This window comes from Podarcis cretensis (genome assembly GCF_951804945.1).
Source record: "Podarcis cretensis genome assembly, chromosome: 17".
Lineage (NCBI taxonomy): Eukaryota > Metazoa > Chordata > Lepidosauria > Squamata > Lacertidae > Podarcis > Podarcis cretensis.
In genome coordinates, this window is record NC_137187.1 from 13935512 (window position 1) to 14007600 (window position 72089).

A 72089-nucleotide genomic window follows, 5' to 3' on the forward strand; every position below is an offset into this window, starting at 1 on the left:
ATCGTCACAACTTTGTAAGGTTGGCGGTTAGGCATTGGTTCATTCTTTGGTGGAGGGGATTATGGATTGGCTGTGCCTGCCCCTCAATTTTGTTGCTGCTGCTAGGGAATTCCATTAAAGGAATCCAGGGGCTCGATTTGCTCTGTCCGATTGTTAAGTTGTGGGTGAACATATCAGACGACACAGCGATTCTTCAAACGACTTTTGTTTATTCACAGGCCAGAACAGAACTGGACTGAAGGGTTCAGTCAGTCTGCTTATATAGAGCTCCAGTACAACGTAACTGTAACAATTTTCTAAAACTATCCAATCACTGAACGTCACTTTCGATCCCTTATTTGCATAACTATCTACAGTATCCCCCTGCTGGCCCAGGGTGAGAACTTCAGTACATAACACTGATCCCCTCTCAGGGGTAGGGCCATGCCAGAGCTCCTGGGAGCATCTGGAGTGAACTAAGAGGCAGAAATCAGCCTCTGTGCTCCCCCAGTATATTTTCCCTTACTGACCTCTGGAGGTTCCAGCTGTCAGTCCTGTTCCTGCTGGTGCAGGTTCAGGTAGTCCGAACCAATGCCTAAGCAACCACTCACATGCTGTAAACAATAAAGTTGTGGCCAAATTAGTGCCAGAAATCCTAAACAAATATTCTGTTTTCTGTGTGATGCACCGGCCCATTGTGCCACCGGAGAACTATATGGGTGGCACATGGCTCATCTCCCTGCTATATGTCGCTCTGGTTTATTGGTCAATCCAACCGCTTGCGACACCTGTCTACCTAGACACTTTGAGGAATCTAGTGCAGCATTAACATGAGAGCCATACTTGCAATGCTCACAGGCTGCAGCTGTGGGATGCATGAGGGGGAAGAGAGAGAGAAGACAGGACCATGCCCTTTTTTCTTATTTAGTGGGGGCCAGGCACTGCTTTGCCTTCCACTTCTTGTGGTTGTAATATAGTGGAATTGCAAGTGATGAGCCAACACCGCAGGCAAGTTGTTTATCTCGCCCAACACAATGTGTGTTGCTTTTAAATCGAGTCTGTTCATACTTCCAGTTGGAGTCATGCGAGAACCAGCCCTTAGTTAAGGATCTTGCTTAACTAAAGGAGCCCCCTATTGCATCTGGGCTCTAAATGAGCTTTATAAATTTGAGTGCAGAAAAACCCCTTTTCCCAAAGCATGCTCTGAAACGGTGCATTTGCTGCAGCTGTTTTGTTCCCTTAGTTCTATTGATGATCTTTTTAGCTCCAGGAGCCATAGTACATAATAGAACAGGTGGCTAACACAGTATGTTATTTTTAGCTACACCTGCCTTTTCAAATTACAACTGCTTGTGTGGATATTCTTCTCCCGTGCCTGAAGACCTCCTAAAAAACAAGATCTCCCTACGAAGGGTTGTCTTACACGCATTAAGGAGTGTTAGTTGGCATTCGCCCAAAACAATGTGCAGCAGCTTTTTCCCCTAAAAACCCCCCAACAAAATGAAGTTTAAAGGCACAATGAAATAATTAAAATATTGAACTTCTTGGATTTGCGTTTCATTTTTAACAAAGTCACACTCTTTAAGTGGGAAGTAGCTTTTGGCATGAGGGGGAGGAACAAAAACATAGCGAAGCGTTGTTTTAAGATTGGGGGAAATGCAATAAAAATACTTTTCGTCAAATACAAAGCTACGGCAGAATACAATAGCCAGAAAATAATGCACATATCGTTTGCATTAACAAACATCTGTCTCCAGATTTATTTATTTTAGAAAAAGACTAAGAAAACAATCCACTTCAGTGTATGAGGAAGAATCCTCTTGCACTTCACAGCAGCCACAGAGATAAGTATCTTGTTCCCTAACAGGGCATTCGAACTAGTTTCTCTACCCAACTGGATTTGAAGAGACCTTCATCTTACTTTGCTTCATGAAATTATTTAAATGTCTTGCTGCATTCTATGCGGACATGTTTATCTTTCAGTAAATGAAGTGGGTCTGCAGATTTGATAGCTCCCTGCATGAAGTTTTCAGAGAGACAGCAAGGTACCTACCATAAGCTCTGTTTCCTGTCACGAACTTGACCAAGGGAGAAACTGGGTTCAGACTTCAAAACCCTGCTCATTTAAATGTGTTTGGGTAACTCTTTCTCTGTGTTCAACCTATTCCACAGAACCTTTGTGAGGATAAAAGGCCATGGATAGGGCTGCCATATATTCGGGGGTTTTTTCTGGACACATCTGGTAATTGCTCAGAAAAATGGCATCCGGGCAGATTTTTGCTAAATCAGCAAAATGCTTGCGAAAACCCAGATGTATGGCATGTTGAGCTATTTTTATTTTTAAAAATATTTTTAAAAATCAAATAAATGCCCAAAATCTTTTTGGGAGTGCAACAACCCTCAATAAAACAAACAAACAACAACAACAACAATTGGAGGTGGGGGAGCTCAACAACTCTGTCCCAATTTTCACTCTTGGGAAGATAGCAACCCTAGAGACTCAGAAACAGGTGTGGAGCTGAAGGTATAAAAAGTTTTGAACCGGAGAAAGCAGGGTCCAAATTATCAGGAAGAGAAAGCAGCTCTGAGAGTCCTCCTTAGTTTGGGCTAAGGCAGATGAGTGGTTTTCCCCAAAGCAACCAATAACTGCAAGAGCCAGTGGGGTGCAGGATCATGTTTATTGGATCGGAAGAAGAAAAGGTGCAAATCATGCCCATTACAGATCATGCCCATTGGGACCCTTCGACTGCAGTATGAACCCCAAATACTTCAGAGTGATAGACAAAAGGTAAAGGACCCCTGGATGGTTAAGTCCAGTCAAAGGCGACTATGGGGTTGCAGCGCTCATCTCGCTTTCAGGCCAAGGGAGCCAGTGTTTGTCTGCCGACAGCCTTCTGGGTCATGTGGCCAGCATGACTAAACCTCTTCTTGTGCAACGGAGGACCGTGATGAATGCCAGAGTGCATAGAAACACTGTTTACCTTTCTGCTGCAGTGGTTCCTATTTATCTACTTGCACTGGCCTGCTTTCGAACTGCTAGGTTGGCAGGAGCTGGGACTGAGCAACGGGAGCTCACCCCGCCGCGGGGATTTGAACCGCTGACCTTCTGATCGGCAAGCCCAAGAGGCTCAGTGGTTTAGACCACAGCGCCACCCGTGTCCCTATTGATAGACACTAGCAGTGTAACACAGGTTGAGGAATCTCCCCTTCTGTTACCATGCTTCAGATGGGCTGCCACCTCTGGCACCAATTCCAAACACATTTATAAGGATGGAAGCCCCATTGCTAAGGAAACATGCATAGGATTGCACCATGGGCACCAGCTAATATGCACCTTAGTCTACAGTCAGCTACACAGGTTGTGATGAAACATATTAAGATACTTACAAACTGACATACTATTCTGCAAACAATCTCTCTGCTTCAAATCACCTTCTTTAGCCACAAAGCTTATGCCTACCATTCTCTCATACTGACCTATTTCACAAGTTAGTGAGACAAGGATAAAATGAGATAACCCTGAGTTTCAGAACAGGGCAGAGAAACAAGTACTCAAATGAATCTTAGGGAGGAAAAATGAGTTTTCCCGAATAAGCTCACTTTAATTGCACTTACCTGTTTACTGTGATGACTAACAATTTCTAAGAAAAAAATATATATCCAAAGCTTTTCTCCAACCTCTGATGTACAGATGTATTCAAGGCAAAAGAAAAAACACGGCACAGGGGAACACAAGTATTTTCAAATCCAAATTTACTTATGGGGAGGGAGGTGCCGTGAAATTCGGCCAAGTGAATAATATTCAAATAAAACGTAAATGTCAAACAGTGAATACGGCATTCCTGAGGTATGCTTGATATTAAGTTTCTACTTATTCTTGCTTTATCAGCAACTAGGAAATACGATCTGAAATTCGCGGTGAAATGAATCGCCACTTGTATATACTTGTAAGGCAACAGCCTATAGCAGATTTAAAGGTTAGAAAAGGCTTTTTAATGGCAACAGTGCGGGCCTTAGAATCCTGAAGACAAGTCTTAAATTTGCCAAGATCTTGCTTAGGATGTAGTACAACATAGGGACTAAGGGATCTAGTAATGGAGGCAGGAAAACCCCTGCTCCAGATCTTTCCCCTAACACATATTATAGGTGGTAGCCTCAAGCAAGGCATTTTCTTCAGCTCCCAACCAGCAAGAGGCTTTACAGGGTTATCGTTGAGGAATGGCGTACACAAATCAAACACTTTACTCAAAGTGCTAAGCAATATTGTTGCCTTGGCCAACTTTGGCCTCTTGATCTCATTTTCTGCCTCTGCTTTAATTATTTGGTTGGATTATCAGTATTAAAGATACCCAGTTAAGCATCTCTGGCTCTCCAGGGTTAAACTCATGGTCAGGGTTGTTTTAAGGAAACAACAATATGGGGAAAAAATGAAGCCAGTATTATCCATAATAATTATCCACTGAATTTCGACCTAGAGTAATTTCCTTTAGGAGTAAGCAACTCAACAGGGGTTGTATAAGAATAAACATGCATAGAGCTAGATAGTAACCACTACTGCTCTATAAAACGCTGCTTAAATGCAGCTCTTTAAATGCAACGTGATTCAGAAAGAAGAAAAAGGCACTCAGATAAAATAGGTTTATTTAAAAGTTATTTTCAGCAAAAATGAATATGCAAAATACAAACTCTGACAAAATGTTCATTTTTCACTTCATAGTTTACAAATATACAAAATAGAAGTCTCCTTAAATTTATATTACATATTTATTATGTAAAGAACCATATAGAAAAAAAATATTTGTTCTGCTTAAGGCATATTTGGGAATAAACCATTGTACAAATTATTGCACATTGAAACCACAGTGCATTACAGACTGTCTGCATAGAAGATTAAAAGAGAGACAAACACAAATAAGCCAGGTTTATCAACCTGACTTAGGTCATCATTAACTGTAGATCGGAAGACAAACGTATTTCCTTGTCAAATATGCAGCAGTTGAGAACTTTGGCATTTTTGGTACCTTAAGAACCAAAAGTCATTCAGCACCATGAAAATAGACCTTTAACCATAACTCTGTACCTGAATTTCTTCTTCCTCATTAGACATAGTTTAGTAATGGCTTTTTTTTTAAAGGAAAAAGAAATTGCAAGACTACAACATGTTTACAATATTGCATTGAAAATAAATCTTAAGGGAATTTAGGGTGAAGACAGACATAGCATTTAAAGAGAAGTCACAGTGGATTCTTCAGCCATGGTGTGAGGCAACCTCCCCCCTCATTTCCCCCCACTTTGCACGACATTTATCCTCTGTGAAGTTAAATGGTGAGGTTTGGTGTCAGTTTTGTCCGTTTCCCCCCACATTCCCTGCTTTAAAAATAAAATAAAGGTAAGTGCAAGTTGTACCTTCACACATTCTCTCTTCTCCTTAAAAAAGTGAAAGTTTTAGAACTGTTGCAAAATTGCTTGAGGAATTTGGGTGGTGGGCAAAGAAAAAGAGAGAGAGGTGTCTCTGAAGTCACAAGCACATTAGCAGAACAGCATTAGCTTTTGTGGCAACCTTGCACAAACATGTTTTTTGGACTTCAACCTTGGCAAAGTGTGGGGGGGAATCATTTAGATTGAATGAGATGAAGAAACTGCCATAGCTGAACAGCCCCCACCGCTCTACAACGTTACACCTGTCTTCACCCATCATCTCCCTACGTAATCTCCCATTCTCCCCACCCTCAACAGTTTCGTTTTAACCCTGATATCCTTGACTTCCAGTCAATCCTTGGCAATCTGTAGTCCAGAAAGATTCAAGTCAGATTTTTCAATAATAATAATAAAAAATGGAATGATACAAGATCCAGTCATTGTCCCCCTATAAAAGTTCCACAATTGTCTCGTCTTTTCTTTAATTCCACGCTTTCTTTTTGGAAAGACCTCGCTGGGGTTCTTTGTAGTGCTTTAAAGTGGAGTTCTCCCCTCTGGCAGAAGACAGTCTTTTGTGCTGTCAAATACTGAATCTCTCATGGCAGTAAAGGAAAAAGTTCACCACGTCCTGTTTAAAAGTGTCTTTTCATATGCAAGGCAAGGTGGTCAGACCTGGAAAATGCTCTGTCACACCTCTGGCACTGGAATGGGCGGTGCCCCGTGTGTTTTCTGTAGTGACGCGTGAGTTCATCAGAGCGGGCAAATTTCCAGCCACAACCTTCCCAGTCACAGTGATAGGGCTTCTCACCTTCAGAAATAAAGAACCATATCAATTACTTCTGTATCCTTCACAGATATAGGTGCATCATACGATTCAATAAATATAAGTTTGTTCCAGCAATCACAGTTACAGACAGTTTTCCCTAGGATCAGACTATTGTCATTATAGCTTCACATTAGCCGCTATAGCTGAACAAATTAGAAAAGGAAAAAATCTCATGCATATTTATTCAGCTGGCGAGACAATAGTTTTCTTCCCTCAAAATGCTGAAGGTGGTATAAGAAGCATTTTCTGTGGTGTGTGTACACCTATCCCTCAATTCCTCTTCAACAGTTCTGCAGGTTTTCTAAAAACCTGTAGAACCCGTTTGACCATGAACGGTGGCATAAAACAAACAGGCTTGCAAATAATGTACCCACATACCTAGCCACCTGTGGCTAATAAGAATTGTCTCTGGGTAACAAAGCTGGAAAACTTTTGCAAAACTTTGCTGTTGTTTTTCTTTTGATCACAAATGACTAGGCAAGCAAAATTATCTGTGGACTAGCATTATTAAACTAGTTTGCAAAGCTGGTGTTCACTACAGGTAACAATGCCTCACTTGTACCACCAATTCTCGCACACTAACACCTGTCACCAGCCTACATAAAATGAGGACATATCTAGAAGCATAAACATCTAAGGGACATTTTTTTCAATGATTGCTTGGCAGTATGTTAAATCACAATACTTTGTTTCTCGATCTCTGCCTTGACTGCTTCCAAAATTAATGTTGCATGTAAGTATTCAGACTACAAAGGAAACCTGCACCCATTCAGGTAAGCTTAGCAATCAAACTGTTGTTACAGCCACACTTTTCAGGGAACTAAAGAAAACGACGGAAAGCTATTTGCAGTCCTTCACTGTCAAACTTAACAAACACCCTCCTTTTTATATATATAATCAAACCAAGAACTTATGCGGAAATTGACATCAATCAGAAGTTTCTCTGAAAGTCAATGTTCTCAAGCAGTTTGGAGATACTGAAACAGTGTTGTTCAATGTATTTTAACCATGCTGACAGTGCCCGAACTTTATTCTTTATGCCCTAGCTTTAGTATTTTAAATCATGCTTGTAAGTCAGTTTGAGTCAATTTTATGAGTAGTACAACTAATAATTGTTGTTGTTGATGCTAATAATAAGAATACTTGTACACAAGTGAAAGAGCCACTTAAATCAGTGAATCTGTTTCCAGGTATACATGTTAAAAACTAGGCTTTTAGCACTATTAACACGTAACAAGGCACTCCTAAACTTGCTTATTCAGAGCTAAGCCTGTCTTCAATGAACTAACAGGTTACCTGCTATACTTTTACTCATAACACCCATTTTTTTTCTTAAGAGAGTCTAATTATTATTAATTAGAAAAGATGTTCAAGTTCTGACAAATTTAATTGAAAAACAAATACTGCCATTCAAAGAATATTTACTCACAATTAAGTCCCTTTGGGGGACTTCATGGAGTCCCACTGGGGGACTTAATTTCCAAGTGAACGTGTTAAGCAGCAAGGTAAATTATTGTGAGTAAAAAATTATTTCATAGTAAGATGAACGTATAAACTTCAGCAGCAAGAACTAAGTCTGTTGGTTATTTTTATCACTTTATATGGCTGGCTGGAAAATCCAGAACTGGATGTTTTCCGAAGCTAATTAACCAAGTCGGTTGCTAACTGGCAGCCGTTTTATACAACAGAATTGAGGAGAAATTAAATATAACAGTTTGTGGGAGGGCTGCCCTGCTTCCCCTGAAGTCAAAACAGTCTCAGATTAGAAGTTGGTCTCCAAGATCATAGCCAATCAGCTAACATTTGTTGATTTAGAGAAAATCGAAATGAGACTAAGCTCTTTAACCAGAAGCAACAAGTCCAACAAAATAAATGAATTATGGCTATTTGCAATTTCCATTCCCCCAAAAGAAACACCTCAGTGGCGTTATCAGCATAAACATGCTTAATTCACTCTGGACTTCTAGCTACCTTGTAATTAGCTAGCCACATGGCCAGAGTCAGGCAAGAAAATCTTGCACGTCTGCAAAACAATTCCTTTGCTGTGGCTGAAACATTCAGAGACATTTTAACGAACTCCTCCGATCTGTAAGCAAAGCCATATATTTAATGGCTCCCGCTATTTAAATTCTTATCTTGGTTGCAGCCACAGATATGCGTATTTTAATACACTGGTGGAATGAAACTATTTAAAATGGATTCCTCAAAGGTACCCCACCAAAAAAGAAAAAAAAAGAATATGGTTGAGGGGAGTGTTGTTGCTCAGGGTGTGTATCCTCATCCTGCCTTTGCCTCTGTTAGACAGGCTGGCAGGTTTTAATATTTCCAAAACCACCAATACCTATTTAACTAGAGTGTGAGAAAAGATGTATACATGGGTACATGAGAATGATGATTCTCTCAGACTGATGGAGATGCAGGAGTTTAAGGGCGCAATTAGCAAGCAGCTCACTTACAAGGCACAGTGGGATACTTCTGAGTGAACATGGATGGGATTGCACAGCAAGGCAGTTAAAAAGAGGAATGAACGAGGCATCGCTGCATATAGAATATGCAGACTCCTTTTTTGTGTGTCCCAACATCATATCACCAAACAAGTTTCACAAGCTTTTGGAAGACTTGCAAAACCGGTGCACAGCGTTACAGCGGGGCAAATGCATATGGCATCACAGGCAAACATGCCTTTTTCATACAAATACCAGCTCTCTGGAAAAACCTCTTTCCAGCCACATACAACAACCCTACTAGGTTGGGTGGGGTGGGGTGTGCAAAAACAAAACAAAACCCTTTACACAGCTGATGTTGGGCTATAGAGATTTGCTTTTGAGATAAGGGCATGAGATAAGGGATGCCTGGGACCTTGGCAGCACAGTTGAGTAGGGCTTACCTGTATGGGTCCGAAGGTGTGCTTTGAGGTGTGAGCTCTTTGTGTACGTTTTGCCGCAACCCGCATAGTCGCATGTGTGTGTGGCGGTCCTTTTCCTGGGCCATGACCGCCGGCCCCTCTTCGGCTTGGTCTCTTCGGCGAGGCAGCTCCCAGAAGGCATCAGCTCTAGAGGTGAAGAGGGCGGAGTCAGCATCATCCCTTGTACCAAGCGAGGCATATTTACAGGCTCTCCAAAAACATTTAGATAGTGAGACTGACCTTGATACTGGAGCGCGCTTGGTGGCAGCTGCTCTGGGAGAAAAGGAGGGTATCCCGGGCCAGGGTGGTAGCCTGGAGGAAGCGGCAGAGCTGGGTGACCTAAGCCCTGCGGGGAGGGGTGGCAGTCTCTGCTGTTCATCAGCTCCTCTGGAGTCAAGGGAGGGTTAGTCCTGCTAGGCAGTGGGCGCCCCAAGGGAAAATCGTGTTGCTGTGCCCTCTGAGTATTCCCATGGGATTGGCCAATGGTGCAGGAAGGGGCAGCCTCCTGCTTAATTTTCTGGCACATTCTGGGCACATGGTTATAAATAGGAGGCTGCACAGGTCCATCTGAACAAGGGGAGGTTGCAGCAGCTGGGTTGTTCTTGCTGCTAACACTGATGTGGTTGTTGTATTCCCCCATGTTCACGGTGGCTTTCACCACAAATTTGCCATGCAGGCTGCCCAGTGGGGATGGCTGCTGCTGCTGCTGCTGCTGTTGTTGCTGCTGTTGCTGCATATAAACTGGGTCCAGATCTGGCCTCATCAGCTCAGCTACAAATCCACCGGAAGGGGAGACGTCGTTGATATCAGCCAGGTTGAAGGGGGCAGCCGGGGCCTGCTCCCTGTTGTACAGCATAGCTCCCCCTCCTCCTCCGGTGTGATCGCCCCTTTGCAGTTGGTAGGTGAAGTCGCAAGTGGTAACTGTTGGGCAGTTGCTGCTCGTGACGGCGGGCGAGGGGCCAGGAGCGGTGCTTACTACTGCTGCGGCAGCAGCCGTGGGTTGTTCCTGGGGCATCAGGGAGTTGGAGAGGATGAAGTCAAAGTCCAGAAGCTCGTTCAACTCCTCCGTCTCCCGCCTTGACATAGCCCCACTGCTGCTGTTTGTGGTGCTGCTTTCCAGGTCAGAAGAGAGGTCGTAAGGCCGTCCTGTGAACACAGAGGGAATCCGCTTGAGGTGAGAGAGCTCCTCCCGCCACTTCTGTGGGCAGAAAAAGAAGAAAAAAAACCGGTGTTGGTAAAGAAGGAGAAAACAGTGCTGGTGAAAGCACACCAAACTTTCGAGTTTCGCAAAGCAGGAAAGGTATAGGAAAACCTAGGCATGAGCAAAACATGGCGACCACCAAAACAGGGGGAGAAGTCTTTCACAGACAACTCTTTGGGACACAACTGAGTAGCCACAACACAACAAGGGACAGTCCTCTGCTGATTGAAGTGAACCTGTCAGTCTGTTCAAAGCAGTAGTCGCATGGCCCAATGCAATCAGCTGCAGAATTGCAGGACTGTGAAACGAAACCCTGGAAATAGTCAAGCCCCTATTTTATCATGTGTTGAAAATACTTAAATAACACACACTGCAGGAGAGGGGAATAAATTGGGAGTCTCTTGACTTCTGATATATGTGCTTTTAAGGCAAACTAGGCAATTGTCAAGTCACGACATGTTGCAGAGAACTTTCATTTTCCCTCTCCATTCTGTGCTACATGGTGTGTGTGGGGGGTTTTGGGGGGGGGCACTGTAATATTAATTTACGGGTTCAAAGGATTGTCAGGACTTTTACTGTAAAGCCTGAAGTTGCAAGGTTTAGATGGAATAATTTTTTAAGTCTTTAACTTTCCAACTGTCTGTTCAAAAACTTGCCTGCAAAAAGTTACAAGACGTGGTGATAAAATTAAAGGCACCAGTTAGCAAATTTATGTGTGTTTATGTGACTATACCTAAGTTTATGTATAGTCACATATATACCCTTATAATCAAGTTACATTTACCTACTTATTAGTAAAGCAATGTTTTAGACACTACTGAGAAACAATGAGTTTACATGACTTAAAAAAGAGAAGGTATCATGTGGCTTTCTGCTGTTGTAAAGGAGCACAAAAATACAAATCAACAAAAACTGCACGCACAATGTTAATCACATTGCCTGCATTTGATATTAAACACACGTAGGCGTTTTCTAAAGCAGCATGCATTATACAACAGCAGCTGTAGGTACAAGCCATCAGCTTGAGACAAGCGAACAAAAAGTTAACCTAAGCACATGAGTAGGTGTGCATATTTCCCAAGGCTGCCCATGTATTAAAACATATGTATCCACACCCATGATTCTGGGTTGCGATACACTGCATATTTCAGCTTATTTACTGCAGCACAGATCTGGTAAAGCAGATCTATCTATCCCAGTTTCTCTTTCCCCCTACCATCCCACATTACAGAATGAACTTCAGGGAGCAGCTACGCCCCTGCCGAAGGTAAGAGCATTTTCCTAAATTGTGCCTACACACATTCTGAGGGTCTAGGGAACAACAGAGCAAAAGAGTACTGTAGTCAGATGAAACTGCTGCTTTTTTTAAAAAAAGGTGGGGATCATATCCCCGCAGCTGCTGTTAGAATATACATTTACATTGCAACATCCCCCATGTGTGTGCTTTCATAGCTCCCTTTTCGAACAAGACAGGGATTTTGTTTTTTTAAAGATGTCTCATTCAAACTCTGTTGAGACCTGATCAACTTCCACATTCCATCCTATTATAGGAATCTCCTCCATCTTCTAACATCCCACCCCAGCCCCAAATGCTTTAGCTTAAAAAAAAAAAAAAAAGATAGTGGGGCTCAAGCCCATCAAGAACCACCACCCTAACGTGGAATCCCATTCCACCAGTACAGGAGCTTTGATTCAGTGTTTCTTTGGTGGAAGAAAGGCACTCCACACCTGTGCCGAAGGTCATTCTCATGTCCCATTAAAAGCAAAAACGCAGGTTCTGGGGGAGCTGAGCTCCTCTAGCACTAGTTTGATCCCTGAGTAACCCCCCCCCCCCCCGTCAGCATTCACACACAACTGCCCTGCCTGGTTGTGTACTCACGTTACTGGCACCTGCTTGCCTCAAGGCTTTCTCCCTGCCGGCCGTGCCCGCTGCGAAGGTGGCGATGGAAGGGAGGAGGGTGCCGCTGAGAGCCATGTCAAACTCGCCGTGGGGCGGCTGCCTGCGGAAACGTCAGAAGGGAGAAGGGTGAAATAAACCGGCCAAGCCCTGGGTTCATCCACAGACAGAACGCAATCAAAGAAAAAAAAATATCCAAATTCGGTTCTGGCATGCTCAAAGTTCAGATCCAAGCATCCTCAAAGGGAAGAAGGGGGGTAGAAAAAATGGAAAAAGGGGAAACATCACCCACCTCATTAACGTGCCAAGGGCCGGTGTTTGGTCGGAGGTCAGAAGTATAGAATTATTAGTGTGATATATATATATATAGATATATGTATTTATATATACTGCAACGGGATGTTGTTAACTTTTGTCCTTTGGGTTGCAAAAAAAAAAGCAAACCAGAAACTTTAGAAAAATATATATTAAAAAAATTAAAAAGCCGAAGGACGAGCTTCTCCTACGATGAGGAGCAGCCCCGCCACGGATCTGTTCCAGCAGATTGCAGCGCGAGCAGCGGCTGGAAGAAGGCGCGAGACGGTTCCCGGGGATTCCCTGCTCGCGCCGCTGCCATGAGGGGAGTCCGGGAGTCTCCCGCAGCCACCGCCGCACGTCCCTGGCTGGCTGGCTGCGCTAACTGACGGGCGGGGCCGGCGCGCTGCCTCGGTCTCCCTCTCTCTCTTTTTCCCCGTCACGCGCTCAGGCTTCTCCACTCCTCCCGCCGCCGCTCCTTTCGCCGACCGCGGCCTTTGCGAACTGTCAAGCCGCGCGCCCGCCTCAGGCTGACTTATAAACTCTCCCGCCCGCCCCGCCCACCTCCGCGGCAGCCCCGCCCCACCACCACAGCCACCCCCGAGAGGCGGGGCTGGGGGGGGCATCACGTCGCTACGGGCGACGGGAGAAAACAACAAACTTTACTCTCTCGTCCAGCACGTGGGGGCGGCGGCGGGAGGGAAAGAGCGAGAAGAGAGAGCGAAGGGATGGGCCGTGACGTCAGCAGAGCAGCTGGTTGGCAGCTCGCGCCCGGCGCTGACGCCAGCGAGGAGGAGCCCGCGAGGCAGCCGAGAGCCGCCCGTTGTGTTTCTGCTCGTCGCCCTCGCCTCAGAGATGCGCTGCCCCCTCCCCCCTCCCGCCCCCCCCCCACAGAGAAAAGCCGCGCGCGCCTCGTTTCAGCCGTTGCGCGCCAGCGGGCGGCGCCCAGGCGTCTCGCGCACCTGAGGGCTTCAAAGGGAGGGGGGGGGTCCGCTATGCGTGAAGGGAGAATAGTATATAAAACACACACACACACAAATATAAAGATATATATGGGGAGAGGGAAGGAAGGGCGGCTCATAGCTTCAGTTTTTGTGCCTCTCTTAGGTCAGCTCTGGCGCCGTTCTCTTACGCGGGGGGGGGGGGGAGGCTATAGACGGCAGTGACTTAAATGCGTTTCCCTCAGTCGTCGAGTTTAGCTATAGAAGTGGTGGTTCTCTCTCTCTCTCCCCCCCCCCCCGCCAATAAATAAATTACATTTCTCCATTGAAAATATTGAAAATAGGGACGTTCTATTCAATTGTGAAAATCAAAACAGTAACGTTGGTATTTATACTCTGCCCAGCTGACTGGGTTGCCCCAGCCAGTCTGCCAACATGTATGAAAACATAATAAAACATTAAACATTTTTTAAAGAAACTTCCCTATAGTATCTATATACTTATCTCCTTCGCTGTACATACATATATGCTTATGTCCTTGGCTCAGGAGTTACATAACTCCATATCCTCCAACATTTCTCTGATGAAAATAGGGACATCCTAAATAATAATAATAATAATAATAATAAAAATAATAATAATATTTATACTGCAGCCATCTGTACAGTGCATATATAAACATAATAAAACACTGAACATTAAAAAAAATAATGAAATCAAGAACAACAACAATAATTGCACCTCACCCATCTGACTGGGTTGCCCCAGCCATTCTGGGTGGCTTCCAGTATACATATATATATATATATATGCTATACAGGGCTGCCTTCAGAAGTCTTCTAAAGGTTGTATAGTTACTTATCTCCTTGGCTTCAGGGTCACCTAACTCCATACCCGCCAACATTTCTCTGACAAAAATAGGGTCATCCTAAGAAAAAGCGGGACATTCCAGGATAAAATCAGAAACTGGGACGGCTTCTGTAAATCCCGGACTGTCACTGGAAAAAAGGGACACTTGGAAGGTCTGGACTCGTCATCTGACATGCAGATAGCACCTTTAGAGAAGGATTTTGTTCATTTATTTTAGAACACCTGCCCCCCACCCTCATCTCTCCGTCCCCAGATTACCATTTCCAGGACAGAAATAAAACACACACTTTTAATTGTTAGTCCCACAATCAGTTTCAGGTCTAGCTTGGCCCTGAGTAATGCTCTCAGCCAGAGCTGCCCGCCGCTCATTTTGAATTAGAGGGAAATGCTTCCAGCCCAAAGGACACGGCTTGCAGGCAGGCTTAAGCCTTGCCACCTGCCCTTCCTCTCCACCATTGCCAGGCTATGCACTAGGATGCTTTGTCATTCATTCATCACCTTTGCATCCTGGTGTAGAGGAACAAGAACCAAACAAATGTCACATTAGCCGGGAGCCGTTACCCTGAGGGGGAGAGAGTCAAATATTCCTTGCTTTGCTTTCTGGAATTGCAACCCCTCCCAACACTTCTCCCCCCCACCCAAAATTCCTAACTATCCCATTTTGCCCTGACAACAATGGCGAGGGGAGTTTCAGTTGAAACATCTGCCCAGGGCAGTTCATAGCCAAGCAGGGATTTGAAGTCAGGCTTTCCGTGTTCAGGCCCAACCAATCCGTTCAATTCTGCCCTAGTTAATGCAGAATTTTTCATTTTTCATTTGTACTGCTTGGACCTGCCTATGCTTAAAGTATAACAGGTCTCACCTCACTGCTCTTCTGTATGCATTTCCAACTTGTGTTTGAGCAATACCCACATGATTTGGTCAAACAGTAATTACCACAAGTAATAGGGTTCAGATTACGTTAATATGCTAGATTGTGTGGGACCCCAAAATTTGCCTTGAATAAAGTGTTACTAGGTTTAGGAGCCATATTGGGTGGCATGCACACCATACATTTAAAACACATCACTTTCCCAAAGAATCCCCACAGAACTGCAATTCCCAACACACTTAATGAACTTCTGGTCCCTGGACTTTTAAAATGTGCTCTAAACGTATTGTGTGTATGCAGCCTTGGAGAAACCCAGTAATGTGGGCCCAGGACATGTAGTTAGTGACAGGGAAAATTGTGGTTCTGCTAAGTAGTCTTTGTCCACCATTACTGTTTCAGACTAACTGTTCTTGATGAAAGCTTATGCTCAGTTAGCTTTTCAAGTAGTATAGCAGTTCCAAAACAGCTCAGAAAATTTTAGATGGCTTATAGAAACCCTGTTATTGCTGTATCTTGGACATAAGATATCCTGGATCTTGAATTTTTCAATCATTGACCACCAGCTACAAATTGGTAAGAGTCTGCCTAATGTTTCCACATTTAACTATGGCAACATAGTGTAGTAGAGCTATAATTCCCTGTGTAAGGATCAGTATCAGTATAGATTTTTGCTAGTGGTGACATGAGAAAAAGATGGAAAGCAGAGCAGAAAAGCAAGAGGAGGTTGAAAGTGAAGGGGAAGTAAAGCAAACAATGTTAGGAGGAATGAAAGAAGAAGATTTTTCCCCCTGTGTGAAGTTACAAAAGCTTCAGATCATTCATCTGTGTCACAAGCTAGGATGTGTCACTTAATTGCAACTAATTGCCCTGCCCCTGCTTTAGTTGTTGAAAGGGATAAGGAACATTTTGTTTTGTCTCCAGCAGACAACCACTTAGTTGTTCCATGAGGAGAGGGGGTTGTAGTTTTTTAAAATTATTATGTTTTGTGTTTTTATGTTGTAAACCACCCTGTGAGCTCTGGATGAAGGGCAGCAGATAAATTCAGTAAATAAACAAAATAATAATAATATTCTTCTTTGCTTCCTAAACTGATGTGTTCTTCCAGTAATATGTAGTGTTGGAATGTGGTACTTTTTCTGTCCTTAAGAGCTTGGATTGACATGATTTTTATATTCTATAATTACTGAGTAGGATCTGAACTGTAAGAGTGACACTGTCCAGAATATTTAACTACTTTATAACTAGCTTAACTTTACATCACAGGAATTATTATAATATTTGTTTATGTAGCCTTCTTGCATGATCTAAGAATTTTTATGTAGAGTGAACTAAGTTGCAATTCTATACATACATACAACTGACCTTCTTCCAAATAGACTGGTATAGCAGCCAGTGCTCTGTAAATTCCATTGAAGTTTATACCATTATTAATACTTGTAAGACATCTTTGGATATTGTAAATTTTATAGAATGTTGGAATGGATGTTACAGGTTCCTCAAAGTTAAGCACAATAACCTGCATCATGATGAAGGAAGTAATGGTTCCTGCACACAACCATATGAATATTTTTGCTGCTCTAAATTGCAACTGCTCTTTTTGTTAGTTAAATGTTGGAGTGCCTGGAAATGTCATAATTTAGAATTAATAACTACACTGAGGAACTGGGTTGTGGGTACACTCTAAATACTTGACATTATAAAAGTAATACAAGGTGGCTGAGATATTCTCAAACCTTTTATGCTCTGTTTATGGAAATGAAGTTTCCTATTTCTGTATAATTTTGCTGCCTTTTCACCCACCTCTATACAGAAATAATATCTCTTTGATTTTGTCTCACCTATGTCTGAGTATATGTGCTCCATAACTTACATCCTTTATTGCTAGATGACATCAACTTTGTGATTATTATGACTCTTCACCATACACGTGAAGGATCTGATTGAGTTGAAAAATACACTTCTACCCCATTTTGTGGAGAAAAGGGTAGTCTCCAAAGAATACAGAATACAGCGCCACCCGCATCCCTACAGAATATGGCTACCCGTTAAAAAAGTATGAGATTACTAGATGTAAAAACATGTAGCTTTCAGCTGAAATGTAAATGTACCATCTTCTTTTGCTTCTCATCTTTCATCTAAAAAAATATATTTTCTTTTCTGAGCTGTAGATTCTGGAAAGAATGGGGGGTGGCCTCATAAATGAGGCTGGTTGGATATTTAAAGGTTATGAACCTCCCTTTTCATAATCTATTATTTCCAAACAGGTTAATCTGGGGGAGTTAAGTTCTGCTCTATATAATTTATAAACATGAGAGTGAGTAACCTTTGATGACTAAATTAAACCATGAAAGAATAAAATGCTCAGCTTTCTCTCTACAAACTGGTATTTCATGTTTCACCATATTAATAGTTAATATCTCTGGTCCGCAAGAATGGAGATGTTTCGGTAGAAAGTTCATTTCTTGACAGAAGGTATGATGAGTAGCATGAAGGTAAAATGATTAATGTGGAAACATGAGAAAGAATTTTTTAAAAAAGCTTTCCTCCTTATTAAGGGTTTGCCTTCATGTCTGAGATGTATAGCTTTTACTGTTTACTATATATTCTAGTTTTAGGGTGCATCCAGGTCATCATTTTTCCAGGAGGTGCTACTGAAAATAGTTCAAGAAGACTGAAAGCAAAAAATGAAGGGTGTTTCTCCTCCACTCAAAATCACAGCCTCCTGAGACTGCTTTTCTTTAAAACAGAACAGAACTTTGTATCATTTGCAAGTAAATGTAGTTTGCACCTGGCTGAGACTAACAAGTGGATTGGGTTTGATTCCGACAGTGAGTGTTGCGGTCAACATAGTGAAAACAGGATGCAATAAAAAGGAATAGCAGGTGGGATGGGCCTGGCTCCAAACATGGAGACTGTTGCCCAATAGGTCAATGTGTCTGGCTGTTGGTGATTGGCTGTTAGAAGGTTCGTGGTTCAAGGCCACCCAGGGACAGCTGTGGGCAGAATCTCTGCATTGCAGGGGTTTGGTTTAAGTTGACATTTCTCTCTGTCCTCTCTCCAGTCCTCTCGCAGGGCCATCCTAACCTTTCCGTATAATACCCACTCATATGCTCAAGTCAGAACGTGTTGTGCACCTTTGACTCAACAAGAAGTTGACTTTGGGTCACGTCAACTAAAGGGAAAACTGTATATAATTTATATTGCAGTTACGCTATAAAATACTCATGACCATGTGCACCTGATCCTTCAGGGGCACAATTGCCCTGTTCAAGACCAGGGAAATCCCCCATACCTGCCCAGCCCCTGTCCCCCAGAAACAGTACATCTGTCTTGTCCAGATTCAACCTCAATACGTTGGCCACATAAAATATAATTACTTTTATTTTATATTTATGCTGCTGCTCACTAAAGCTTCCATGCTATCTTAAAGCAATGTTAATAGGAGCAAAAAAAATACCATAATAACAATAAATATAAAACTAACAGCAATCAAAGAGATAAAATGACAGAGAGCAACAGCTAAAAGCAATGTTTAAATTCAGCAGAACAGATAAATAAACTACAGCCAGCTTATACCAAATGACAAAAATGTCAGGCAAAAAAAAAAAAAAGTATTGGCACTAAAATGATGTCAAAATTGCCATCCAACAACCCTCTCTGCGGAGAGCAATCAAGCTGGCCATCTCTTCAGTCACCACCCACCTAAACGGGTTCAGAGGATGGCCTTTAAGGATGAATGCATATTAAGTCACTACAATGTTTGGGTTATGTATTCTTAGGGTCAAACTACATATATCTATGATTGCATTTATTATATTTGCTGTTTGTTACTAAATGATTGCATTTAGTATATAAAGTTTGTTACTATGGTATGTATGTTTGTGTTTTTATGTTGTAAACTGCCCTGTGTGTGTGTGTTTACACACACACACACACACACACACACATATGGTAAAGGACTCCTGACAGTTAAGTCCAGTTGTGAATGACTCTGGGGTTGCGGTGCTCATCTCGCTTTACTGGCCAAGGGAGCTCACATTTGTCTGCAGACAGTTTTTCTGGGTCAGCATGACTAAGCTGCTTCTGTCGAAATGAGCAGCGCATGGAAACGCCGTTTACCTTCCCGCTGGAGTGGTAAATAGCTACTTGCACTTTGACGTGCTTTAAAACTGCTAGGTTGGCAGGAGCTGGGACCAAGTAATGGGAGCTCACCCTGTTGCGGGGATTCAAACTGCTGACCTTCCAATCGGCAAGCCCTAGGCTCAGTGGTTTAGACCACAGCGCCACCCGTAAATAAATATATTCTTAAAAATGCTGCCACAGAGAATGGGGCAATAGCACATGGAAAGTGGGGATTTAACCCTTTACTCCTGCACAACATTTCCAACAAAAATAGTTCCTCCCAAGCAGCAATCAATGCTGCTTTTTCTCAATTGATCATAAGCTAGGCAGTAAGAATGCAACTGTTTGGTGTACGTTTGTTACAATATTACATGTATATATCCAGCTCACAAAGCGATAAATATTTATTCTCTTACACATATTTTACTTCTATTTATTTATTAAACTGAATAGGAATTATTAACTCAGTCCTAAGGTATATTTAAATGCAGGGAAGTCCGACTTTTTAAATGTAATTCTCGTGCATGCAAGTATGTTTGGGAGTGGGGCACTGGTGTCCATAATAAAAGATGGAGGAGTGAATTGATGTTTCCTGTTCTGAAAGTAAATATTTTGCTTCAAGAGTTTGCCTTAAATGTCTCCAGCTTTGCTTTGGCATTTATGTAGCAGCAGGATACTATTATCCTATGATAACATTCTCTTGCACAGACATGATAGTTTAATTAGAGCAATATGGAAACAACTTTAGTATCTTTGACATGGGCTCTACATGGTGAGTCATTGATACTATAACTAAAGACAGATTTTTGGCATCATAATGTACAGTAGGACAAAGATTTGGAAATATAAAATTCTCTTCCACTTGAATGGCAGCCTTCCAGGCAGGGGCAGCTACACAGAGTGGCAAGGTCATGCATTTGCCAGGGCCCTAAGAATGTCCAAGTAACATTATCATTCTCACTTGGCATTGCACACTCAGAAAAGTCGGAGTCAATGTGATAGAATTCTCACTTTGTATGCCCCATCTTTCCTAGTTTAAGGCTCAGTGGAGGTGCATTGCAGAGGACTCCCACACTCCTGGAACTTGGCATTTCCCCCAAGGTACTTAAAAATGACCTCTTTGTGCTTAGTTGGTGCTTGTCCTTCTAATTCAGTAATGCTGAGTGGATATGATTCATCAGAACTTCTTCTATGCCAGCACCACTGAAATAAACAGAACATGCAAAGGAGTTCTGTACTCTTGTGGAAGTTTCATTTATTTCAGTAGGTTGACAAAGAATGGTTAATTGTGTCCATTTGTTTTACCAGCATATTATTGTTGTTACTGCATTTTGGTAGATGCCAGCCTGGCACTAAGCAACGGTAAGGGGTATTTCTTTACTTGCAGCAGCATAATAATAATAATAATAATAATAATAATAATAATTTATTATTTATACCCCAACCATCTGGCTGAGTTTCCCCAGCCACTCTGAGCGGCTTCCAATCAAGTGTTAAAAACAATACAGTATTAAATATTAAAAACTTCCCTAAACAGGGCTGCCTTCAGATGTCTTTTAAAGATAAAATAGCTGCTTATTTCCTTCACATCTGAAGGGAGGGCGTTCCACAGGGCGGGCGCCACTACTGAGAAGGCCCTCTCTCTGGTTCCCTGTAACCTCACTTCTCGCAATGAGGGAACCGCCAGAAGGTCCTCGGCACTGGATCTCAGTGTCTGGGCTGAACGATGGGGGTGGAGACACTCCTTCAGGTATACAGGACTGTGGCTGTTTAGGGCTTTAAAGGTCAGCACCAACACTTTGAATTGTGCTCGGAAATGTACTGGGAGCCGGTGTTATGTGGTCCCAGCAGCTACTCCCAGTCACCAGTCTAGCTGCTGCATTCTGGATTAATTGCAGTTTCCGGGTCACCTTCAAAGGTAGCCCCACGTAGAGCACATTGCAGTAGTCCAAGCATATGAGAATGTACTGGTGTGGGTTGAGATAGGGTAAGCACAGTCTTCTTCTGTTATAAGTAAATGCTACAAATGTGCATTCTGTGCTTGTACCTTGAATATGACTTCTTCACCATAGGGATGAATTGGTAAAAAAATGAATGAGCTTTTTTGACGTTACAGAACTGTAATAAACAGTTCTATAGGTGAATAGTATTCCACCCTTTTGCAGTTTGTCTACTTTCAGGATAAGTCCAATAGGCACATGTGAAAGTTACAAAGAATGTTTATTTAGTCAGGAGTAAATCCACTCAGCTTCCATGGTCTTTTTTCCCTAGTAAGTATGTTTAGGATTGCAGTCCAAGGCTGCCAGGTAAATTGTCACCTATGAATATGTCAAGCATAGTTTATTATTTTAAAGGGATGGTGAACAAAAATCATGTTTTCAATCTGTATGTTGTTGGATATAAAGCTATAGGTAGTGGGTATGCTGTTACTATGTTAGCTCCAAATTGCTCTTTTAAATAAACCAGCACCCTCAGTATTCCAGGGTACAATTAAAGCATATGCTAGAAGGATAACAAGGAAAGGAGGAATAGATAAAAGAATATTTGCTTTCATTAATAATCCCAGGAATAAATTGGAGGATTCTAATGAGCAACCTAACAATTATCAGCTTGAACTGTGACTTTGCATTCAGACTGCAACTTGATTGTCAAATAATGCTTTCATCCATAAATAAATTCTTCCATTTTATTTGACAGTCTCCCTTGACTGTGTTACACAACATGTCATCTTGTCAATATGTCACACAATTGTTAAGACTGGTATTTTGGGCAAGAGGTTTGTCTAAAAGAGTTAGACTTGCAATAGCTGGAAACTTCAAAGTAAATCCATCATCCAAATATGTCAACTTTATTCTGTCCACAAATCTGTTTTCTGTGTTTTATTCCAAGTGTTATCTGCTGACATTTAGTGACAAGAACTAATCCCTTGTTGATCTCGTAAAAGGTGAACGATTCTTTTTGATCTCATTATCAGAGTTGCTAATCCTTCCCCCTCCCCCGCATAGCTGTTTTGGTACAAGAAACCTTAAAAATGATGCAAGTTGGTACTCAGTTCTTTTTTAATGTTGTCATCCTCAAAACTGTATTTCCCTAGTGCAAATCTTCACTTCAGTGAAAGCTCTACTGGTATAGCGTTTTGAGGGATCACTTCTAAGTTGACCCAATTTGACCACGTTCAGTAATGTGAGGTGGGATTTGCTTAGAGAAAATTTAGAAAACCATAATGTTAAGGGCAATTATTTTTTAAAGGCTTGTGGGAGGAGGCATGAAATCTTTGGATACTATAGGAACACATTGGATTTTTAAAATTATGATTTCTATATTTTTTGCTTATACTAATATTCATGCTTATGACCTTTAAAGGCTGTTGAAGTGCTTGGTCAACAGAAATGACTGAACAGTATCAGACTCTTGCTGTTATGTGGTGTGAATTGACTTCAATATGAGTTATACAGCCAATAATAAGTTGCAATTTTTTATTTTGATTTTACTGACAGTGCAGTCCAGTGCATGTCTACTCTGAAGTCAATCCTATTGAGTTCAAAGAGAAATATTCCCAGGTCTGTGTGTTTAGAATTGCTGCTACTCATTCACTAGTGTAATATCACTAAATTACATTTGTTTCAAACACAGGAATCAAATAATGTTACAAATGCATTTATTATTGTTTCCTACTTTGAAATATTATTTCAGTTTCTGCCCTTTCTTTTTCATTTCTCTACAGTTATTTTTCTTTACACTTGTTTCTGCTTAGTCTGAATCTCAGCTTGTACAGGAGCAAATTGGTGAGCGGAACCAATATTTCAGTTCCTCCATCAGGGCTCCTATTACAGCAATTCAGTCAAGGCAAAAAGTCTGTGTGCACAGTACATTTTTGCATACAGGTGTGGGGAATATTTAAGTAGATTGTATGGAGCTAGTTGGAGAAATTGTATGGAAGAATGATGAAGGTAGGGGGAAAGACCCAAATAACAAATCTAGGGGGACAAATGTCCTAGAAGTAATTCTGTTATGAGAATGTAACATAATATGCACTTTTAAGTCCTGTTGTTTTAATTAAGTACTGTATATGCTTAATTTCCCCCCAGTCAAAATCAATATGGCTGAAACATGCTTAATTTTGTATGAATTTTGCCCTGTGGGTTCTAAACTTCCTGGGATCAGCATTCAGTATTTTTTTCTCCATTTGCTTTAAAATGCATTTAGACACAAATCTGTACAGCTGCTTGTCTGGAAAGTACTGGTCAAGTACTCTTTCTGCAGGGTAGGGGTGTTTGAAATTGGCAGTTTCAGGCTTCAGCAACAAAATAAGTAGCTAATCAGAAACAACAACAGTGGTTAAAGTGTGTGTTAAATGTTGTTGGCAAAGGTCTGAGCAATGACTAGTATATGTGACTGCTTTTGGTTCTCTATCCATCTCTCCACCCCCTCATCAATACAGATGAGAAACTGAGGTGGCGAAATGGCCCAATTCCCGTTTGTGAAATATTTCATTTCAATATACTGTTTGCAGTGGTGTGCTTGGAGGCCTATAGAGGAACTTTTAGAAAACTGCTTCCTGCCTCAAATTTCCATATATACACAATAGATTCTATGGTGACCAAAAAAAAAAAAGTGATCAGTTGAAAAACCAGGACATATCAAATTATAGTAGAGGTTTCCATATTATTGTAATTGTTAATATGACAAAGCAAACTTGTTTAAACAAATAAAGCAACTCAGCAGGGCTGGATCCAGGTTTTGGGAGACTTAGAACTTGGATACAGCCTTACAGTGAATACATCTCATCTGAGAAGCTGAAAGGGATGGGAAGAGAGGTATTCAACTTAAAAGGCTCCTCTCTTAAGTAATTTTGAGGGTGCCCCTTTTGTCATTGTGGTTCCAGAGTCAATAACCTGCTGTCTATGTAAATCAAGATATTTTTCTGAGAGCGAAGTTACATTATTAGGCTGAAAGCTCTAGAACATAAAGCGATAGACTTGCCAATATAAGCAACACGGTTACGAGTAAATTATATATGTTGAAATTCAGGGGAGGTTTCAATGAAAATCACATCTTCCAAGGGCAACATCCTGATTTCTGCTAGTACACTTCATAAATGACATTTAAAACCCGTAGCAACCTACAGAAAGTATCCAGAGTAATGATTTATCATTGTTTGACAACTTGGTCCTCTGTGTTGTGTAAACACATAGTAATACGTCGCTTATTGTGGAAAGATACTGTTATAAAGTTCATCAGCCTGGCAAATTTTGCTTATAGTATATAAAACCTGTATGTTTTCATCTTAGCTACAAAGATGACATTTCATCAATCAGATTTGGCTACCATCATCACAGATCATCACATTCAGTTTGACAGTAGGAGATCTATTGATTAAAGGCACAAAAGTAATCTTGGTTTCCTGAATTTAAACAGGGAACTGCATGGCTTCCAGCTACTGAATATACATTTTTTCTGAATTAGCCTGCTAGCTTTCTTTGCAATTCACCCCTCCCTGCAGTTTTTTTTTTAAAAAAGGCTCATAGTTCAATTTCTCTTCCCTGATTTAATAAACTAACCTGGCTTAAAATTCACAAACTCATAAACAGCTAAGAATGTTGGTGTGTAGGATTCATTAAAGTCATAAGAAGTTCGCTTCTTGGACACACATTTTAGAATTATCTGACTCTATTAGAAGAGCACATTGGAATCAGTCTATCTTAACACCAGATTTTCCAAAGTACTCAGAGTCACAGCGTCTTTTGCCATAGAGCATGTGAAGCCAATCCAGACTTCCCTTTTCTCTTAATTTTCCTTGTCTTATCATGTTCATCTTGGTCGAAGAAATAAGCAAGCAGCTGGAAGGGCATTCTGGTGTTTCTATTGTGACCAAATGCATTACCAGACAGACATGTTATTTCAGTACAAAAGGATGCAGTGGACTCTGTACAGAAGCCTCTGCAACATGTTCTTCTGCTATTTTAGTCATGGTCTTGTGGTCCACCTGAACAAATACTATAGACTGCTTTTTAAGGATCAACAAGCTGTTGGAAAATGGATTCGAATCAACATTTTAAATTAATGTTTTAAATTTCAGATTAGTGCAGACATTTTCAAACTTTTTACTCCCTGGGCTCAATTGAAAGAGTTTGCTTTGCTGTCCTTCTCTCCAAGTCCCTATACAGCTCAGGACCAGGCTACTTGAGAGACCGCCTTATCCCTTATACACCCAGTAGATTGCTGCAGTCTGTAGGAGAGTCTTTTTGCAAGTTCCAAAGATCTCAGAAGTCCACACTGCAGTAGCTCAGAGCAGAGCTTATAGTGTTGCTGTATTATAACTAAACAACTTACCCTTACTATTTCTGGGAAACTCATTGGTGTTTTTAGTTACTTGCAGAAGCCATGGTGATGGTTTCATTGTGATTCTTGCATTGAAGGGGGTTGGACTAGATGATTCTCAGAGTCCCTTCCGACTCTACAATTCTATGATTTTATGATTCTCAACACATGTTGTATGAAAGTGAAGGAAGAGTTGTGTGAGCTTTTCCAGACAATCAGTGGTAATCTCATACAGTTTCATTTCTTCAAATAAATAACCATTAAAAGTAAAAAAAAAAAAAGACAAAGCAAAGCAAAGCAAAAACAAATTCAGTTCTACTTTTGTGTTTTACATTTTCTAATGGTTATGGACAGAATTTCCAAAATATAAACAATACATAATGTTTTCCTGAACCAATCACAATAATAAGGTAGACAGAACTAGGTAGATGTGATATCAGATTTTTTGTTTGTGAATCTATTACATATGTGAACGCTGGCAGAGAATATAGCATTTTGTATTTGTCAGAGATAGCCCATTTTACTAAGTGCACCTAAGTCGTTTTATTGGGCACCTGCCAAAGCCGTATTATTACCATCTACGCAGGTTGTAGACTGTTGGCATTTAAGATTAAGCAGTACTTAATGACAGAAGCAAAGCAACGCTGGAAGGTAATGTTTAATGATGGGCAAACTACAAAACACTGGATTTTGTAAATGGCGAATGGACATAATTGGCAGTTTGTCAGAAAGCAAAAATGTAATTAAAGCAGCACCTGCCTGGAGTTTGGAACAAGATATTTCATGATTGAAGAGAAAAGGAAAAAATAGTAGTAACTGATAAAACTCTGAAATTCAATGGGGCCTGGAGTGGGTTTCTGTGGGAATAATACTTCCTACTGCTCTATCAGGTAAAAAATTAGGTAAAAGTCTGATGTTTTCCCAGATAAGTAAATAAGATTTGCTTATTCACTATACTGTAAGGAAGTTCTATTAGGCAACTGCTTAGAACTGGCTCATTTTTGGGGGACTAAATATGTCTTTGGGGCATATTTACATTTATTGTATGACCTTACAAATACACACACACCGCTCCAATATTTGCCAAATTACTGTCATGGATATCTTGTTTCTTCTTAAAGTACATCCGTACATTGACATTACATGGAAGTGAGATTTCTTGACTGTTGGTTTATTCTAGTGGTTACGCATAAGTGTGACACATGGATGTGTTAGTGACAAGTGTCACAGGTAGTTTGCTAGTTTTGTTCAGAGAAAACCCCAAGGATGTGGATTTAAGATGCTGAAGGCCAGATTGTCAATTCTTAATGATTCAAGGCAAGTATTAAGTGAAGCAAGAACACAGCTGAGTGACATTGCAATAGATGAAAAACAACATTTGAAAATTATAGTGTAGCACCCTGCTTGTGGTTAACGCTTAGCTGGAATGAAATATTCAACGCAGCAATAGAGAAATTAAAATAATAATTTATTTGTCAGACAAATAAATGAGAGGCACAGTGGTATATGGTTACCAAGCTCTGGCCTGGCCTCCTGCCATTATGGCCAGCACTTATATTTCCTTAACCCAGCCCCCTTGCTCCTCCTGTGGCTGCCTCTGTCCAATCAGCCTGGTTGAAATTCCTATTGGCTGTTTGCTAGAACCAATCACAAAAGATACACCCATTTCCTTTTGCCCTTTTATGGGAAACAAAAAGCTATATATTCTTCTATCTATAAATGACAAATAAGTAGTAATATATCTTACATGTGTCTCAACAAGGAACCTTAATTACCAGCTCACCTCTTGCCCTCCTTGCCCTATTGCCCTCCAAAACAGATGGTTTAATCTTAAATTTTTATCTTAAACAGATGTCAAGGATCTTGAGTTCACATCAACATTGAAAGATCTCCTTCTTTTGGAGGTCTTTAAACAAAGGCCTGACAACCATATGTGTGCTCTAATGATGTTTCCTGCTTGGCAGGGGGGCTGGGCTGATGGCCCCTGTGATCTCTTTCAACTATATGAAATAAGAATCAAGCATAAGGATTTAACATTTCTTAGCTTCTAATTCCTTTGCATAATTACATTTAAGCCAATATATTTAATACATAACATAAATAACCTTTTAAAAGGAAAAGAAATCTTAAAAGGATCTCAGTTTAAGAAAGAAACAACTTTAGAAAAAGACTTCCCAAAATACTCTCTTCCTTTCTGCCAGCCAGTTGCTCTTGGCCTTTTAACCTTAGGAAAATATGGCTCAAGTTTAATGGGAGGCACATGGTTTTATTTTACTATTTACCAACTCTTAATTTAACCACTCTTACAGCTTAATTGTACTTTGCAACATGCAAGGTCAGTGTCCTCGCTCTCAGCCTGTAATTCCCTTTTTACGACTTTGAGAATTGTTTTCTGCTATAAATCAGGGGGCCCCCTTGTCCAGGAGAATAAACATTGCCAAGGTTCTTAGGCAGCTGGTCTTCTACCTGGCATGAAACATTTGAAAATCTTTAAGCTCATCTTAATATACAGGCCTTAATCAAAAATATAAGCTTTGATAAAAATGCAGGCTTATGATTAGATGCCTCAGTAGAAGCTTGCTAAGAAAGTTCATCAAGTCCGGTAAATCAAGGACATTCTTCCAGTGGGACTTTTAGATCAGATCACATCTTGGTTTCTTTCCCACCTTCACGAGTGGTTATGTTAATAAATTTAGAACACCCAACTCAGTACTTGCTATCAAGAGACAGACAACTGCAAATAGAAGTGTACAGGACATGAGGTATTTATTGAAGCTGGCTCACATTATTTTAAAGGCAGCTTGGTTCAACAAAAGTTATTCTCAACTATTATATGGTAATTGATTAATAGCCATGTTTTCCTTGCAAATTGGGTGACATTGCAATTTTAGACATTTGTTTTGAGAAAGAAGCCCAAATTCATGTCTCTTTTAAAAGTTAAAGGGACTTGTGTGTGCGTGTGGAAAGATGCGGAAATGAAGGATGTGGTGAGTTCTCATCTTTGCCCAAAATGGCAGCCCTCTCAAGTGGAAGTGATACTGATGAGAAAGTGCCTTTAAGATGACATTGAGTACAGGTATGTCTTGTAAAAGGCCTATGTGCACCATAGAGATGGTTCATCACCTCTGAAAGATGAGAAAGGGACCAACTACTTGTAAATTGGAGGCGGAGAAGAGCAGCTTAGCCTTTTCACCTTGTGCAGCGAAAAGGTTAGTGTCAATCCTGCTGGGTACTCTGTGTATATTAATTTTTTTAAAAAAATCAAACTCCCTCTTGAACAATTCTTTTTGAATAGTTCAGGAATAATTGTATCTGGATTCTCTGGCCATAAAATATTCTGTGAATGATTTCAAGGGACAACTCTAGGTGTGAGAAACTGTTGCAGTATTGATATCCTCCTGTCCCTCAGCTTTCTTCATGGGTTGCTTCCAGAGCTGACTGTTAATGCAAGTTTGTGTCATGTTTTTAACCATCTGTGTTATGAATGGTTGTTCAACAAGAGAGTGGCATTTATCACATACAGGATCACATGTACGTCACACTCTTTCTCTCCCAGACCTCTTTTCCATGCTGGGTAACCCTTCCGCAGTTTGTTAAATTTCCCTTCCCCTGTGATTGGCTCCATGCTTGCATTAAGCTTTTCCTAAATTAGTAGGGGCATGGGGGGGGGGGGATTTCCACCAGAATTGTGGAAGGGCAAGGGAGGTTGTAAAATTTTCCTTTTCCTACAGTCCCGCTTGTTTCTTCCTCAGATGACTGGGAAGCAGCTGAGAGTAGTGAAAAGGGGGCTGAAATGCAGAAAAAAGGCTCCTTTATATGTAGGGTGGGATATTGATTAAATAAATCAATAATTCTTCCCCCCGCAGCTGCTCCTCCAGTGGGAAGTTATGGCCCATAAGCAGCCTAGGGAGTGCAAATTGCACACTTCTGAACAAAAATTAGAAAAAAGGACGTGTCTCTTGGAGACTATGCATACTGACTGGAGAATGTGCATATGGCCCAGCGAATGTACAAAATGCGGCCAAGAATGTACAGAATTCAGCAGAGAGATGCACATTTCCTATGGAAGTAGTATGTGCACATTCTCCTCGAGGCCTAGTGAATGTACACAATGGCCCTTAACACTCCTATTTATGTATTTATTTATTTAAATAAATGGATACTGTACACTCCTTGATTGTAAAAAAATAACCACCCTAAAAGACATTTACAAAAAGATAAAACAGTAAAATCAAGAAGAATCACAACCATACAAAAGTTAAGATACTAGAAATACTAAAAATAAAAAAAAGATTCTAAGCATCTGGCTAGGCTTGTCTAAACAAGAATGTACAGTGAAGGCTCCTGCTTGTTCTCAATAGGTAGAAAGACCCAAAGTGCAGGTGCTGCCTCACTAAACAATCAAGTTCTTAAAATGTGGATCAGGCAATATGCAGCACCTGGGGTAGTGCCTCCAGCAGTTTTTAAATTTTTAGTACGTGTGTATGTACACACACAGAGAGAGACACACACAGAGAGAATAAAAAACCAAGATTTTTCTCTAACAAAGCAACTGGCCAGTACTATGCTCAGTGCAAGTAAGGGTCTTCATTTCACTTTGACATATGGTTGACATTATAAAGTATTTTTCTTTGCTCAGGAAGACCTTTAATACTTAACTTTAATCATACAATAGAGAGCAATATAATTTTCCTGGCAAACTAAAATAGATGTGCAAATTGAAACAAAAGGATGGGATCTAACAGTGGCATGTAGTCTAGCGCGCTCATATATAACCAGGAGTGAGCATAGTAGGGAATATGTCTATATTAAGGCCAGAAAAGCAAAACAAAATCCATGCTGTGGATATAAAGCCCACTGTTAAAAGAGCTAGAAAGGTTCACAGCAAGAAAATGGAAATGCACAATTGTATTTGTACAGAAAGGGCTTCCCATTGTCTTATTTGAAAACTCTTCCTGTGTCCCTCCATTGATTCCCTCATTGCACTCCAACCTAGATCTTCCTCCGAGAGCAACAGCACAACGCCCTTCATTATTTTGTTTGCAATTGTGGACTAGGCAACATGTAATTGCCACAGAATCGGGCTAATGCTGTTATAATGTTACAGGTTACCCCAATCTCTGCTGACTGGTAGCGAGATTCCAGGGGTCTTTGCACATAAACCAGGGTTTATGTTACTTTGGAATGAGGCACAGCAGAAACTAGTTTTACACATATTTACAAACTGGGTTTGGGTGGAGGGAGTGGAGAACATTACAAACCCTCCAAGTGTCCCTTTTTTTCAGGCACAGTCCTGGATTTACAGAAGCCATTCCAGTTTCTGATGTGATCCCAGAATGTTCCGCTTATCCTTAGGATGTCCCTATTCTCATCAGGGGAATGTTGGAAGGTATGGAGTTATGAGATTCACAAGCCAAGGAGATAAGTAACTATACAACCTTTAGAAGACATCTGAAGGCAGCCCTGCATAGGGAAGATTTTAATAATGTATTATTATTATTTTTTATATGACAATACACCCCAGGAGTGTCTCTCAGTACAGCCTCTCCTAACTGAAGTGCACGGATTTCTCCCTCCCCCTTACTGCAAAACTCTGTTTTTTAAAAGGACACATTTTTCTTGTGATGACATCACACCCCATTACCCTGGCAACCTCCCCTTCCCAACTCTGCTATTGTCTTTTGCAAACTAATACACAGCTGGGGAAGGAACCCCAGCCCCCTTCTTGTCTGACACTGAGTGTCTTACCTTTCGTCAGGTAAATCATCACCTGCCTTTGTTCTGTGACTGCACGCCTCTATATGCCAAGCTCACAAGGAAGCTGGCTTGACTTATTTTCTTTAGGCCTTGCTGAATCCATTGCTCAAACCCCACATTTACTAATTTCAGAAATTATGAAGAGAGCCTGGCCCTCAGGAATTTTAGGGGATGCGTTCCCTCTGCGAAACCAAAACAATAGCATCAAGAAAAGAATGAGGTTTTTGTTGTTGGTGGAAGCACAGACACCTTTTCAGTTATATCCATCTCTCCAACTAGTTTAATAGTACTTGGTTTATAATTAGGCCTAGCAGAGTGAGATGGGGATCAGGATGTGTTTGTATGTTAAGAGCACAGCCTGCTCCTTTGTCCTCAAGTCACCTCATCGCTGCTGGGCATTGCAGGAGACTCCGAGCTGAAGTCAAAACGTGAACTGTTGCCAGGTACAGCATGTCATTTTAAACATAAGGAAAATGTGGCAAAATAATACAAGCCTGTTCCTGCAGCGTTTCCTCACACAATGCTCCTTCTGAACTTAGTGGGAGTTTTTTTTGCGTGAGGTAAAAATCTTAAAAATAGGGCTTGGCCAGTCTAATTCATAATTCCCTGTGCCATGCAGGGAAAGCTACATAACTGTACCAAAAATGTATACTGAAGCGATTCGACATTCTTTTGCAGACTTGAGTATGCCAAGATGGCTGTTGGTGTTCTTTGACACCAACGGAAAGTTGCTTTGTTGTTTTGGAAACATCTCCTGCACAACCTGCAGAAAGAGAAATCCAACTGACGCTGAAAGGGGAGAAAATGAAGGGGAAAATCTCTTTACAGAAGGCACTTGCCATTTCCACAAGGAAGATTTTGAGCTTCTGTTGCTCTATGAATCTCTTATTGTAGTTAATGGAAAATGGAGTATTATAGGCAATCAAGATTTATCATTCACTTTACAAACAAGAAACAGTTTTGTTTGTTTGTTTGCTATTTTAAATAGATGGCTAATTTTTTTTGGCCTTCCATGATAAGCAAGGCATCCTCAGATCAGTCTGACACATGAGACAGGTACACCTTTGAATTGCTTTAAGTGGGGAAGGATCAAGTCTGGAAGGATAAAAGTAGTGTCCTGTTGTCGTAGTTAGACCACTTCTTGGTGAAGTTGTCTTGTTATGGTTAGTCCCACCTGCAAGGGCAGGGGGCCAGAGAAGAAAGATGGTCTGCCTTTGGTGGCTAATGGATTCTAATGGATTTCAGATGACTTTGGGGGATTTTTTTCAGTGGATAGAGGAGGTGATCCTGTCAAGGCGCTTGTTTCATGGTGGAACATCAACAGGATCACTCCCAAGGTTCCTCTCGGGTGCTGTAGATATCACATGGCTCCTTGGTACTCTGAGGAGCTGCAGTCGATGGCGCAGGTTGGACGACTGCCACACAAATGGTGGAAACCTTGCACTGAAGCTAATTGAACCTGTGTTAGGAGACATAACTGTGCTTACCACATGACGATGAAGGCAGTATTTCCCTGTGCCAGTCATGGCCCTGAGCAGTTGGGCTGGCAGAGTTGGAGATCAGTGACCCTGGATTTGGTGTGTGTATATTTACATGATTTCAAGTACTTCTGTAAAACAGTTTTTATTTATTAATAAATCGCTGAAGCACATATTCAACCAAACAAGCTATCGTTTAGGGCCCCACTCTCTTGGGGGACCCCAAAAAAATTGAAGGAGGGAAAAAACCTGGATGTACATTTCCAAAATATAAGATAAACTTCTTCTAAATTGTATTTCAGTTCAACAATTACTTGGATAAACTCCATATTTTGTATGTGCAAATGGCTTTAGATACCTATTAGGTCAATAAATTACCATGCAGCATATACTCAACACAACAAACAGAGACCATTTGTTGTTGACAATGGACAGCTGGACATATAAAGGGCCCCATTACCTTCAGTGGCTTAGGGCCTCATGAAACCTAAATCCGGCCCTGCCCATGACATGAACACACATGCTATCCCCACAGAAAAAAAGAGGTGCAATAGTATTGTTCCCTTAGGCAGAACCCTTGCAAAGAAACAGTGATGTCCTTACCATGGAACAATTTATTGTGTTAAATCAGTCCTAGCTCTGAAGTCTTCCCAAGAGAGAACTACATTGTCTGGAAATGCCTAAGAAATTATGCAAAGGATCTTGAGATTTTTCCAGTACTGTCTGCTGTTTTAGGACAGCTCTTGGTCCACACCTGTGTGACTTCAAATCATAATCTTCGATTCTCACCTAGATACCATAGAAGTGTTGGTTTTCCGATTTATGGTTTTCTGTGGGTACGGTTTGTTCATGTTGCTTACAATGCATATTTATATTGGCCATATTATTGAATTAAAACTTCATATATAATACAAATGATTGGTCCACATCTGCCTGTATGTCACACATACTCCTTTAAAACATGTCTGGGTCACTGGGAAGCAAACTGCTTGTTTTTATGGATTTCTTGTGCTCGTTCCACTCTTCATCCTCTTATCAGGCTCTCAAATTGTGTGTACGCTTCATACCATGTTCATACTGTGAATCTCTCCCCACCACACCATGTTTGTCATTTCCCATTATGGGGCATATCTAAACTCATAAAATTAATTTCTATTAATCCTGTGAATATTCAGAGTTTTGACTACAGAAAAGAGAGCTGTACGCTTTGCATATTGGAATGGAAAAGCGGGCAAGGAAATGGGAGGACATTTGGAAAGGAATAAGGATATAATAGACTCTGCTGTTTGACTTCTGGGATATCTCTCCACTCATATAGGGTGAGATGAAATGTTGAGTCATTCTGTACTTAGATTTCGAGTGGGTGTCACACAGCAACTGAGTATTGTGTGGCAACACATATTCACATTCTGCAAATCAGCAGTAAGCCATCTTGATAGAAAGTTTGAGCAGAAAACAAAATAGAGTATGTGTTCAAGAGACACAATGGTATGAGTAATCATATTGTCCCCGCAGCACATACTCTGAACACTGCATATTTCCTTGGCCAGTTCCTTAACTGGGTTTTACTCTCCATTTCTTCAAGTTTCATGTTCTCTTGGGATTTCAATATCATTGTTGCAGCATTAATGCAATCTTCTTTTGAGCTTTAAGCAAACATCCCTTGTGTTATTACATCTAACCTGGGATTGAGAAATGGCCACTGAAATGGACCAATCCCTACATTGTGTTCTGAGGACGCAAATGTTTACACCTACATCAATAATAAAAAATGATTGTTAAAGTGAATGAATGTTTTCACAATGCACCACTTCCTCATAAAAATATTTGCATCACCTACTTTCCATCTAGCTTAGTTTTGTGTTTAATTCCCTTGGTTAACTATAGGCTGGTACTTCTCTACATTCCCAGTGAAAACAGATCCACAATGTTTCTTCTTAAACAATAGGGCCTGTTAAACAAGCAGAGGTGTATTTATTTTTTTAAAAGAAGCTTAGGACAGTACAAAAGGTAATCCTACTTCTCCCTGTAATTATTATTATTTTTTTAATTAAAAAAAAAATCAGATCACAAACTGCCTTAAAGAAGAAGATGGTTACAGGAAACACTGACTGGACGTGCCTCTGTTTTGTTAGGAGTTTCTGTACAGCAATTAATGGGGCTTGTGGAAGGGAATGCAGCCATGTTCATTTCTATGCATGCAAGGGCATTCTCCCAGCTGTCTGTCTTTTGAATAGCTATTTTATTCCATTTAAATTGAAGGAGACAATTGCATATACAGTGCGAGGGCACTGACTTCACCCCAAACAATAAAAAAGCAATAAAACCTTGGGAACAGAATGTGTAAATAGAGCCTAACGATGATGTCCTTACACTGAAAAGCAAAACATGGAAGTATTATTATGGTAATGCTGTCAAATACTGGAGTTATATTATTCCACACTCATCCTAAGGTGCAGGAGTGCCGGCAGGATAATCCATGCCCTGGACACTCTATGCGGATTAAACCATCAGCCCTCAGTCACAAAATAGGGTATAGTTTTTTTTTTTTTTTTTATTTGCATGTACCTTGTGTCATATACAAATTTGCATCCTCTCTGGTAGGTGGGATGGAGGCCCCAAAATAAATCAGGGACCATATGCAAGTAATATGATATCTGACAGACAGAATGTAAACAGGTGAAGCTTCCCCATACAGTGGAACTTCGGTTTTCAAACTTAATCCATTCTGGAAGACCATTTGGCTTCCGAAAAGTTCGAAAACTGAGGATCAATGGGCTGGCTGCATAGTCAATGGGAAAAAATGAAAAACACGACTCGGAAGCCATTTGGCTTCCAAAAATCGTTTGAAAACTGGAGCAGTTACTTCCGGGGTTTTGGCGTTTGGGAGCCGAAATGTTCCAAAACGGAGGTGTTTGGGAACCGAGGTTTGACTGTAGTAATTTCTGCCTAGCACACAGCTGTTAAAGGATGAGTCATCTTCAGCCCCAGTGCCAACCCTACACCAGGCAAAGAACTCAACTCTCATGAGCTGAAAAGCACTTAGGATACTCTTTGTCTTTAATCAATTGATCCTTAGATTGGCAATCCCACATTCAGTGCCATTGCTTTCAATGGGTCTACTGTGAGTAAAACTTAGTTGACTACAGCCCAGGGTCCAATCTTTGGGGTCAGGAAAAGTCTGGCCAAAAAATGATGGTTGTTGCTTCATGTCTATCCACTTTGCTGTAGCACAAACCACAGGCATGAGTTTGCCATCATAACGTGCTGTTAGATACCCGGTAAAAAATAGTCAGCAACCTGGGCTACAAGGCATGCGTAGAAACATATGACCCCACTTCTCTCAATGATCCCAGTGGTGTTTTGATGCATAAATTAGAAATACTGATCCATAGCTGTGTGACATGCAACATCACTCTTTTGTTTCTCTCCACTTCCAATCCATTTGAGAAACACTGCTTTTAGCCACGCCTCCTTGATGGTGGCACGGTCTGTGATGGACAGAATCAGACATGGGTGGCGCTGTGGTCTAAACCCCTGAGCCCTTTGGGCTTGCTGATGAAAGCACACCAGTGCAAGTAGATAAATAGGTACTGCTGCGGCAGGAAGGTAAACAACATTTCCATGTGCTCTGGCTTCCATCACGGTGTTCCGCTGCGCCAGAAGCGGTTTAGTCCTGCTGGCCACATGACCCAGAAAGCTGTCTGTGGACAAACGCTGGCTCCGTCGGCCTGAAAAGCGAGATGAGCGCCACAGCTCCATAGTCGCCTTTGACTGGACTTAGCCTTCCAGGGCTCCTTTACCTTTTTACCTTTTATAACACATTTCAGATGACCTCGGGCAGAATTTGCTTCTAAGGTATGTGCTAAAATCTAACAAATTCACAGCTCCATTTTAGCAGGAAAGGGTGTTGAGAGCCAGTGTGATGTGGTGAATATTGCACTGAAATTAAAGCAAGGAAATCTGGGTTCAGTGCTTTGCTCAGCCATAAAGCTCATTGAATGACCAGTCACCACCTCTCAATGTAACTGGAAGTAAAAGTTCATTACCATGCCCATGTGGCAGTAACAGAAGCAAAAAAATAAGGGGGGGGGGCTTTACTTTGATGCTTCCATTTCATCCTCTGAGAGCCACACAGCAGTGCTGTTCTAAGTGGTGACAGCCTTGTTGAAATCTAGCCCAGCCAGGAGTTCGCTGGCACCTTCAGCAGCTTGCTGTGACAATTTTGCAAATAACTTCAAGGATAAAACCCCACACATTCACTCAGAGCTTGCACCGCTGCTGGGGATCTGTCCCTGTGCAGATGTTTACACCACTTTCCATTTCTGAGTCCTGAAAATATGGGCAAGGCAAGTTCTTGCCTCAACTCAGTCCATCATGACTGATAAGAGTGAGCGAGATCCTGCTGGATCCTGGAACATTGTGTCAGAGCTGGGAAGAAGTATAAAAACAGAGGTGAAAATGATAAGGCTGTTTCTCAAGAAATCCTCCCCATACTTCATAACTGCTGACCTGATGCCAGTCTCCCCTTTTTGAGCAAGATGTTCAAAAGGGTGGCAGCTGGTCAGCTTCAGAATCTCTCAAAGGAGGCTGGTTATCTAGACATATCACAGTCTGACTTTAGACCGCAGCTAGGGCCTGAAATGGGACGCGGGTGGCGCTGTGGGTTAAACCACAGAGCCTAGGGCTTGCCGATCAGAAGGTTGGCAGTTCGAATCCCCATGACAGGGTGAGCTCCCGTTGCTCAGTCCCTGCTCCTGCCAACCTAGCAGTTCGAAAGCACGTCAGATAGGTACCGCTCCGGTGGGAAGGTAAATGGTGTTTCCGTGCACTGCTCTGGTTTGCCAGAAGCGGCTTAGTCATGCTGGCCACATGACCCGGAAAGCTGTTTGCAGACAAACGCCAGCTCTCTCAGCCTGAAAGTGAGATGAATGCTGCAACCCCAGAGTCGTCCATGACTGGACTTAACCGTCAGGGGTCCCTTTAGGGCCCAAAATGCCTTTGATCACCTGGTAGAGAGGGGGCAGAGTGGATCCCTCAGTGCCTTTTGATACCGCTGACCACAGTATTTTTTCCAGATCAGTTCTCTGGGCTGGAGGTGGGGGGCATTGTGGGACAGCTACTAGACTTCTTAGGTATCCTTGTAATGCAAGCAAATGAAAAAATAAATAAATCCACACTTCTGCTTGCCCCATGATATCTAAGCATGGGTGCAAGTGGTTTTTCGTTTGTCCCACTGCTTTCCCCTGGGAAAACCCACTCTTTGCAGCTGAATTGGAGCAAACATCATTCTGCAGAAAACTTGATTGGCGTTTACTACAATTCAGCGGTAAGGACCATGTTTTCCTGGGGGAAAGGGGAGGGACAAGCAGATGTGTGGATGATACCTAAGTGAGTGTAACATGCCACCGTTTTAAAAAAAGAGCTTTGTGAATGAGTTTTTAAAAATGTTCTCATGAAAATTCGTCAGCATTTTAATGTTTGTCTTCCTAATACGCTAATTTTAAAAACGCAATTTTGCCTAATGCACACATTTTGATATACAATTTGTCAGCATTTTAATGTTTGTCTTCCTAATACGCTAATTTTAAAAATGCAATTTTGCCTAATGCACACATTTTGATATACAAATAAATGAACATTAAATAACTGATTTCTACAAATGTTGGAGGAGTTGCTTTTTTAAAAAAAAATCTGGTGTTTGCTTAAGCAGACACATCCCTTTCACAATTTAAAAAAAAATGGTTGTTTCCTTTCAGAGCCTGTATTCCCCCCGCCCCTCCTGGCTACTGATACTACTGTTGACATATCACACTATTGAAAATGGTGGGATGACTCAGAGCTTATGGCAGTGTCTGGGAAGTTACTGTGGCCCACGATCTGACTGTGTCACCCTTTTGCAGAAGTTGCATGAGGCAAGCAGTTTGGAACCAGATTGTTACAAAAGTGTCTTTTTTTCTGTGAGACATTCTCTCTCTCTCTCTCTCTCTCTCTCTCTCTCTCTCTCTCTTTGTGTGTATTCCACATATAATGTTTTTGTGAATTGTAGTTTAAAATAAACACCAGATTTTTATGGCTTGAGAAAACAGAGATGCAATTAGCATTTTTAATTTTTTTTTTTTTTTTGCTGGATTCCCTTCTTCTCCCAGAGTACTTCCACTCAGTGTTCGAAACTCCCATTGTTCTAGGCACATTTTGGGACAGAGAATTTCATTAGGGTGAGCAGTTTCTGAGCTCTGTGTGCAGTACCGCACCTAAGATTTCAGATTAAAACTGCAGAGTAGAAGGAAAGGACGACTTTTTTCTGCAACCCCACTTCCAGCTACCCTCTGAAGACTGGAGAAGAGACCCTCTTAAGAATATTAGGGGAGTGGGGGCAGGGGAAGGATTAGACCATGTGAAAAATGAACATAATATTTTAGCTGCAGTTCGTTCATTTTCAGTTTTGTATTCTTGTTATTAAAAAGCGCACCTAGACATTCCGTTGTGGCGCTCATAACCTAGGTTTAAGGTGCTATTTAGCTCCTAAATTTCACATCTCAGTTTCTAACACTGCTTCCATCGTAAGTGAAACAAATGAGAGTGCACTTTCAGCTGTGATGCCCCTGTGATGAGGAGGTCACATCATTTATTATTGTATATTTATTTATACCCCACCTTATTTTTCTGACAGGAATCAAGGAGGCTCACATGTAAAAACGAGAACCTCTAAAAACATAGAAACAAGCAATCATTGTGGGGCTGAAAAAATTATTTAATTAATGACTTACTCATCTTACCTTTGAATGCGTATTTATTTGTTTTTAAGTGGGGAAATGAGATAGAATGGCCTTCTGAACGAACACCTGTGAATTCGACATAGATCAGAAATAGGATAATTAATCCATCCCTAGTGCTGAATAGTCTGTGTTGGTTAGGGCTGATGTCATTCAAAATATCTGGATGACACCAGGTTGGTATAATAATAATAATAATAATAATAATAATAATAATAATAATTTCATAGAATCATAGAATCATAGAATCATAGAGTTGGAAGAGACCACAAGGGCCATCGAGTCCAACCCCCTGCCAAGTAGGAAACACCATCAGAGCACTCCTGACATATGGTTGTCAAGCCTCTGCTTAAAGACCTCCAAAGAAGGAGACTCCACCACACTCCTTGGCAGCAAATTCCACTGTCGAACAGCTCTTACTGTCAGGAAGTTCTTCCTAATGTTTAGGTGGAATCTTTTTTCTTGTAGTTTGGAACCATTGCTCCGTGTCCGCTTCTCTGGAGCAGCAGAAGACAACCTTTCTCCCTCCTCTATGTGACATCCTTTTATATATTTGAACATGGCTATCATATCACCCCTTAACCTCCTCCTCTTATTTGTACCCCGCGCATCTGGCTGGGTTTCTCCAGCCACTCTGGCTGGCTTCCAACAAAGATTAAAAATACATTAAAATGTCACACATTAAAAATTTCCCTAAACAGGGCTGCCTTCAGATGTCTTCTAAATGTCAGGTAGTTGTTTATCTCTTTGACATCTGATGGGAGGGCGTTCCACAGGGCAGGTGCCACTACCAAGAAGGCCCTCTGCCTGGTTCCCTGTAGCTTTGCTTCTCACAGTGAGGGAACTGCCGGAAGGCCCTCAGCGCTGGACCTGGTGAAGGCCAGTCTGCATGAGCTGCTCACCTGGGGTGGGCACTTTTTCCCTGGCAAGAGGTTGAGGACAAAATATATTGGATCCTTCACAATAATGAGATGTATTTTCTTGCCTGGCAATTTCAGCTGCAATGTGTACCAAGCCTAGTGCCCAAACTTCATTGTAAAGCTGAAAATCTCTCTCCCCCCCCCCCCAGTCATCTTTATGCTTCTTTCCTGCCTCCAGTGAGATTTTTATTGTGAAGAATTTTTCATTGCATAAAATTTCCCCTCTGAAGACAGGTGCAAAATTTGTAGAACAATGAAGTCGATTTGGAACTACTGTCAAAACCCTTATACCTTTCCCTCACTGGGACTGAGTTCTTAAAAGAAACCAAAAACAAAACCCAACGTCTCTTCGTTTTTGCAGCAAAAGCTGCCTGTGGACTGTTCTTGCCATCCGAGAGCAATTTTTTCTGAAGCGCAATGTTAAGTGATAAATAAAGACTGCACGCTTCGTGTTTATTGCCAGCATTTGAGGAGAGACAAGTCAAACAAAAACCCAAGAAAAAGAGTGGCTGACTCAGCGCTAGATTTACGTACAAGCTAAACAAGCTATAGCTTAGGGCCCCACTCTCTTGGGGACCCCCCAAAAATCTAAAGAAAAAAACACCCTGGATGTACATTTCCAAAATATAAGATGAAAAACAAATAAAACCTAACCTATGTACAGCAACAGTGTGGGTACATAAATGACCATATAGCAAATATTGAACACAAAAAACAGCGGCAATTCGTTGTTGACAAAAGACAGCTGGACATATAAAGCACCCCTTTACCTTCAGTAGCTTAGGGCCTCATCAAACCTAAATCCGGTCCTGAGATGGTTGCTTGCTGTCTTCTTTTTACTAATTTTTCACTTAAGGTGCATGTAGAATCAGACTAGGCGTTTTGCACCCCAGTATTGGTAGCCACACGGGTGGCGCTGTGGGTTAAACCACAGAGCCTAGGACTTGCCGATCAGAAGGTCGGTGGTTTGAATCCCCATGACGGGGTGAGCTCCCGTTGCTCGGTCCCAGCTCCTGCCAACCTAGCAGTTCGAAAGCATATCAAAGTGCAAGTAGATAAATAGATACCGCTGTGGTGGGAAGGTAAACGGCGTTTCCGTGCGCTGCTCTGGTTCGCCAGAAGCGGCTTAGTCATGCTGGCCACATGACCCAGAAGCTGTACGCCGGCTCCCTCAGCCAGTAAAGCGAGATGAGCGCCGCAACCCCAGAGTCAGTCACGACGGGACCTAATGGTCAGGGGTCCCTTTACCTTTATTGGTAGCCAAAAAAGTGTAACATATACATGTAGTCTGTGTTGTCATTCCTGAGTGTAGATATTAGAGTTTCTAGTTACAGGACATTAAGAGGCAGCTCGTGGCCAAGTAGATGGGAGGGCTCCAAATTGACTCCAAATTTTGTATATCTTGGCTTTTGCTGTTCTGCAGCTGTCCCCCCCCCCCCCCCCGTTTATAACTTCTAATGCCAATTAAATAGTATTAATGAGCTGGAGTCATTTCCCTCATCTTTGTCTCTGCCTTTACAGAGACATAGTATTTACCAGGTTCACCAGTTCAGCAAATAAATAAGTGAAACCTCAGGAATTTCACGAAATATAGAGATGTTGGGTGCAAAAGCAGCAATATAACCAGCTTGTGTGAAACAGTTATATCCAATTCAGTTCTACTCAGACATGATTATTTTAGGTTCATTATTTCCAATGTTTCACTTTGAGAAGAACCTAGTTGGATACAACCCACATATGTTGTTGCTGTTTAGTCGTTTAGTCGTGTCCGACTCTTTGTGACCCCATGGACCAGAGCACGCCAGGCACTCCTGTCTTCCACTGCCTCCCGCAGTTTGGTCAAACTCATGTTCGTAGCTATGAGAACACTGCCCAACCATCTCGTCCTCTGTCGTCCCCTTCTCCTTGTGCCCTCCATCTTTCCCAACATCAGGGTATTTTCCAGGGAGAAAGTGTAAACTTATCACACTCTCCCTATGGAATCCCACTGAGTCACTTTAGCAGTAAGTGACCTCAGGTCTGTAGCTTTATACTATTTCTGTAGAATGCGAATGTTGTTAATATGCTATTACAGGGATCGACTGGGAGGTTTAGGTAGATCGCAGCCGATCATGGCCTGCTTATCCTTTGCGGTTGCAAAAGAGCATCCTGCCCAGGCCCCAGGCCCTGTCCTCCATTTGTGCAGGATCGCTTGAACGGATCTTTTGGTGAGATAATTTCCCCCATTCCCCTTAAATAAAGTTCTAATTTTTCTCTCTCCCCTCCCTAAAAAAGCACAACAACTTTAACCTGAACTCCCCTCCCCCCAAAAAAAGGGGTAGATCACTGCCAGTTTTTAATTTTGTGAGTAGATCTCAGTCTCTTGGAAGCTGGATGTCCCTGTGCTATTAGTATCATGGCCAGGAATGTTTTCGCCCCTTCTTATTTTGAGATACTCTTTTACTTTCCATTGAGAAATTAGACGCGGTGCCAAATGGAGGAATGACAGAGGACAGGGATGAAAATGTGGTAAAGAGCTAAGAATGTGTTTGCTTGGAAAATCAATGAATGGGGGAATAAGTGGCTGCTCCATTGAGTTTTAGAAAGGATCTCTGTTTGCATTGACATACTATAATGTAGCAGAAATGTAGCAGAATCTGATAGTGTGACTTCCTTCCTTTCCTTTAATATGGGGAACTATGCTTGCACACTGCAGGCTCAGACTATTACATGCACATAACAGGTGGTCCAACACTGCTACATCTGAAGGCAGCCCTGTTTAGGGGAGTTTTTAATGTGTGGCCTTTTAATGTATTTCTAATCAGGAGTGCTCTGATGGTGTTTCCTGCTTGGCAGGGGGTTGGACTCGATGGCCCTTGTGGTTTCTTCCAACTATGATTCTATGATTCTATGATTCTATAATCTTTCATTGGAAGCAGCCCAGAGTGGCTTGGGAAACCCAGCCAGGTGGGCGGGGTATAAATAATAAATTATTATTAAATTATTATTATTGCACTTCTTCAGAGGTGATGCTGCAGAGGGGCAAGGATGGACAGGTCCTCTGCCTCGAACGATTTTATTTGGGTTCTTCTTTTTCTCTTCTTCCCATCCCAACGAGACCCCAGAGCTCTTCTTTCCACACAGGTTAATGCAGAAGGACTACTTGCTCTCTCTGAGACTGCTTTATTCTTTTCGTTTGTTTATTTGCCTGTTATTATTTGGATACATACGTACATTGAATTCATTTCTCAATCCCATTTCTCAATCCCACGTAACTCTGGAGTCCTTGTGAGATGGGCCAAGACTAGAGCATGAGATTTTTAATTTTAGGGCTATGGGTTTGAGCCCCATGTAGGGTAAAACAATTCGTGGGCCTTTCCAATTCTGCAATTCTGTGATTCTCTAAGAGTTGGCATAAGTCAACTCTTAGAGCCAGTGTGGTGTAGTGGTTAAGAGTGGTGGTCTCGTAATCTGGGGAACCGGGTTCGCGTCTCCGCTCCTCCACATGCAGCTGCTGGGTGACCTTGGGCCAGTCACACTTCTTTGAAGTCTCTCAGCGCCATTCACCTCACAGAGTGTTTGTTGTGGGGGAGGAAGGGAAAGGAGAATGTTAGCCGCTTTGAGACTCCTTAAAGGGAGTGAAAGGCGGGATATCAAATCCAAATCCAAGTCAATTTACTATGTTCCTATACACATTCAGATGGAATATGAAGCTGCAGTAGCTGCTCTCCTCCACATTCCTATCTCCCTGACCTGTTTGAAAGCCCGATTCTTTTTCTCATGTTCCCTCCTTTCTATGATATTTAGGCAGCCACTAGGAACTCTGTGTGCATGTGTGCTAAATAAAGTAACGTTCCCAAAGAATTGTTGTATTCAGAGGCATGGGGCTCTTAGAAATCAGAACCTAGGCTGAAGCTGTGCTTGATCAGTGAAGAGGTTTATTTTGTATTTGGCCTTTTTGTTTTTGCTATTTATTTTGTGTTTTTGTTTTTGAGGCTTTTTCGGTTAATTTGTTTTTGTGACTGTGTGGAACCCAGTTCAGCTGCTGATTGATTGATTATGTGACTGTGGAAATGGATAAAAGCCCCCCCATCCAAACAATGACTATCATCAGTGCAGGTACAAATTTAGAATTTTAATTTTTTAATTTTTTGCTATCATCCACAATACTGTTTTATTTATTTTATATTACAGTACATTGATTACTGCTTTCATTTCATAGATCAATGGTCTCATTAGATAGTAAAATTCATGTTAAATTGCTGTTTTAGAGGTTGTTTTTAAAAGTCTGGAACGGATTAATCCGTTTTGCATTACTTTTTTTTTTTAAAATATAATTCTTTATTAATTAACATCAATAAATAAAACAGAACAAAATACATTAATTTCACATCGTTTTTCACAACTTATTTCTCTTTTGGACTTCCCTCAGCTGTTCCGTAAATCATCCATAGTTATAATTTTAATTACACATTTCTCAAATTTATATTGACATTGTTTATCTCTTTTTTCCTATTCCCTTTGGACAATACTTCTTACTTTTTTACAGTGCTTCTTTAAATCCCTTAAGCGTCATCTGTCCCTCACTTAAGTATTCCAGATATTCCACAAATTTCCCCCAGTCCTCGATGAACTTTTGGTCTCTTAAGTATCTAATCTTCCCTGTCAATTTATCTAGCTCTGCGTAATCTAACAGTTTCATTCTCCACTCTTCCACAGTCGGTATTTCTTGTTGTTTCCATTTCTGGGCCAGTAACACTCTAGCGGCTGTAATTGCATATTGAAAAAAATTGCAGTCTTTCCTTTTTATCTCATTTCCTACTATTCCTAACAAAAAGACTTCTGGTTTCTTTGTAAATGTATATTTTAAAATCTTCTTCAGTTCATTGTATATCGTTTTGCATTACTTTCTATGGGAAAGCGCGCCTTGGTTTTGGAACGCTTTGGTTTTGGAACGGACTTCCGGAACGGATTAAGTTTGAGAAGCAAGGTACCACTGTACTGTACTCACCTTGCTCAAAGTTACATACAGACTGGAGTTCTTCTTCCAGAATTCTCTGTAAGTCCTGGTCTGGATAAATCTATGCCTAGCTTGGAGCGTTCTGGAATCCTGGTCTGGATCAAGGAACTTTAGACATCGCACATGGATGGGTGGGAAACATGGGTGGAGAGATAGAGCAAACAGAAGTGTCCATCCTTCTCTTTTTATCCTTTACTGATTACAGGAAAGATTTGAAAACACAAACTCCACTCCCCCCCCCTTGCTCCAAAGGGCAGAAATAAAAATACAGTGGTACCTCGGGTTAAGTACTTAATTCGTTCCGGAGGTCCGTTCTTAACCTGAAACTGTTCTTAACCTGAAGCACCACTTTAGCTAATGGGGCCTCCTGCTGCCGCCGCGCCGCCAGAGCACGATTTCTGTTCTTATCCTGAAGCAAAATTCTTAACCTGAAGCACTATTTCTGGGTTAGCGGAGTCTGTAACCTGAAGCATATGTAACCTGAAGCGTATGTAACCCGAGGTACCACTGTACTATGTTTTTGCAATGTGCATGCGTGCGTGAAGAACGCTTACTTTTTTTTTTAAAAAAAAGGTTGCATATTTTAAACAACCTGCTTCCCCCCTCCCTCTGTACATTCTTATGACTGAAGCCAGCCTCGCCCCTTCCTTTGCACTGCATATTTTCCATTTTAAGATTTCCTGTTGAAACTAAAGGGCAAAGATCTCGTCAATAGCTGCACGGAGCTGGGATTATTTGCTGTGTGTAAAAGGTAGCTTGGAGGCTCTTGCTTACTGGTAGTGGCGACTCTCTCTCCTTATCGGGAGAATCAGGGTCTCAAGTTCACTGCCTTTGACTTCCTACTGCTTCGTTGGGCTAAAGTCCTGACTTTCAGTGTAATCTGAAGAACGGCTGAAAACAGCAAAATCTGCTTTTGTATTGTAATAGTAGGTGGCAGGCTTCCTTCTTCTCTCTCCAGAGTGTTTTGTTTCATATTCCTTCCCTATCTTCACCTGTGCTTATTTTATTGGTGACACACATATGTACTTTTCTGTGTGGGTGAATTGTGCAGTAAAAAAAAGATATGAACGGAGCCAATAGGGTAAAAGTTAAGTTCATGCTCCATCTGCGAGGAAAAACTAGAATGGTCAAAATAACATTGTTTTCTCTGAATCACAGACTCACACCATACATTTAAAACACTCTTACATACCCTCCAACATTTCTCTGATGAAAATAGGGAGGCCCTATTCAATAATAATAATAATAATAATAATAATAATAATAATAATAATAATTTTATTATTTATACCCAACCCACCTGACTGGGTGGCTTCAAACATATATAAAAACATTAAACATTAAAAAAACTTTCCTATACAGGACTGCCTTCAAATGTCTTCTAAAGGTTGTATAGTTATTTATGTCCTTGGCTTGGGGGGTTGCATAACTCCATACCCTCCAACATTTCTCTCATGAAAATAGGGGAAAGTGGGACATTCTGGGATCAAATCAGAAACTGGGATGGCTTCTGTAAATCCAGGACTGTCCCTGGAAAATAGAGACACTTGGAGGGCCTGCTGTTCTATTCTTATGACTGTGATGCAGTCACACTGCCTGAAAAACTGTAGTTATGCCATGGTGAATCAAATCTTCCTTATCACTTGTATTTAGCTAATGGGCAAAATATGATACAGTATTACCTCTTGCCACCTGGCGTTCCATTGTGCCCACACAGTCAAGACTCTTGGGAAACAGCACAACGAGCTGATTAAGTTTATCAAGAAATGCAAACAAGACCTTGATGTGATACCGTGGCTCCTGCAAGATCTTGATGTGATACTGTGGCTCCTGCAAGACTGAGAGTCCAGCGTTTTAAGTTCAAGACCTTTTATGGCACATGATACAGCTGTCCAATAGACTGTCACTTAGGATGGGGAGCAGCTGAGATCACTCAGAGGAGTCGTCCCCCATGTTACAGAAATGGGGCATTTCATGTTGTTGCTCTCAGGCTATGGAATACTCTTCTAGCAGAGATTTGGCAGGCATCCTTGCTTTTGAATTTGAGGCATCCCTTGAATATATATAATGCAGACAGGCCTTTGCAAGTGGTTCAATTTTTTATTTTTTTTCTATTAGCCAGCCACCTTATTGTTATTTGTATTTTTATTTTTTAAATGGCATGTAATGTTTTAGCATTGCACAGCACCTTGGTATTTTATAATATGGCGATTCAGAAATACTTCTATAGATACTAAAATAAATGAGGTTCATATTTTATAGGTGCATGGAAGACAGGAGTGCCTGGCGTGCAATGGTCCATGGGGTCACAAAGAGTCGGACACGACTAAACGACTAAACAACAACAACAACATGATTTACAGAAAAAATATTGTACCTGGTGCTTCTGTAACAATCTAGCATGCCAACCAAATACAGTCCATATGAAAAGCATTTTTCACTATTTCAGACAAACGCATAATCTGGGGCAGTGGTACTGGGGGCATGGGCTTACTCCCTCCAATATATCCCAGGCCTTTCCCCAAAGTATTCCCCTTACAGTTAAAACTAAAAGTGAGTTTCCAGTCCTCTTACTTGCAGAGATGCAAGGATAAATGTGTAGGCAGTATCCTTATGTTTCCCCCTAAGAAATAGACCTGTGTCCTGGCAACAACTGTGCTGGTCCATGTACCTGGAATAACACAGTAATAAGCACTCAAGACAACTGGTATTTATGTTTGTTTTTGTGTGTTAAAACTTAAACAATTCTATACATTCAATAATTTTGAAGATATTGGACAGTTTGTGTGAGGCTTTCACTGTTCTGTATTGACTTACGATGCCAGTCCTCCCTTGAGTTCACTGCTATGCCACAAATGTTTCACAGGCTTGTCCTAGAAGCCAACCTCCCCTGTTTAATCCCCATCATTTCATGCCGTATAGGCTGACCCATCAACTGTCCTCAGCATTCATGGTTCATCTATGGCAGGGATGAGGAACCCAAAGCCTTCCAGGTATTGCTGGAAATCAATCCATTTGAGTTGTGTGACTCAGATTAGGTCTAGGTCAAGGTAAAGGTACCCCTGACCATTAGGTCCAGTTGTGGACGACTCTGGGGTTGCACGCTCATCTCGCTCTGTAGGCCGAGGGAGCCGGCGTTTGTCCGCAGGCAGTTTCCGGGTCATGTGGCCAGCATGACTAAGCCGCTTCTGGTGAACCAGAGTAGCACACGGAAATGCCGTTTACCTTCCCGCCAGAGTGGTACCTATTTATCTACTTGCACTTTGACGTGCTTTCGAACTGCTAGGTTGGCAGGAGCAGGGACCGAGCAACGGGAGCAACAAATCCCTGTCGCGGGGATTTGAACTGCCAAGCTTCTGATCAGCAAGTCCAAGAGGCTCTGTGGTTTAGACCACAGTGCCACCTGCATCCCTTAAATTAGGTCTACTAGATATAATTTTTAAAAAAACAATGTGGACCAAAGTTGCTTCTGGGACCGTTCTGGGATTAGCTTCATTAGTTTCATAGCCAATCTGCCCCAATTGGATCCATTCCCTAAATGTCTTATACTGATTTATGGGATGATTTGGCAGGCAAGAGGAGAATAATTGGATGAGAGAGGAGGCACAAAAATATGCACCTTGAATTGAAGTGAGGATGCAGTGTGGTTAATGTCCTTAAGTGCTCATCAGTGATTACAAACCCTGCACCACAGACAAGGCTTCGTCTAATTTGGCATATCAATATGCTAAATTATATAAGTCTGTCTGTGATTCAGGGTTTGCTATGATACAGCAAATTCTCCTTATGCTGAACGTCCTGAAGAAAATTGCTGTGAAGGAGGTGAAATGGTGCCAAGATATATAGCCTGATATCTGGTGGGGTTTTTTTATGGCAACCAACTGTCTAGAACTACTGATAAAGTAATTGTTTTCTTCTGAGTCATATACATTTCTCTGTGCTGACAGGGTTACGTGACTAAGCAGAGAGGGGGATGCCGTTTTATCTTAATTTGTTTTCTAATATCTCTCCCTGATAGTGTTTATCTGTGCCCATAGTGCAACATGGCATAAAGGTTTGCCTGACACAGTATCGATACATATTCCTCGTTAATTATGGCCTTTGCGTTGGCACAGGCTGGATTTCCTTCCTGCTCCTTATGAATCACTCCATATTTTATTTGTAGTTCTCTGAGAAAAGGCCCATTAATACTCCTGTTTTGACTGCCACAGTACAAAATGCATTCCATTGTGTATGAATGAAAGGTGCATGCAAGTATAATTCATGACTTTCCCCTCAAGAATACTCCCAAGCTGGACCCTTTTGCCTTCTTGGTGCTTGTGTGCTTTTTGAAGGGAAGATATGTGAATTATATACACTGTTACCCTACAAGACTGATGTAATATACCGGTATTTGTATTCAGGTATGCAACTTTGGGGCAAGGTGCTTGGAAGAGTGTTGGAAGAGTGTAGTTCAAAGGCTTCAGGAACACAACACTTTGTGAAATGAAGTTTACTGATCAACATTTGTCTTGTTTAAATTGGGACCTGGGAACCAATGACCAATTTCAGCATAATGTTTGGGTAGTCCTTAGTTGGGTAGTCTAGCTATTTTGTTCCTTCATTGAAGGCTTTGTGGCTCTTCTCCAGCCCCTGCAGAAACACACAACTAGAGTGGTTATTTCTAAGCAGGGACAAATCAGTCCAGCAATCTCCCCATCCAATACTGTATGTGAGAACGGGATATTGTGGTTCTAGCATGGGATCAGAGCTAGCACAAGGACAGAATCTGAAGCTCGATCCATACAAGATGGAGCACTGATAGTGGGTGGTTCAGTAGTTTGGGAAGATGATGTTCAGTCTCTTGTAGAGATGGATTGGGTTCAAGTTTTATAACTAATACCTTGGATTTGAATGCCCAGGTGGCATGTCTGTGCACAAAGCTCTGTCCACCCGTTACAACCCCCTAGATGGAGGTGGCCAAACAGTGTGCATGCTCTGGTTGCATCCAGCCTGGACTTCTGCAGTTGTGTGTGGTGCTGACTCTGAGGATTTCTCAGCAACTCCTATTCCTCAGAAATACTACTGTTACATTGCTGACTGGCGCAAATCATAAGTAACATATATTCCCAGCATGTTAAACATGCCTGCCAGCTGGTGCTTACCTTGAAACTATATAATTTGGAACCTGGGTATTGGAAAGTAGGCTCCTATGACCTGCCTGTATACTGTGGCTGGATGGATGTCTCTGCTCTCAGAGGTTTGATAGCTGGTGCCAGGCAGCTTGTCTGGTATTTCTGACGCTTTTTCTTTTCAGTGCCAGTCAAAGTCATTTATCTTCCCAGGCTTTTTAAAATGTTGGTTGAACTGATTTCAAGTCTGCTTCTGTCTCTGTCTGTTTTTCTGTTTTAATTTGTCATTGAAATGTTGGCTTTTATTATTTGCCTTAAAAGAAGACCTGTAAGCTGATGGGAGTGGTGACACCGGAGAGTGAGATACAAATTCCCAAAAGAATAAGTAAATAGAATCCTAAGAAAAATTAACCCTTTAAAACCACCTGTAAAATCTCATCATGATTCAAGAATTGGCAAGTGTGATGTCTCATTGGGACATGGGGCTATTCTCGTTTTATAGCCAGCAGCACAGAGGCACAGAGAGTGAGAGATTGACAGATGTGTCCATGACCACAACCTCTGCAGACACACGCATGCATTAAGGGAGAGAAGATGAACAGATGTTCTGTACATCCTGATGAATGGACATTTTCACTATAGTTTATATAGTAAACTGCCACACAAGGTTAGTACCAGCAGGTTGAACCGTTTACAGACCCCTGTGTGACTTCTATTTTGTATGCCACTAAGAAGAGTCAGAATATACAGTGGTACCTCAGTTTTCAAACGTAATCTGTTCTGGAAGACCGTTCGAGTTCTGAAACGTTCGAAAACTGAAAACTCAACAGCCGACAGCTAGGATCTTGTGCTCAGCGGAAGCCATGTAGCAGGTTCAACTTCTGAGGCGTGTTTGAAAACCGAAGCATTTACTTCCGGGTTTATTGCGTTTGAAAATCAAAATGTTCGTCAATGGAGATGTTCGAAAACCAAGGTACCACTGTACCATGAAAAACAGAAGGTCAATCAATGGAAGAGAAAAACATGGTCACAGAGACAGTGGAGGAGGGAACACAAAGGGGAAAATGGAAGAAAGCTTGGTCCTCAGTTCCTCAGATCCTTGGAAGGGTCTGAACCTTCCCTTACACTCAAACATTCCTGTCAGTGCACATTGTAGTGGTCTGTTTTCAAAACCGGCCAAATCTGAAGATAATCTTCCCTTTGTGTTAACAGTTTAACGTGGGAATCCTGGTTGCCCTCTGAACTCATGAGTGAGAAAGTCATCTGCATAACACATGTCAGCCATCTCATCTTGGCACATTCTGTTTGACTATTTAATTTGGGAGACAAATGGCAAACGCTTAAAAAAAAAGTATGGGAGGTTGGCTCTCATAAATCGAATCCTTAGCAAATGTGCTCTGCCAAGGTATTCCCTTCCTCTAGGATGTGAAGCGGACTGCCAGTAATTTGCCTGCAACATTTTGAAACCAAATGTTTGGGGCCAGGTTTGACATTTGAGTTGATCTTTCCCCATCTTTTCTTGATTATGTGAGCACTGCAGCTTTTATCATCTGAAAGCATAAGACATTAAGTTTCTTGCAGTAAACCTGCCCGTGGAAAGGGCCTTGTACGCTGCTAATAATTCCAATTTGTTTACATGAAGCTTTTATAATCCTAGTTTTTTTTCTTCAGCCACAGCAGAATTCTCTCTCTCAGTCTTGAATGGCTTTTTGGAGTCTGTTTCTAATATATAGCATAAAGGTAAACAGTTACGATGTTGGCCTTAATCTAGGTAATAAATTAATAAATCAAAATGTGCTGGGCTAGAGGGTTTTCCTTGGCTCCTTCATTGTTTGGGAGAGCCGAATGTACAAGAAACCTATTCACATGCTGACAAGTAGTAATGCTTGAAAGCACTCAGTTCAACTTGATCTGCTCATGGTATAGAATGACAACTGCCAAAATGAGATGGACAACAGACTCAGGTGAGAAATGGCATGTTCATGCCAACCTGCATGGGATTCCACATTATGGACCCAATCTGGCCAGTATAAAGCATTTTTAATAAAGAGAATGCTTAGATAATGTGAAAAATAGCATGGTGAAATTTTGTTTCTTGAAACACGAGTGAGATTATTTTTTTTACTAAAATGGATTTGGCACTTCCAGTCATTAAATTCCAACATAAAGGGCTGGTTGGTTCAAACATAACACTAAGCCAAGTGATGAGTTGGTGAGTTCTGTGAGCATGTGGCAGGTGCACCCAATGTGATTTTTGCTGGACTACAACTCCCATCAGGCTTAACTAACATGGCCTATAGTTGGGGATGATGGGAGTTGCTGTTCAACAAGATTTGAAAGGCCTAGCATTGACTACTGCTGGTGTGTGGCTTTCTGGAGAAGACATGGTGGCTCTTCCCTGCTCCTCCTGCAGTTGTGCTGCTCTGAGCTGAGCTATAGTTTGGCTTAGCATGGCATCCAAAACCAATATTCATTCATTCATTCATTCATTCATTCATTCATTCATGTCTCTTTCACAAGCCATTAACCCAAGAATGAAACTTGGTTGCACAAACCACAAGGATAAATGGTTCTCTGTGTTGCCCCATTATTCCCAAACAACGAGACACAGATTGGGAAGTAACTTTTAATAAATAAATAAATAAATCTGCATGTTTTTGTCCAGTTTATTTATTTATTTAATTATATTTGTATATGACTTTTCACCCATAGATCTCAGCCTGGTTCACAACATAAAAATACAAGATTAAACAAAACAAAACAAAACAAAACAAAACACAAAACACTTGTATTTCTGTTGCGTTTCCATATTGGTCATGGGCTATGACATAAATATACCATTATGAAATGGAAATACACAAACTAAACTTTTAATTAAATGCTTAACTCTTGTATTGAAGACAATGGACTCCCAAGCGTTTCATCTGATTGCAAATAATGGCCGAACCCAATAATTTCACTAACCTCTGAAAGCAGGTAGCAAGCAAAACCGAGCACTCTATGTATGTTACAAGTGCAATCCTACCATTCAATCCATGCTTCTGGAAGAGATTAGGAACAGGTGGTAGGATCTCTCTTCTGGTAGTGGAGCTCCACCACAGCACAGTTTTCCACTTTGTCCACCAAATGTTTGGGAATTTAGTATGGTATCTCTGGCAGTATCCACACCAGTGCTAGCCACTGTAAGAACCTGAAACTGGGCAATTATGGGACAGGGGAGAAGTTGAACAGAGGTGACATTGCATCTTCTGGTCCAAAGTTGGTCCATTTCTTGGAGAGGGTCTTGATCCAGGTCTCTTTACTATGCCAGTCTGGAGCTAGCACAACAACAACAACAACAAAAGCGGAAATACTTTCCCCCCTCTGCCCTGGCTGGTATGAGCAGTAGGGCTTTGGCTGCAATGGTAAATTTGCCATTCAGTTCTGCCCCACTGCTTCTCACTGGGGCTTTGCTTGCTCTGTGTATCAGTAAGCTTTGCAACTGGCCGGAAAGCTAGGTCTGTATTATTATTCTCATATTGCCTCTTACATATCCTCCAACATTTCTCCCATGAAAATAGGGACGTCCCATTCCGTAATGATAATTTTACTATTTATACCCCACACATCTTTTTTTTTTTTTATAAATTTTTTATTAAGAATTTTGTTAATACAATAAAGAAAAAAAGACAGAATAAACAAAGAACAAACAAAGAATAAAGCAAACATAAAATTATACATCTTGTAATAACCATCTTTTCTTCATTTTTTTCCTTTTGGACTTCCTCACGTCTCTCGCTCCTACTTTCCAAGTTAGTAAAACTTTAGCCAGCAACTTATCACCTTATTTTCATTCTTATTGTACAGAATTCCAATATTTTATCCATAACTTTGAATATTTTTGTCAAAATCCTAAATACCTAGTTTTAACCTGATATTCATTTAAAATTTATCTTTCTCATGAAATTCACTCATTCTCATAATCTTTTCAGCTAACTTTATGGTGCCCTGTTGTTTTCAAATCTCTCATCCTTCTTAACACTCATATAATTTACAGTGTTTTTGAAGATAGTCCTTAAATTTCTTCCAATCCTCCTCCACTGCTTCTTCTCCCAGGTCTCGGATTCTGCCGGTCATTTCTGCTAACTCCATGTAGTCCATCAGTTGCATCTGCCATTCTTCCAGCGTGGGCAAATCTTGAGTTTTCCAATGTTTGGCGACAAGTATCCTTGCTGCTGTTGTTGCATACATAAATAATGTTTGGTCCTTCTTTAACACCCTCTGGCCAACAATGCCCAAAAGGAAGGCCTCTGGTTTCTTAGGAAAGGTATACTTAAATACCTTTTTCAGCTCATTATATATCATTTCCCAGAAGGCCTTAACCCTAGGGCAAGTCCACCAGAGGTGAAAGAATGTTCCTTCAGTTTCCTTACATTTCCAACACTTGTTATCTGGCAGGTGATATATCATTTTCATAATATTTTCTTTCAAGGCATTACATGCCGTAAACTTCATACCGGTAGTCCATAACTTTTCCCAGTCAGCAAACATGATATTATACCCAATGTCCTGTGCCCATTTTATCATAGCTGATTTAACCGTTTCATCCTGTGTATTCCACCTCAGCAGCAAGTTATACATTCTTGAAAGTAATTTAGTCTTAGGTTCTAACAGTTCTGTTTCCAATTTCGATTTTTCCACTTGGAATCCTAACTTTTTATCCAATTTAAAAGCCTCTTTAATCTGAGCGTAATGTAACCAATCTCGCACTTTATCTTTAAGTTTCTCCATACTCTGCAATCTCCAATTGTCTCCATCTCTTTCTAATATTTCCCAATATTTCGGCCATTTGACCTCCATATTAGGTCTTTTCACAGCCTTAGCTTCCATAGGTGATAACCACCTTGGGGTCTTGTTTTCTAATAAGTCTTTATATTTTATCCAGACATTAAACACTGCTTTCCTTACAATATGGTTCTTGAAATTCTTGTGAATCTTAACCTTGTCATACCACAGATACGCATGCCATCCAAAAGCATTGTTAAATCCTTCCAAGTCTAAAACATCAGTGTTTTCAAGAAGCAGCCAATCTTTCAACCAGCAAAAAGCTGCTGATTCATAATACAACCTTAAGTCTGGCAGGGCAAACCCCCCTCTTTCTTTAGCATCAGTTAATATTTTAAACTTAATTCTGGGCTTTTTGCCCTGCCAGACAAATTTAGAGATATCTCTTTGCCACCTCCCGAAACACTCCATTTTATCCACAATCTGTAAAGTCTGAAAAAGAAACAACATCCTTGGCAATACGTTCATTTTTATAGCAGCAATTCGGCCCAACAAGGAAAGTTTCAGTCTTGACCAACTTTCTAAATCCCTCTTAATTTCTGACCAACACTTTTCATAATTGTCCTTAAATAAATTCAGATTCTTTGCTGTTATGTTCACCCCTAGATATTTTACCTTTTTAACCATGTTTAACTCTGTCTCTTTCTGAAACCTTTCTGACTCTGAAGCTGTCAAATTTTTCCCCAATACCTTAGTTTTTTGTTTATTTAGTTTAAATCCCGCCACCCGACCAAACTCTTGAATCAGTTGTAAAGCCCTTTTCGTACTAGATTCTGGCTCCTGTAGGGTCAAAACTAGATCATCTGCAAAAGCCTTAAGTTTGTACTGCTTCGCTCCGACCTGAATTCCTTCCACCAACCGGTCCCCTCTAATCATATTCAAGAGCACTTCCAGGACCGAAATAAATAACAGAGGGGAAATAGGGCAACCTTGTCGTGTTCCTTTTTCAATTTTAAACTCTTCTGTCACCACATTGTTAACTATTAATTTAGCCTTTTGTTCTGAATAGATTGCATCTATCCCATTTTCAAATCCCCGTCCCACTCCCATCCCTTCCAGGTTTTTCTTCATAAACTTCCAAGAAATGTTGTCAAAGGCCTTCTCCGCATCTATAAATATTAACACTGCTCTTGTATTAATATTTGTTTGCAAAAGTTCCAAGATATCAATAATGTTCCTTGTGTTAGCAAACAAATGTCTTCCTGGGAGAAAGCCTGCCTGATCTTTATGGATCACTTCGCTTAAAACCTTTTAAAATCTGTTTGCTAAAATGTCTGCAAAGATTTGGTAATCCACATTTAGAAGGGAAATGGGGTGGTAGTTCTTAAGTTGTGTCATTTCCAATTCAGATTTAGGTATCAATGTGATGAAGGCTTCTTTCCACGTTTCCGGTGCTTTCCCCCCCTCCATAATCTCATTGCAAACCTCCATTAGTGGATGTATCAAGTAGTCTTTCAATATCTTATAATATTTGGAGGTAAGCCCATCAGGCCCTGGAGATTTGCCCAATTGCATGTTCTGAATGGCAACTTCAATCTCTTGTCGAGTTATTTTACAATTCAGGATTGATCTGTTTTCTTGAGACAACATTGGTAATCCATTCTTTATCAGAAATTGTTCTATCTCAACCTCATTTTGCGGCCCTTGAGTATATAGTTGTTTGAAGTATCTCTGGAAGCACTTCCTAATCTCCACAGGGTTCTGAATATTTCTTCCTTCAGTCTCTAGGTTAGTGATCGTGTTTAATTTTTGTCTCTTTTTCAACTGCCATGCTAGCAGTTTTCCACATTTATTTGCCGAGTCGAATGATCTTTGTTTCATTAACTTGACTTTCCACTCCACTTCCTGATTTATCAATTTGGAGTATTGTGCTTGGTGAAATTTAATTTCTTTCAAAATCTCCTTTGACTTCGGTTTCAATCTTAACTTCTTCTCACATTCTTTAATTTTCTCCAAAATCTTGTCTTTTTTATACCCCGCACATCTTAGTGGGTTGCCCCAGGCACTCTGGGCAGCTTCCAACATAGATAAAAACATAAGAAAACATTAAACATTTTTTAAAAACTCTTCCCTATACAGGATTGCCTTCAGACGGCTCGGGGGGTCAGATAACTCCATACCCTCCAACATTTCTCCAGTGAAAATAGCTATGTCCTAAGGAAAAGCAGGACATTCTGGGATCAAATCAGAAACTGGGATGGCTTTTCTAAATCAGGGACGTCCCTGGAAAATAGGGACACTTGTGGAGTCTGCACTTAATGAATTCCTCGCGTGGCAGAGACAAGATTTAATCATGAGGCCTCCTGCTTCTCTGGTCAGTTTCTTAGAATACCGTTCTAGAATACCACTGGGGCTTCTTCTCAGGTAAGTGTATAGGATAACAGTCTTAGGTACAGTCATAACTCATGTTACGTCCGCTTCATGTTACGTTCTTTCAGGTTACGTCTGGCAGCGACCCGGAAGTACCAGAAACGGTTACTTCTGGGTTTCGCCGCTCGCGCATGCGCAGAAGCGCAAAATGATGTCATGCGCATGCGCAGAAGTGGGGAATCACAACCCATGTGTGCACAGACGTGCCGCTGTAGGTTTCACTCTTTTCATGTTGCGAACGGACCTCCAGAACTGATCCCCTTCACAACCAGAGGTACCACTGTACTGTGTTGGAGCACCCAATAGTTAGTGCCACCTTGTATCTGTGTCTTCCTTTATTAGCTCAACGTCTGCTCCCACACGGAAAACTGTGTGTGGTTCCAGTATAGTAAACTTGCCCAAACAAATGCTCAAATCTGCAACATTGAAGCATGTGAGTTTCAAGCTAATGGTCACTAAAACCTAAACAGAGATTTTTCTCTTAGAATTTGAAACGAGTGTGTGTGTATGTATTTAATTCTGCCTTGGCACAGGGGTCTCGTGAATCTCAATAGCTGAGGAAGCCCTGACCCTGCATCAAGCAAACCCAGAGAGTCTCACTTGTGGGAACCAGCGAACATTGTCTGGGATGTGCTGATTGCTAATTGCCAGCTTAATCCTTCTGCTGTGTCAAAGCTGGGGCACTGCCAACTGACACAGCGCAGCTGAAAGAGCTGGTGTTGTGTTTAACTGGATTAATGATTGTACAATTACAAGTCTCCCTTAAATGCTCTTCTACAATTAGAGCTCATGATATCTTTGCAACCTGGCAGGCTTCTAAAAACATAATTACAGGCCACCAGCATTATTTGTATTTAACTTGAGGCTGCAGGAGGAGGGGAGGGGGGAATTACTGGGAGCAGAAAGTTGCTGCATACTTACAAGTTGCCGAATTGACCTTGGTCAAGGAAAGTGTCTGTCACAATTTAGTTTTTCCCTGATGCGCTGGGTTTTCTTTGCTATTGGGGGCAGGGTTAGGTAGGAGGAGGACAGCAACATATCAAAGGTGACAGAGGAGGGGGAAAATCCCAATCTGTATTTGAAGGTAAATAATGTGATATCATATATTTTTCCTTCCAGTTACATGTGCTATTTGAATACTGAAGGTCTGTCTTGCTGGGTCCTTTAAAGCACTGTATTGATCTCTGACAAAAAGGGTGGTCCTCCAAGCGTTAGATGCTTGATCTGTGTGTCCTCCAGACAATTGCTCCTTGCCTGTTGTATCTGTTTTTGTGACTTCTTAGGCCATGTAATCTCCTCCATGAACCTCTTTTTGTCTCACGGATCTGCAAGGTTGTTGTTGTTGTTTAGTCGTATCTGACCCTTCGTGACCCCATGGACCAGAGCACGCCAGGCACTCCTGTCTTCCACTGCCTCCCGCAGTTTGGTCAAACTCATGCTGGTAGCTTCAAGAACACTATCCAACCATCTCGTCCTCCGTCGTCCCCTTCTCCTTGTGCCCTCAATCTTTCCCAACATCAGGGTCTTTTCCAGGGAGTCTTCTTTTCTCATGAGGTGGCCAAAGTATTGGAGCCTCAGCTTCACGATCTGTCCTTCCAGTGAGCACCCAGGGCTGATTTCCTTAAGAATGGATAGGTTTGATCTTCTTGCAGTCCATGGGACTCTCAGGAGTCTCCTCCAGCACCTTAGGAGACTCTTGAGAGTCCCATGGACTGCAAGAAGATCAAACCTATCCATTCTACAAGGTTGCTGCACCACAATTAATGCACACACCCTTTTGTACTTTTCAGAACACACAACACACACACACACAAGTCTGCTGAACCTGGTCACTTTCTTTCTTTCTCTTTGTAAGGGGAAACAGCCACAGTGTCTTGATTCAAAACATCCTCATGATCTGGATCAGTGCCTTGCAGTTTGATTTTTTTTTTTTATTCTCTCTTGGCTGCTTTTTGACACTCACTGCATAATATTTAATTCCAGGGCTTTTTTTCAGCCGGAACTTGCTGGAACTCAGTTCTGGCATCTCTCAGGTGGGCGCAATTGCCATTCAAAGAGAACTAGGGAGGTGTTCATGGTGAGTTCCGGCAACTCTTTTTCTAGCAAAATAGCACTGTTTAATTCTATCTAACATCCCTGGGCAAAGGCAAAATGAAATATGCATAGTTATTGTTATAGCAAACGCTTTGTGCCAGGTCTTCCTCTGGGCAGCTTAACATGTTCTGTTCTGTTCTGAAGCGCTCTCACTTCCTTTTTCTGTTTCCTCAGCCTCTGATTCATTTTAAAGTGGAATATTTTAAGCCTCTGAAAGCTAGCTCTTTCCTCTCACAACATAGTAAAATAATAGAGCTCTCATAGAAGTAGGATTGTGTCACTAGCACTCAAAATAAAGCCTGATTGCATAGAGGGAAATTGTGAAACTCTGCTCTTAGCTGCTTTGTTTGAAAAGGCTCGGCAACATTAATTAGAGCTTCTCTGAGTCTTCTGTGCCTTTCAATTAGTTGTTTCGTGTCAATGTGCAGCATTTTTGCGAAAGTGTTTTGAATATATTTATTGCATTTTGATTGCATTTACTGGGAACATTTCCTTTGCACCCAAGCTTCTTTGGAAAGGTCTTCTCTGTTTGCAGTGAGGAAATTATAGTGCGACATGCAGAATAATAAAAATAACTGGAATAGAGGGTGGAAACAATCAATGCTTGACATAGTTGAAGTTGCCACAGCTTATCAGCTTCTTTTGGGGGTTTGCAAGCACAAAGCCAGTTGTTGCTATTGCTGTTGTAACAATAATTAAATTTATGTACTGCCCTTTGTCAAAACACTACAGGACAATTTACAACATAGAACACAAATGGCAATACACAGCAAGGATATCTACACATCATCATCATCATCATCATTTTATTTATATCCTACTCTTTTGACTGGGTTTCCCCAGCCACTCTGAGTGGCTTCCAGCAAAATATAACAAATAATAAAATGTCAAACATTAAACACTTCCCAATACAGGACTGCCTTCAGATGTCCTCTAAAAGTCAGATGGTTCTTTATCTCATTGAAATCTGATGGGAGGGCATTCCACAGGGAGGGAGCCACTGCCAAGATGGCCCCTTGTCTGGTTCCCTGTAACTTCACTTCCTGCAGTGAGGGAACCACTGGAGATGGACCTCAGTGTTCAGGCTGAGTGATGGGGGTGGAAACACTCCTTCATGTATACACTTTGAATTGTGCTCAGAAACATACTGAGATCCTGTGAAGATCCTTTAGGACCGGTGTTGTATGGTCCCAGTGGCCCCTCTCAGTCACCAGTCTAGCTGCCGCATAAAAGTCAAAACTGGTGCCAGATTTACGTATAAGCTAAACAAGCTATAGCTTAGGGCTCCACTCTATTGGGGCCCTCCAAAAAATGTAAAGAAAAAGAAAACCTGGATGTACATTTCCAAAATATAAGACAAAAAATGAATAAAACAAAACCTACATACAGTTAGAACTTAATAATTATTTCACTATTAATATACTTCATAATTGTACTTCACTATTAATATACTTCTTCTTAATTGTATTTCAGTTCAACAGTTACTTTGATAAAATACATATTTTGTTATGTGCAAATGGCTTTAGATACCTATTAGGTCCATAAATTACCATATATTCAACACAAAAAATAGCAACAAATTGTTGTTGACAAAGGACAGCTGGACATATAAAGGGCCCCATTACCTTCAGTAGCTTAGGGCCTCATCAAACCTAAATCCGGCCCTGGTCAGAACAGCTATATAAATATATTTTTAATACTACTAATAAGTACATAGCGAAATAATAAAAACTCCACTTCCCCTCCTCTCATTCAGGGTCCTTTCCCCATCCATCTGCCACTTTCCTTGGGATTCAGCCATGATGTCCCTGATCCGAAACACACCCTCTGGGTGAGTCAAGTCCAGTTTGCCTTCTTCGGTGCAGCGCCAGACAATTAACGCTGCCTCATGCTCCAAATTGTTCCCTTTCTATTCCCTTAATAATCTGGCTGTCGACACCTCTGTCGTTGCTGCCAAGATGTTTCTGCTGAAGGTCACTGTCAGAGACCACATAGACATCTCTAGGGAGCACACCGCAAGGGTGGGGCTTGCTGATGAAAAGAGATATCAGAAGTGCAGCTGTTCTTTGTCTCGTTTATGGAAGAGGAAACTTATTCTCCACACTTTAGGGCCAACAGCAGAGGGCGTGGTGGGGGAAGGGGTTGCCTCGGGTACAGTTTTTTGGGGGATGCATTCTTCATGACACCTTGCCATCCCACAAGACTGGCAGGGCATCGTGAGCTGTTGCATCCTTCTCATGCTGCTCGAGGTGGCCGGTGGCTTGAGAAGAATGCAACAGGCATGAGCCCTGCCAGTAAAACCCAGTAAAATAAACAACTCCACATACTGCGTGAAAGAGATTCTGCTGTGGTTCAGGGGAACTAAATCTTCCTTGGTAATTGGCTAGTGAGCTGCATTTGTCTTTCTGGGTTAGACACTGAGCAGGGCTGCCCTAGTTCAAATACTGTAAATGAATAATTCACATTTCTGCCTCACAGATATGAACGTACACATGTGTGCTTGTGTATACATAAGCATGCATAATCTCTCTGGCATTATATTATGCGTACTAGTAATTTCTAGCACGATCTGCTTTTCACATAATCCTGCTAATCAAATTGGGCAGATGCTTATGCGGTATCTAGATGAGCAGGAAGTTAGCACATCAAATGTAATTCAGTGTGAATAAAACGGGGGGAAATGATTTTTTAGCATGATGCAGATGTCCAGAGAACACTGGCCAGCCTTAAGGTGTAGCTGTAAAAAAACCAAACTAAAATCAAAATGTAAACTTGCAATCATCTTACATGGTCTGCAACCCAAAGGCCATTTACTAGGGATTTCGTTTCTTAAATTTCAGTTGGACTTCCTTTTGAATAAATATATTTAGGGAACATACAGTCAGTTGCACAAATGGTGAAGCCAGTGACCCCAAAACAGCAATTCGCTTTCATTTAGAAAGTGTGTCTTTATTAATTGTCATCAGGAGATTGGGAATGATGTGTCACAAATATGAATGACATTTACCTCTATCTCTCTGTTCCATCTGAACAAAGGAGAGGTTGAGGTATCGGAAAGGTGCTTGGAGATGGGCCCCTAAATTGAAACCTGAAAAGACAAAGGTGATTTGTATTCCCAGTTCTTGAGTCTGGGAAGTGGGAGATGGCCTGGTCTTTATTGGGGTGAACTCCCCTGGGGGGGACAGGTTTATTGCTTGGGAGGCAGTGTGGGGTTTGTACATTGTCACTGGAAGATCGGGTGTCAGGGACTGGGCAGAGAAAGAATGGTGGAGACTGCTTCCCCAGCCTGGCGCTTCCAGAGAAGAAGGAGACAGTTCAGAAATACAACAGGATAAAAGGTACCCCTGCCCATACGGGCCAGTCGTGTCCGACTCTAGGGTTGTGCGGCCATCTTACTTAAGAGGCCGGGGGCCAGCGCTGTCCGGAGACACTTCCGGTCATGTGGCCAGCGTGATGAAGCTGCTTTGGCGAGCCGGCACCAGTGCCGCACACGGAAACGCCGTTTACCTTCCCGCTATAAAGCGGTACCTATTTATCTACTTGCACTTAGGGGTGCTTTCGAACTGCTTAGGTGGGCAGGAGCTGGGACCGAAAGACGGGAGCTCACCCAGCCGTGGGGATTCGAACCGCCGACCATGTGATCGGCAAGCCCTAGCCGCTGAGGTTTTACCCACAGCGCCACCCGCATCCCCAACAGGATAGATAAACTTTATTCACATTAGCCAACGGCCATAGCAACATAAAACAAGCAATATATACAATTAAAAAGACAACAATGGGTAGAAAGGACAATTGGATGACCAAGACCATCGTTCAAATAGTGGCCCTTAATCTCATTGCACCCTCGATAAACCTAGCAACCTTTGCTGTTGTCTGATCATTTTGATCTGATAAAAGAAAGAACAATGTGGCCACAGATGGGCGGCCTGGGATGGTAAGTAAGAGTGGGGTGATGATCTCATTCCTCAGGTCTTTATAAAGGGGGCAAGACAGGAGAACATGAGCCACTGTTTCCAGATTGCCATCTCCACATGGGCAGAGTCGCTTCTCAGTTGGAATCTTTTGGTATCTGCCCTCAAGTACGGCAGAGGGCATCACATCCAATCTGGCCAGTGTGAAGGCACATCTGTATTTTGGGATAGTTAATTTATACAAATATGGTGCCGGGAAATCAAACTGAGAAGGGGGGAAAAGGCATACCAAGGACAGATTACTACAGGAGTTTGAGGAAGGTTACAGCTCAGAGGCTGATGAGGGGGAAAGCTGGGAAATAATGGGAGAGGAGGAAGAAGAAGCACCAGAGGGGGGACAGCTGATGGACACAGTGTCTTTAGAAAGCACTCCAGACCCCCTCTCTCCCAGAACCTGGTGGGCATTGAAAGTAGGAGAGTAGAGAGCTCAGAGGCAAGAGTCACAGCTCAGCCACCGTAGTAATGACACAAAATGGGAGAGACTGAGGGGGTGGGGTTTCACTCGGAGCAACACCATTACTCTAAGAGGCTGCATTTCTAAGCCTCTCTCTGTGAATACTGAATAAAAAGCATTGGTAAGAACTTTCCTTGTCTTATCCATTCCTGGCTACCTACCATGGTGGGTTAGATCCTCTGACGTCGGATGACCTCAGTGGTTAGGAGTATCTATTTCCAGCCCAGCTGGTTCACTTCTCCAGAATGCTTCTGGATTGCTGCTGCCCCTTATAAACTGCTCCTTGCTCAATCATCATCGCTCCACCCAGGCTGCAGCACACTGGAATTTGGCTCCAAAGTTTGCACCTAATGGAGCCACTATTTGGGATTCTACACTATAGGAGGCCTGCTTACACTCTTATATCTGCTTAGTCCTTGTCTATTTCTCTTTGTCCACATGACTTTAGACAACAGACCCTTTCATTCCCCCCCCTTTTTCTAATAGGCTCATATTCCCCGAAATTGCTCCTCCCCCCTGCTAAATCTTCATGTTCAGCCACACCCAACATGACAAGAATCTGAAAAATCTGCCCTTCATGATTTTCGATAAAGGCTTTCCAAATGTGATGAGGTGTTGGGCTGGCTTGTGGGAGGAAATAATGCAGGGAGGACTGATCTTATATCCAAACATGGCAGAAATCCACCAAAAAAGAAGGATAAAACATCATAGTTATTCTTTCCTTGAGACCCATTTTCAGAAACTGCCAAAGTGTGGTCTTTCCCTGTGTATGCTCCAGGAAATTAATGCTTGGGAGAGGTGGCTGAGGTTCTTTTAAAAGGATTTTAAAAACAAAACAAAAAACCCCCCTCTCCTCATTGAAGAAAAGCTCTCATTTAGAAGGGGAGAGTGGGCAGTTTAAATTTTAACTAAGAATTAATGTAATTAAATAATTCAATGTGGGTAGCACTGTGCGTTAAACCACAGAGCCTCTTGGGCTTGCTAATCAGAGGGTCGGCGGTTCGAATCCCTGCAACGGGGTGAGTTCCCATTGCTCGGTCCCTGCTCCTGCCAACCTAGCAGTTCGAAAGCACGCCAGTGCAAGTAGATAAATAGGTACCGCTCCAGTGGGAAGGTAAACAGCATTTCCGTGCACTGCTCTGGTTCATCAGAAGCGGCTTGGTCATGCTGGCAACATGACCTGGAAGGTGTACTCCGGCTCCCTCGGCCAGTAAAGCGAGATAAGCGCCACAACCCTAGAGTCGTCCGCGACTGGACCTAATGGTCAGGAGTCCCTTTACCTAATGGAATCTCAGCTACAACAATCTCAGGGTATGTAGAAGGATGGAAATAATTACAAACCATTGAAAACTGGTGCAAAGATGCTGGAGTCTGCATGGTCAGTTCTTGCCCACACTGCAAGTCCTAGCACTGAAGGGACATTGACTGCTTCCAAAACAGGCTCGGATTACAACATGATCTGGGAGGCAGCACTCACTGAGAAACTGACAAAAAAACTACATGTTGCGAGGAGAGAAAAGAAGCAAGATACAATGCCTGCAGAATGGTGTCTCCTCATTCAGTTTACAAATAAAAAAGCTAGTCCCTCCTACATTCTGCAATATATGGCTGCAATGATATTTTTATGGCTTGTTTTCTTAATGCATAAGTTCTTTTTGTGGTTCCTTCTTTACTTACCTGAGGAGTGTGACAGGGAGATCTTTGGATGTTTAGTTCTTTGATTGTGTGTAATGTTAGTTCATTTCACCTGTAACTGAGAAACAATAAAATAACGGAAAAGGAAGAAAAAGAAGCCAGCTTTTGTTGGTAACATTTTGCTTCCTCGGCTCCACTGACCAGTATGTTTATTGTCTGACATCTTCATTCTTGCGTAAACTGATATACAACTTCCGAGCTGCAGAATCTCAGACTCAAACAACGTTTCTCCCACCCATGAGCTAGACAAGCGATCACCTTTTTTGCCGAATGGAGTAGGCAAATGAGTAGGGGATGAGACCTGGGATAAATAAAAGGGGAGTTCAGCTTTTCACATGCGTAGTGAACCTGATAGCAATGAATTGAGGGAATTCCATCAACGATCTGAGTGCTGAGCCCAGCCTTATTTAAAGCATTAAGGGACTTTTGTAACAGTCACTCCCTAACTCTCGAGTAAAGCCCATGAACTTTGCTTTTTTACAATACATGCACCTCCGTCCAGGAGATATGCTCTGATGGATTTGGAACCTTAAAGTTCATCTTCACATTTAAATATTGTTCAGTTGGTGAGGACCACTAAGATCTTACAATATCATTGTTATGCGGAAATGGATGGTCTCAGAAAAGGTGTTTTCCCATACCACAGGGAGTCCCAGCTTTATATTTCATGGGAAATGCAGAAATGGTGAAACTTACCGGAAGAATAAGAAATCAAGATAACAAACTTTTTGTAAAAGAATGGAAATGGTTTACTGAATATTTACAGACAAATTGTAAACAGATAAGAACATTGGCAGGATTATAGTAATAACCTGCAGTTTCATAAGAGTATATATTTAAAGAAGATGAATAATTGATAATATTGATAATAATCTGGATATGGAGAAGATATTAAAAATAAATTTAAGGAACCGCAGAAAGAGGGGGAAGGAAGTCAAGTTTTGAAACGTCAAAATGATTGTAAAATTAGTGAAATGTATAAAATTTGTGAAATGTATATATTCGAAAAGTGTGTGTGTGTGTGTGTGTGTGTGTGTGTATATATATATATATATATATATATATATATATATATATGATGTCCAGCTTCCACAGTGTTAATGAGTCAGAATGGAAAGGATTCCCTTTTCCCTTTTTGAGAGTCCAGGCTGTGCCCCTTTTCAGTACAGTGGTACCTCGGGTTACAGACACCTCGGGTTACAGACACTTTGGGTTACAGACTGCGCTAACGCAGAAGTAGTACCTCAGGTTAAGAACTTTACCTCAGGATGAGAACAGAAATCGCATGGCGGCGGCAGCGGGAGGCCCCATTACCTAAAGTGGTACCTCTGGTTAAGAATGGTTTCAGGTTAAGAACAGACCTCTGGAACGAATTAAGTTTTTAACGTGAGTTACCACTGTATGGCACTGTGGGTAAAACCTCAGCGCCTAGGACTTGCCGATCATCAGGTCGGCGGTTCGAATCCCCGTGGCAGGGTGCGCTCCCGTTGCTCGGTCCCAGCGCCTGCCAACCCAGCAGTTCAAAAGCACCCCTGGGTGCAAGTAGATAAATAGGGACCGCTTACTAGGGGGAAGGTAAACGGCGTTTCTGTGTGCTGCGCTGGCTCGCCAGATGCAGCTTTGTCACGCTGGCCATGTGACCCAGAAGTGTCTGCGGACAGCGCTGGCTCCCGGCCTATAGAGTTAGATGAGCACACAACCCTAGAGTCTGTCAAGACTGGCCCGTACGGGCAGGGGTACCTTTACCTTTACCTTTTACCACTGTATTATCCCTTTGAATGGGATGGCAGGGCTCTCTAAGGAGATGCCACTGCTGAGGACAAGCTCCAAAGCTTTTGAGCATGCAACGGCCACATCCTTCATAGCTCGGCTGCTCTCTGCTCCCAGATCTGCTGCTTCCTCCAGCCTCTTGCTGGTCTCTTCTCTCCCTTATTCAGCAGTTGAGGTTGGGCTGGGTCATTGCCACTCCAGCGCAGGTGTGCCTGTGTTAACTCTGGCTTGACTATGCACACTTCCTGTCAGGCTGAACCAACAGAGACCCTCCCAGTGGCACAGCTCCAAACAACCACATTGTTCAGCAAGTGGATATTTGAAGATTAGAAGTTAAATGCAATCTCTGTAGCCAGAACTACATTATCTGAAACTTCAGATTAACTGTGTGTTTTGTGTTAACTCTGCCTTGATATAACACAGGGCAGCAAAGCTGCACACATCTAGCTCTCCTAGTAAGAACTATATTTTTTGGACATGGTTAGGCAACTTTTGATACCACAAGGTAAGATTTTGCCAGTGACCTTGAGGGTATTCTTTTTGTATTTTTGCAGTATTGCAAAGGCTCGTTGAAGCTGTTATTTGGATAGTCACAATACATATATGGATAGTCACAATACATACATGATTACAATATGTATTTTTAGACTGCTAAAATGTACTAATTTGGATCTTATTTTGTGGCCTTCACAAACTACTGTGAAATAAAAGTCAAGATCAATAGCATATGTTCAGAAACCTCAATGGAATGGGGCCAGTTTATGTCCTGGGAGCCTCAAGCCCATTACACCAAATCCATCCCACGGAAGTCGATAGGACTACTTTGAACAAAGTACACTGAGGTTTCATTCTGACGGAATTTACAATGACAGAGCACCGTGGTGACATTCAATTGGAACAAATTAACTGTCAGGCCAGGGCTAAACTTGTAAGCGTGGGGGACGCAGATTTCTCAGTAGTTGTCCTATAAATGTGGCATTCACAAAGATCAGAATGACCACAAACCACATCACTTTTAAACAAAGTAAGTGCAGACTCCCTTGTTTGAATTAGCTTCCCCACAGCAGTAAAATGGAACGAGCTAAATAAAGATCGGGCGATAGGAAGGCTAGGTGAAAGAGGAACAGAAAAGAGAAAGTCACATTAAGATTCCGGGAGTGAAGGGGGGGGAAGAGATATGTTCACTGAGGTAATATATATGAACAACTCCAGTTTAGCTAAGTAAACACACAGCAGGGACAGTCTTTGCCTCAAACGAGAGACCTCCATTCTTATTCAAGGAGTATAAAAGCTAAGGAAGAGACAGGATTGGTGCCAAACCTCTTCCCATGTGGCAGAGACTGCACACAGCTGCCATAATGCGTACACAGGCTCACCATATGTATCAGCAGAATTGCACAAGTAGTCTTCACAGTAGTGCGAACCAGGGGCGGCCCAGCCCATTTCGCCACCTGTGGCAAAATGCGAAGGTGCTGCTGCCCGGTGTTCATGCTTCCATGTGCCGCCAACCCTCCTTGCCACCCCTGCCAAAGCCTTCCTTTCCCAAATTGTGCTGCTGCGGCTTCCAGGTCCTGGCAAGATCTGGCAAGAACCTCATGAGATCACCCTGCGGGATTCTCACACAATCTCTCCAGACCCTGGAAATGGCCACTTTTCTTTGCTTCTCCAGTGATGAAGAGACCTTGGATTTCACCGCTTGAGGTAGCTGCCTCAGTCTGCCTCATAGATGGGCCGGCCCCAGTGCAATGATTTTCTACGGGTTGTTGGCGCTGCTTATGGAGAATTTCCACGGTACCAATCCATATGGTGAACTCTTCACATGTTCTTATAGCTGTCTGCCGTTCAGGAGAGCTTTTTGATACAAATACAACCAGTATTCTACTGGTTTAACATCCTAAAACAATCCCACTCAGGGAAGGCAGCTTCTATCAGCACCTATTAGCCACGATAGGCACCAGAGTACCAGAATGTGGGAGCAAACAGCAGGGTGAAGACCTGATTGTCAGTTTCCACGGGAAGCTATAGCTGCAAACAAAATGCTGGACTAGATGAACCATTGATGTGACTGATCAAAGCATTTCTTAATCAAATTGAGTGGGCAGTTTGCTGTTCTAAAATATTACTTAGAATTTCCGGTGTGATAGATTCCCGTTACATAATCTGGGTTGCCTAGAAACTACTATGCTGTTGTGGAGGCTTAATTTAGTTTGATGCTGGTAATTCAGTTTATGGATTACTTATTAATACTTCTGTATTGTCCTTCTGTTTCTACAATGGAACAGGAGAGACTTTAAAATGGTTTATCAGAACAATTATTGATATCTCTTTTATGGACTGCTGAAAACCCTCTTTCTTGTTTTGCTACTTAATAAGGGAGAATATTTAAGGAGTATAGCTGAACTGATATAATGTCTGGGCTGAGCTTGTGTATTAAAAAGTTATGCAGAATTGTCTGCAGACCCCTCCTAAAGTATACATTATTTCTGTGGCAAGCTGCAACAACTCAGGAAATATTGAAATCCAGAAGTAAACATGAACTTGGAAAACAGAATATCCTTGCCTCTCAGTCATAGGAGCTCTTGTGTAAAAGGCATGTTTCAAAATGAGCACAGTGATTTGACCCTCTCAACTTTGCCTTTCAAGTTCCTTTTTACCAGTTCTCTCACTTTGGGGAAGTTTCCTCTTTTGAGGTCAAATGTGGCTGTTGGATTTTCTTAGCAGTTGGCCATTTGTCTTTATATTTAATAGCACTATTCCCATTGTTCCCAGTTGGTTCAGCAACACTGACAACTTACCCCAAGTCCTGGGCACCACTTGATGTTAAGTCAAGAGGTTGTTGCCCCTCTGGTTGGTTCTGTGACCAATTGTTCCAGGGTACAGTCATTTAGAGTTCTTTGAAGGTGTGCAGAATACAACTCCCATGGTATTCTGGATATTCAAACCCTCCAATATCCTCCCTAAAGTGGGTTTCCTCTGTCTGTGCCATCATGGCTGAATGCTGAGTATATTCAGAATTCTGTGTTAAATACCACAACAGAAACACAATTTGGTAGATTCTTCTATATGGTCTTATGTTTCGGCTGGCTCTAATCTATGATAAAATAGCATGGACATATATCTGACTGCAGTGTTTGCACTGAAAACACGTGGAATTTTGTGTAAATAGTCTAAGGACACTGTGGAAAGGGAACTTAAGATTTAGAAGCAGAAAAAAGTTATCAAAAATGAATATCCTGTGAGAAATGCATGACAAAAAGCACGTCTAATGAAATCCAAGGGACCTAAATGGAACAAGACAATATACTTTGGGGTTTTAGCATTCGTTTTCCTTCCGTATACCTTCTGATCATTCCTTATTTTATCATCCAAAACTCATGTTTAGCAGAATTAAATGTTTGAGAGTTTCAGCTAAAGGTAGGCTTAATGTGAATACTATTGTGTATAAAGCTAAGGGAAGAAAGGGAATAATAGCTTAAATAACAAGAGTTTCAAAATTCATGGAAGAGGCATGAACAACTCCGCTGGGTTACATAAAAACATCTTTGCTTTTGCTTCAACAAGATAGAAAAAAAATATTGCCAAAATGTCATGGTGAGACCTGCCAATAATTGCAACAAGATACGGTCCCAAGATATCAGAAGAATTTTTTTCTTTGGCTGCCACTCAATGAGACATTTGGGCCAAATACTTCTTATGATATTATTAGGTAAGCAATCTCATTGGTTACTGTTGGATGACTACAATAGTGCAGAACCAAATCCTGGAGAGATTTACATGTACTCTACTGTCTCTGGCACTTCTAGGGTTAATTAAAAATAGATAGATAGATCAAGTCACCATGAAAATGCTGTGTTTTCTGTTACATTGGGTACACTGATGCAAAGTTATTTCACCCAAAGTAAGAGGCAAATTTAAATGTCAGGAAAGATAAATTTCCATGTCACAAACCTTACGGTGAGAAAATCTACCAACCCAGTTCCACCACAGAACACCTACATGGGTGCCATTTTAGAATGAAATCTCTTCAGATTGATGACCCACCTTTCCCCACCCATCCCCCCACATGTTGCAATGTGCTATGTGCATTAACAGCATGCTCACCATACTAAAACTGCAGTGTGCTTGCTCCAGAATGCTTATAACTATTGCTATGGGTAACCATAGATTGCTCCACTGAAGAAAGACTGGGAGATTCTCCCCAAATTTTGATGAGACTCTAGCCTAG

At 41.6% G+C, this 72089-nt stretch overlaps 1 protein-coding gene and 1 long non-coding RNA gene across 6 annotated transcripts; one reads left to right on the plus strand and one right to left on the minus strand.

The window, feature by feature from the left end:
• Positions 1 to 4603: 4603 nt before the first annotated feature.
• On the minus strand, positions 4604 to 13024 carry KLF4 (KLF transcription factor 4). Of its 4 annotated transcripts, XM_079959553.1 has the most exons (5): positions 12519 to 13020; positions 12209 to 12329; positions 9369 to 10326; positions 9111 to 9275; positions 4604 to 6205 (listed from the first exon to the last, which is right to left on the minus strand). In XM_079959553.1, the coding sequence occupies exons 1-5, from the start codon at positions 12521 to 12523 to the stop codon at positions 6030 to 6032; spliced, it is 1425 nt and encodes a 474-aa protein (XP_079815679.1). In that variant the 5' UTR covers positions 12524 to 13020; the 3' UTR covers positions 4604 to 6029. The 4 variants fall into 4 exon arrangements, with proteins under 4 accessions (XP_079815679.1, XP_079815678.1, XP_079815677.1 ...); XM_079959552.1 differs by having other exon boundaries at positions 9111 to 10323; positions 12519 to 13024; XM_079959551.1 differs by having other exon boundaries at positions 9111 to 10326; positions 12519 to 13022.
• Positions 13025 to 19147: 6123 nt separating this feature from the next.
• On the plus strand, positions 19148 to 25859 carry LOC307206609. 2 transcript variants are annotated; one of them, XR_013834413.1, is made up of 4 exons: positions 19148 to 20425; positions 23079 to 23170; positions 24616 to 24714; positions 25492 to 25859. It is a non-coding gene; the product is annotated as an uncharacterized lncRNA (long non-coding RNA). The 2 variants fall into 2 exon arrangements; XR_013834412.1 differs by having other exon boundaries at positions 24616 to 25859.
• Positions 25860 to 72089: the final 46230 nt, after the last annotated feature.

What these genes read in the sequence shown, in the direction of transcription:
- KLF4 (XM_079959551.1), bottom strand. An exon ending in GGCAAGCAGGTGCCAGTAAC is followed by an intron (nt 10,327 to 12,208) that starts GTGAGTACACAA and finishes TTCTGCCCACAG; the next exon opens with AAGTGGCGGGAGGAGCTCTC. An exon ending in ACACCTTCGGACCCATACAG is followed by an intron (nt 6,206 to 9,110) that starts GTAAGCCCTACT and finishes TTATTTCTGAAG; the next exon opens with GTGAGAAGCCCTATCACTGT.